Genomic DNA, 71,823 nt, shown 5'->3' with positions numbered 1-71,823 from the left:
CTCCGCCTCACATTCTGTGCCCATTCCCTACACCCTGCTGCACCCCCACCTCTGGCAGGGCTCACCCTGCTGTCTGGTTCCTGGGGCTTCACAGCTTGCAAGGAGCTGGGAAACTGACCAGCGCTGCTGCACTGGGCTTGCTGGAGCCGGGAGCTGAGAGCCTGGAGCCAGGTGCTGCGCTGGTCATTTTCCCAGCTCCTGAGAGTGGCAGGTGCAGCAGCGCCAGTCAGCCTCTGGAGGGTAATGAATTTGATCCAAAGATATGGCACTTCCACACCAGCCTTCGTTCAAACTTGACGCTACACCCACCTGATTCCGACGATGCCGTGCTATCGATATTAGTACTCCCTACGTCGAGCTACGGGAGTTATGGTACAGACAGTCACTTGGTACAATCCAGCTAACTGCCTTAAATTTGCATTTATCTCAGCGTGTAGATGTAGCCACAGTGAGACTGGGCCTCTAGGTGCTACTGCAATACAAGGAATTACTAATAAGCCAGCACTTAGCATGACTCATCACCACTGTGCCATTGAGTAGCTTCCTTACACAGCCTGACTTCCGCGGCGCCCTCACTTCAGAATTTCATACGGAGTGCCCACCTTACACATGAGCGTTCTGAGCCAGGAGCAGCTTAAGGTTTCTTTTTCCTAAGCTAAAACCATCAAACCATCCTGGTTTTATTCTGGCAGGGAATTTCATGGCTCATATGCCACCTGCCATTCACCTGTACTACTCTAGCCTTGAAAACCCAGATAAAATCATGGTGAAAGAGACCCAGGAAGTAAAATTAACTAGAGTCCTGTTTGGCTGGATGAGAGCAATGAAATGGACAAGCTGTATAAACAGGAAACAAAATGGTTGATTTTTTTTTTAAGCCTTTCACTGCCAATCAACAGCTGAGAAGATGTCAGGATCCTTTCAATAACCTAACAAGCAGAAAGCAGCAACTGGAGAAACTCAGATGGGCTTTTTTGTTTGTTTTAAAGGTAAGCATACTGAGCTGTACCTGAAAGTGAATAAAAACAGCACCGTGCTGGGTGTACTTTCCACTTCTACTAACGATGCCCCATATGGTGGTGTGGGGCACAAGACCAAATACCTTCACCCACCCAAGAAATACAAAAGGACATGAGCCTCCCGAGACGACCCCAGGCTGCGGTGCTATTAAACAGAAACCTAAACGATCTTAAAAAACAGAAGCTGTTTCTATTGACGTGTGTCAAACAACGCCCCAGTGAGGAAGCACCAGGTGCTTGCAGAACTCAGTTGCCTTTCGTGTTCAAAACAAGCCTTAAACACACTGTGGAGGCTGTGATGCAAGCTGCCAACCAAAAGGAAATACAGTACTGACAACCTATAGTTAAGGCAAACTCACGTGCTTCGCTTACATGTGTAACACTTACAGACCCGGGTCGCCAACACCAGGGATTGAACCTGCAATCACAGGGGCTAAAGCCCTGTCCTCTACCGCACAAGCTAAAGGCCAGCTGGCTCTCAGGAGAGGCTGTAGAGCAGAGACTTCACTCACCCTAGTATGAGGTCTCAGTGCCTCTGGATACAACACACATTACACCACATCATGCCAACTTTCAGCCCAGGAGAGACCCTTGGTGGTGCAGCTAGTCCAGCATGGAGTACACTGGTGCCAGTGTTACTCCACCACCTCCATGGGCCCTGATATAAGTGGCAAGTCTCCTAGCTCCACCCACGTGGTCATCTCCAAGGCCCTCTCCTAGATGCTGGGCTGTTACCAAATTGTCCTTAGATAGGCACATGCCAGGAACATGCCAGGGCTGACACACCCACGGGAAAAAACAGTGGGAACCTACCTGTCAATCAGCTGCTCCGTGGAGCCTGCTCATTGGCTGTTGGGCAGGCGGGAGGCTGGGATGGGCGCAGGAGTGGGAAGAGGTGAAGCAAGGATGGGGGCGTGGCCTCAGGCCGTACAGAGTTGGAGCAGAAAGAAGATAGGCCGCGCTTGTGGGCCTCAGGCCCTGGAAGCTTGTCTCTCCACAGCTGCCGCAGGCCCCAGGGCAAGGTGGGAAGGGAGCCCAGATCTGCACCCCAGAAAGGACAGGGCCAAGGGGAGCTGAGAGGGCGAAGGCATTCAGCCCTCAGCACCACTCTGACCACAGTGCTGCCCCCCTGACCACTTTCTCCTCTTCTATTGACTCAGGCCAGTAGTTCTAGCAGATTCCCCACCCCCCAACCCCCGAGAACTAAGCTGGTCCTGTGCAACACATTTGCTGAGTGAAATCATTAACGGGTGCTACGCTGGCCCCTGAGCAGGCTGAGTGATCCCAGGCAGCCGTCACGGCTCATAAAGGAACCACAGCCACTTCTCACCTGCCAAAAGCCCAGCTGCCTTCATCACCAGAGCCGCAGGGACAGAAAGTGGGAACCAGCTCTTCCGTAGCACCAAGCACACAGCGCAACGGAAGGGAAACAGCAGTACTTCCCATTCGGCAATTGCTGCACAGAGGCTGACGTGCACAAATTCACCCAGCAAGTCAGAGGCCCAGCTGGGAGCTGAAATGAGAACGCCCATCACTCGATGAGGCTGACCTCTTTAGCAATAGTCAAGAAAGCGAGGGCACGGGCTGTCTGGTCCTGCTGCTGATCTCATCTGGGGTGGCTCCAATTGCATCAATGGAGTTACACCAGTGTAAGTGAGAGATGAATCCGGCTCCGTATTTCTTTACTTAGGGTGCAAGGAACGGCCTTATTTTATAGCTGCCTTTGGTTTACAACAGTGATTCTCAAACTGGGATCTGCAGATCCCAGGAGCCCTTCCAGTCAACGCCTTCCCCTCCCTCCCAGCACCTCCTGCACACTACAAGTCCAGTGGCACAGCAGGCTAAGACAAGCTGACTACCTCCCCTGACTCTGCACCACTCCTGGAAGGACTCACATGGCCCTGGGGCAGGGGGGCTCCATTCTCTTCTCCTGCTCTGAGTGCTGACTTGACAGCTCTCATTGGCCAGGATCTGCGGCCAATGGGAACCAAGGGGGCAGTGCTTGCAGGTGCAGGCAGTGTGTGGAGAACCCCTGCCATCCTACTGCCTAGGAACAACTGCCAAAGAGTCACCCAAGGTCACCACGGACTGGCCCTAGCTCTCACCCGCCTCCCACACCTCAACCCCTCCTCCACTCCAAAGCCAAACCCCTAACCTCCTCCCACAGGCCCACCTGCACACCCTCCTGCATCCAAATACCCTCCCAGAGCCTGCACACTGTATCCCCTTCTGCCCCCCAAGCCCCTGCCCCAGTCTCATGGAAGTGAGGGAGAGTAGGGGACAGCCAGCAACGGAGGAAGGGGGATGCAGTGAGCAAGGAGTGGGAGCTCAGAAAGGGGGAGGCATAGGGGTGTCACCTCAGGAAAGGGGGCAGAGCAAAGGTTGAGCAGGATGGTGCATGCCTGGGGATACCTGAAAATGGTGATCCTGGGGGCTGCTGGAATTGGAGAACATTCAGCCTGGGGACCATTCCCCGGCTCTCAGTTTAGAAACTGTCTGTTCTTAAGCGTGTCTCATTTCCAGCCACTCAGTCAGAGCCTTTCTGAAGCTTTGCTCTTGCGTTGATCTCCTCCAGAGGAAAGGAAGATCTTCAAAGGGGAAAACAGCATCAACTTCTGATTAAAGTGTGGCTTAGCGTACTGCTTGAACGCCACTGGGTGCATCTTGCGTAGTACATTCTGATTAGCAGTGTGCGGAAAGTTCAAAGGAAATATTTTTCTTTTCCTGTTGATTGATATTAAAAAAAAAAAACAGATGAAAGTTTAGGAGTTGAAATGGCTTTTGATTTAAACACAGTTGCAACTGAAATAAGTGCAGGAAATCCAATTAGACACCCTCACTCTGCCCTTTCTGACTCATTTGTGGTGCTTCAGAGGGGTACTCGGCCCTGTACAAAAGAGCCTGAGAGGTCCCTCACCTGCTGAACATCTGTCCAGAAATCTCTTTACAACTAGCAAGCTAGGGCCAGACCCTGTTGTATGACAGGGCTGCTATGCACTGCCCTGCTGTCAGCAGTAGCCACTCTGATACCATATCCTCTTCTGCCCAGTGACATAGAGAGGAGGTGGGTGCATGTGTCCAGGTTCCCTTAGTGCTCTGGTGAGCTTCACCTGCTGAATGATTAGGGGCTGTTAGAAGCCAGCACAAATTACAGCAAACCCTCGATTTGATGGACGAATGGGGGGAAGGGTGTCCGTTAATGCCAAAAGCCCATTAAATCTGAGGGTTTATCGTAGCCCTGCCTCCACATCAATGCCGGTGACTCATCAGAGCTGCTGCTGCTGGAACCAGAGCCGCCACCCCGGCAGAAGCCTCCAGAGCAGCTGGAGGGGCCGCCACTGATGCCACTGGAGGAACCACCAGAGCGGCTGGAGCTGCCATGCACTCCTTCCACCAGAGGATATGTGAGTGCCACCAATCAGCATACATGCCGCACCCCAACACCAGTTGGAAGAAGCACATGGTGGCTCCTCCAGCTGCTCTGATAGCTCCAGCGGCTCTGGTAAGTTGGCAGCACGTACTTTTTTGGGAGGGGGGCGGGGGGGGCAGGAATGGGAGGGAGGTTGGCAGACAGTCTGTTATTTCAGACATCCACTAAATCGGGGTCCAGTGACTTGAGGGTTTACTGTATCACTGTCTTCAAGGCTGAAACCAGGTTGGGGGAGCACAAAGTGGATTCTGTAGATCTTGGATTTTAGCACCAGAGTATCAAGAGTACAAAGTCATTTTTGTAAACCTACTGTGGAGAAACTTCCCTCAACTTCCCTTACTCCTTGTGACTGCCAGGAGTACCAGGGCCAACAGCGGTGTCCTGAGCATTAGATTTAGCATGGCCCCACTAGGTGCACTAAATCAAACTCTGGAAGATCAATTGCAGTGCCTCAATCTTCTGGTAAGTAGAGATGTGCCCTTAGTGTTTGTGTGGCTCTTCTATCCTACAGCTGGTCCAGCTACTCATCCCCCTTCTCTGAGCCATCCCTGAGTGCAGTCTGTGACAAATTGGATCATCCACACCCAAAATGTTTATCGATTTAACAGACTGGCTTCAATAGAGCTGGAGAATATGGCAAACCCCTCGTGTGAGCGCTCCAACACTACTGAGAATTTAGCTTAACCTTTTCAAATACAAACTTATGTTAAGAGAGCGTCACAGAGCTGGGCTGCATGGCAGAAAAGATTGAGAAATATACAAGGCCCTATGCACCTCCTCCATCAACGGCTCTGTCAATCATCATACCCTTGTACAATCAACCAAATTTAAAATCCACTTTGTAAAAACAACTTGTGATTGCGCTGCTCCTAATTCTTCTGCGTCTTTCAATGCTTGGTGCTAAGATCGCAGTGCTCACCAGCCTCTATTACACGGTCAAACTCTATTTGCACTGCAAGTGATGGTGCCAATTTCTTGGCCACTGAAAATGTGATGCCTCAAAGTAAGTTTTTAAATCAACAAAAGAAGGAAACTCTGAATTGGAAATGTTTTGTGTTTGCTTATGTTTTGCCACTTTTGGTGCCATACAGAGAAATAAATATAAAAGGATTAAATACATGCAGGATTTTAGTGTTACCTTTGTGGTTTCTATAGCAGCTTGTGTTTATAATGTCATTTGACTTTCTTTGCCTCTTCAGGGAAGATTTTAATCAAAGACTTCAGAAAAAATATAGTTATTGCTAATAAAAGCATGTTTGTTTATTGCAATGAGTAAACATGCAGGTAGAGATAAATTGAGAACTGCATGATTTACCTTTATCATATTATTATATTACTCTGACATATTCATACTGATCTCCTCTGCTAGAATAGCTTTAATTAATTTTATGTAACAAATGAACTGTACCCTCAAAACATATACAGCACTGGAGCTACATCAGTCATAAGTGATATTTGCTAACACAAACAATATTTCAAATGTGTTCTAAAAGCGGGTTTCTTACCTGTTTATTTTTCTGTAAGCCAGCCACAGAAGTTCTAGTGCTTTTTTAAAAACATGTAAGATGTCACCCTTGTGATTGTTTAGTGCTTTGATAAACATTTATTTGCAAAAACTTTGGGGTTTTTTGCATTTCCTGAGGTTGTGTGGGATACTACTTGGGTTGTTAACGGCCTACTTTAAAAACAAAATACAGAAAAAACCCAAACACTTTTGTCTTAGGCCTTGAGACTAAAATACTGCCCCAGCAGTGACAGTAAGTGGTAAAATACCGAGTCACCTACTCTTGTAGGATATATTTTGAATCTTGTTTTTTTTCAGGAAAGAGAACTCATGCGAATTCATCCGGGAGCCATTTCCTTCATATTAGAGTATTTCATTATTAGGTGCATTAATGGGCACTCCTTGCTCATTTATGTGGCACTGGCCACTGGCAAATAGAGGATATCAGCTTTGACCATTAGCAGTTTCCAAGTATCCTTAGAAGAGCCCCAAACCAGAACACTGCCAAATTTTGGGAAGTTCTGGTCAGGACCCTAACTTTGCAGTTGCTTCCACGCTCTTCTACGAAGCAAATGAAAACCCAGAATCAGAAAATCCTGGAACCCTGGAAAAGTTCTGAGTCCATCCAGCGTATGCCTGTCCCCAAAAGAGGGAAAGTGAGACACACTTGTGTATGCTGTAGAGCAGCGGTGGGCAATAATTGTTGATGGGAGGCCACTCCAAGGTTTTGGTAAGTGGGCCAGGGCTGCACTTTCTCATAGAGTAGGTGCAGGTCTGGGACAGAAGTTTGGTGCAAAAGGGAGCTCAGAGTAGAGGACTGGAGTGCAGGAGACAGCAGAAGGTCAGAGGGAGTTTGGGTGAAGGAGGGGGTTATGACATGGGGCAGGGGCGGGTATGCATGGAAGAGAGGATTTTGGCCTGGAGGAGGGTTGTGGTGCTACAAGCAGACTCTGGCCAGGAGGCACTTACCTAAGCAGCTCCTGGCCAGCAGCACTCTCAGTCAGGCTTCCCTGACTTCTGCAGCTCCAGCCCAAAGGCTATTCCATGTGGCTCTCTGGGCTGGGGGGGGGGTGGAGGGCAGGCTTCTTGTCACCAGCAAAATCCCTCACCTCTTATTGGTCGGAAACCAGCTGCACTCTCCCTACCCTCAGCAAAATCTCTCAGTTCCCATTCATCAGTTTTGTGGATCAGGCCAATGGAAGCTGAGATATTGTGCTGGGGGTGTGGCTGTGCAGCTCAGTTTCTCAGCTCCCATTGTCTAGTTTCCAACCAATAGGGGCTGAGAGAATTTCCTGAGGGGGCAGGGACAGCCCTCAAAGCTCTGCCCCCTTTGCAGCCCTAAGGGTCTGCCACAGGCTGGATTGAAATGCTTTGTGGGGTTGGGGGGCAGATCTGGCCCTTGGGGCCTATCTTGCCTGCCCCTGCTGTAGAGGCAACCAGCAGATGTTTATTGTTCCCTTCGCAATTGTTTTAATGGTTTGGTGCTCCTGGGAGACCATTTGACTTTTGCTCATGTCTATGCTGCTCTCCTAGACTGCTGACTATACAAAAGCCTGAAGCTGTCAGCAACCTGCATTTGGTATTATTTCAAGGAAAGGAAAGGAAAGGAAAAACACACTGATCTGCCAAGAGCGGGCTAGGAAATTTTTTTCTTTTCTTTTTAAGTATAAAGCATTCATAGAATCAATATTAGAAACAACAATTCTTCCCTATTGCGGCAACTATACATTAAAGCAAATGGTACTTACTCTGCTGGGGGAGCATTGTTAGGAATGGTTTCTGAAGCAGTGCGGGAGTGATTATTGTGCAGCATTGCCCTTTAATAATTCAAGCAAAGCATGGACTGTTTGGATCTCAACTGTACAGTCAGAAAATTACTTCCCAGCAATCTGGGCCTTGGAAAGTATCACTCGCTTCAGCAGAAAAAAATGTGTGTGTGTAAAGCGATGATACTTTTTTAAACAGGCTGCGCAGTCCTTCAGAATAGGTGCCTCTGTCTAGTTTTAGCCAAGGCTGGCTACTAGGGAGGGATTCTGTGCTTCTGAAAGTCTCCCAGCTGGCCACGTCACAGTGAAGTCCCTTGCTCTCTGCAGCACCGTAAGACGTGTGCAGCCAGAGGGGCATGTGCACTGGGCCTTTGACAGCTTTAGCTTATTCTCCCTTGGTCATTAATAAACTAAAGTCGGACAACAAAGAATTGTTTGGTGCAGAAGGAAGGGAAGGAGAGCCCTGACCACTGAGATCAGATTGTTTGAAGGCATGCTCATAGGTATAACAAACAGGATGACTGGAGCCGGGGTGTGCGAAGCAGGGGTCAGGTCTCCTCAGGTGTGTATGTGAGAAATTTCCTAAGGGGACACAGCACAAACACCTGCTGGGTCTCAGGCTCAGCCATCTCATTAAAAATGTTGACATGTTACTTGTTCTATGTATGCGTGTTCATGTTTATATACCGATTAATAAAGGTTTTACATTCTACAGACTTAGTTTCTTACACGTGCTAAAGGGGTTTATTTTCTCTTATGAACTTCACTGAAATTTCCATTGGTTTGGATCACATTAGACAGGCTGAGGGGCCCTACTAATGTCCGGGGCAAAAAGTGGCACCCAACATAAAAAGTTTGCTCACCCCTGGCCTTAAACGGCCTTTGGTTCAGGTTAGGAGCACAATGGGACAATAACTAAGAGAAACAAGTCAGCGAGGTGAGGCATAGAAAAGACAGGAGGTAAAGTAGGGCAGAGTCAGGGAATGGAGCTGGGGAAGGAGGTGGCTTAGGCTGTAGAAACAGAAAAAAGAACATGCCGGGCCTGTAGTCTATGGTACATGGAGAGGGGAGACACAAGGAAGTCTGAGTGAAAACAAAAAGGTTCAGAGTGGGAGAGAGAAAAAAGGAAAAGAGCTGTCACCCATGCTGGGTGGTCACATGTGTAGGTGTTTAGAAGTAAGTGTGCCATGCAGGGGCCCACCAAGAGCCACAAAGTATAAATCAGCCTTTATTTTATTTCTTATTCATATATGCTAACCTCTGCTCTAGGAGTGACTGGTAACGAGGTGATCTGTACATTTAAAAATGCTGTTGCCAGTGTTGACCCTCCCCCACACTTCTGACTTGTAAGTACTGTGGATCAAACCCTGGAGCCATTAGAGTAACTGTTTTCCCCTCACACTTCATGTCTTTTTTCTGCTACTGGCTTTAACATGGCCAGGGTTTTACCCACTGTGTTGCCTTCGACACAAATGTACTCCTGGCCCCTTGGTAAAAAGAAACAGTAAGCATAAGGTGGCAAATCTCAGCAGGGTAGCTGTGTTAGTTTGTATCTGCAAAAACAAGGAGTTCGGTGGCACCTTAAAAACTAACAGATTTATGTGGGCATAAGCTTTCCTGGGCAAAACCCCACTTCGTCAGCTGCATGGAATGGACATTTAATTTGCCCTGCCTTTGTAATTTCCACTCCATGCATCTGACAATGGGGGGGGTTTGCCCAGGAAAGCTTATGCCCACATAAATCTGTTGTTTTCAAACGTGCCACAGGACTCCTCACCCTTCTAGAACAAGTGCAACTTCTCAAAGCTTCCATAGCCTACATGAGAGGAAATTGCCTTTTCTAACAGTCAAGGTTATTTTCTTTCTCCAGTCACAGTTTCCCAAGCACACCTGCCCAATTCTATATGCACTGCCCAAAGATGACTTGAGGACTTCAGCCACTAAAGGTCATTCACTTGACTTAAAATGGGGCTGTAAAGGCAAGAGCCATTGTTTAATCTGCTAAGACAAGTGCCTTCTTTGTTTTCATACAATTCTAGATAGAAAAGATTAGCTAGGACACTGCTCGACTCACTAATGTGTCACTAACTAACCAAGAGAGAAGCTGACTGTCTACTAAAGTAAAAGGAAATTACTACACAGGAAATGGATGAATGGCTGGAATAAATCAAGGCCTAACAAGACTTTAAATTGAATCAGTTTTTTACTTATAGTACCAAAAATAAACTCAGGCCCATCTCCCGGACATTTTCTAGAGCATGGGCCTGCTCCATGTTGCCAGCTCACACACCGGGTCAAACTCAGTCCAGGTGTGAGCAGGAACAATCTTCACAGGCTTCAGTGAGGTTACAAAATTTCTATGACTGGGAAGAATTGGTATTCTGACTCTGCTTTGCCACTGCTGTCAGAAACAGTTCTGTGACAGGTAGGAGATTTGCATTTCCATTAGTGAGGCCTTTGTCAGATCAGATTCCTAAAGGCATTAGAAGAATGGGGAAGAGAAAGGCATTGTATTACGAAAAAAGGGAATTTAGTGTACAGTTCAATGGAATGTAAGAGTTGAGATAAAAACAGCAGGGAGAAATTTACGCTCTGGAGAGTCGTACAATGAAGGAATGATTATTTATGCAAACTCTTGTCACAGGCCAACTGAGAAAAGCGCATGGTGAGTACTTGCACAATATCATTGAAACCAATGGGGCTAGTCATGGATAGTGGCCTGCCAAATTCATGGTCCATTTTGGTTAATTTCATGGTCATAGGATTTAAAAAGAAATCAGACATTTCATGATGTCAGAAGTTTGAATCTGAAATGTCACTGTGTTGTAATTGTAAGGGATCCAAGAAAAGGAGCTTGGGGTTGCAAAGTTATTGCTGTACTGATACCCTTACTTCTGCACTGCTACTGGTGGTGGCACCATCATCAGAGTTGTACAGCTGGAGAATGGCAGCTGCTGGCTGGAAGCCCAGTCCTGAAGGCAGAGCTGCAGCCAGCAGCAGCATAGAAGTAAAGATGACATGGGATGGCATTGCCACCCTTATTCTGTGCTGCTGCCTGCAGACCTGGGCCATCTCTCAGCCGTCACTCTTCAGCTGCCCAGCTCTACACTGCTGCTGGAAGAGTGCTGCCTTCTGAGCTGGGTGCCCAACAGCTGCCACTCTCTGGCCACCCAGCTCTGAAGACAGTGCAGAAATAAAGTTTGGAATGGCAGTATGTCCCCTAAAATTACCTTCGAATCCCTTACAACCCTCTTTTGGGTCAGGACTCAAGTTTGAGAAACACTAGTTTCCTCCTGCAACTGAAGTTTGTAAAGCATAGAGTAAAAGCACACAAAAGACCAGATCTTCGGCATGTTTTCCATGGTTATTAATTTGGCGGTGCCCAACTCATTAGTTAAGGGCATCAGGATCAGACCCTCAGGTCAGGCTTGATCCATCCTTCAACAGAGGGCATTCCAAGAAGCAGATCACTTTATTTCAGTGCCTAAATACAGTTTAAAGCATGTACCTGTTAAAAATTTTGACACAAATCCTCTACACGTTAATGATGTTTACCATATTCGTTCATTAGTCTGGTTCCTGTCGTTTTATAAGCCATCGCCTTTACTCATGTTGAGATCAATGAATTATGAAGAAACCCCTCATTGGGACTGCTTACTGACTAAGATATTATTTAGCATAAGTAAGACATAAAAAGCTGGTCCTAAATGAAGTCAGATCGGCCCTTGAAAGATTATTTGCTGTTTGTGAGTGGCCTTGAGATTTTTAGGATGTCTGGATGCCAAGTTACTTGTCTGCTTATGGTTCTGGATTTTATTTTGGCCAAGAGTCAAGTCTAATTACTTTTCTATGTACTATTTCAAGCAATGCATGCACTAGTTCAAATGAGGAAAGAGGCTGATAAATATGTTAAATAAAATTAATGTGTTTGACCTGGAGAGTGCCCTAAGAAACGTGTAAATGAATTAAAGGTCAGGCTGAAGTTCCTGCTTTCACTTTATTTTTATTTCTAGTAACCTACCTGTTTCAAAAGGAGGTTTCATACTTTGAAGAACAGTGTAATCGATGGCTGTAATTTCCTCCAGTCATTGTGGTTGAAGGGCTGTTCCCTTACCTCTTCCCAACATCTGTGGGTGCCCTGTTTCTACAGTGATACCATAGTTCTTCCTATGGATACTTGTAATCAGTGTTCTATTTAGGGCTGCAGCCTGATCCCTGCCCTGATTATTTGTTCTAGTTAGTATAAATGTAGTATAAATGGCCACCGACAGTTTGCCAAGGGCTTTACATTCAGGTATGGAGTCACACAATGCACAGTTAACCTGCGGAACTCCTTGCCAGAGAAGGTTGTGAAGACCAAGACTATAGTAGTGTTTAAAAAAGAACTAGATAAATTGATGAGGGATAGTTCCATCAGTGGCTATTAGCCGGGATGGGCATGGACTGTGTCCCTGGCCTCTGTTTGCGAGAGGCTGGAAATGGGTGACAGGGAATTGATCACTTAGTGATTACCTGTTCTGTTCATTCCCTCTGGGGCACCTGGCATTGGCCACTGTCAGAAGACAGGGTACCTGGCTTGATGGACCTTTGCTCTGACCCAGTATGGCTGTTCTTATGTCTTTATGTTCTGAAAGAGCTTGAAGTCAAGCCCACTGATGGGTGTAGGGAGGCAGTTGCCCCATGGCCCAGTGATTTTAAGGGCTCCCACAGGAGTCCCAGCCCCTTTAAATTGCTGCTGAAGCACTATACCACATGCCCCAGGAAGCACTGATAGCTGGGGGACATGGGGGAAGAACTCCAGGCAGCACTGAGGGCTGCTTCCCTCAGCCATGCCCCTTGCAGGAGCCCAGACCCTCCCACCTTGCTGAGGCCCACAGAGGCTGTTGGCTCCCCTGCCTGTGGTATAAATGGGCTGTCTGTGGCCATGCCCTCTGAACCATTTTAAGGACTCACCCAACAGAGCCACCGCCAGGCAAAAAAAATAACTCCCACCCGATCATGTCCATAGCCGGCCCCCAGGTTGGTTTCTCAGGAGGAGCCCAAGGGATCAGAGCCTGTCACGCCTTGTTTGTACATGGAAATTGTACTGCTTTAATTACACTGGTACAACGAGAGGTGAGAGTAAAGTAGTGCTGCCTAGGGGGCCACTGTGGTAAGACCCAGCTGCGCTCCGGCAAGAACTGTCTGGGGCACTCTGCTCTCCTGTAGGCTGCGGCTGGCGTCAGCAGCTAGGTGAGGCAGGCAGTGGTGAAAGGGGTGGGGGCATGCACGGTGGGGAGGGCAGTGTGCTCCCAGCAGGGCTACTGGGAGGAGCTGGTGGCATTCCCCATCTACTGCGGGAGGGGTCACAACAGCAGCCCCCCCCACTGCCCACCCATGGCACTCCTGGCCCGGTCCCATCCAGCAGCAGCAGCAGCCGCCCTGATCTGGGTCTGGACTCCCTCCCCACTCTCTCAGCCCCCTGCCCTAACTCCTGCATCCCCAGAACCAGGCCCTAAGCCCCTCATATGCCATGACTCCTGTGCCCCCCACATAACAACCCTCTGCCTTGATCCCCACACCCTCCACCCCATGCTAAAATTACTTAGCAGTACTGTGGTATCACAACCTTCTCCTTCCCCAGGGCTGGGGAGGGCTGTGATAAGACAATACTTGTAAGAAATGTAAGTTACTTTCACCCCTGCATATAGTGAAAGCAGTACACAATGTTCCTAGCATGGATGCCATTATACCAATGGTGTGTTTCTGTACAGGAAAGAGAAGCTATGCCAGTAGTGAACTCTTTCATATCCAGCAGTCCCGGGACTGGGAGAATGCTGGATATCCAAGTATTCTGGATCGTAGAGAGGTATACCTAGCAGTGCTTAACACTAACGAAAACAAGATTAGATGTTAAGAAACCAACACAAATGTACACAGAGTACTTTATTTGCAACAATAGCAGCATTGTACACTGTGAACATATACTGTATTTGCTTATTTGTATTTACTTTCACTGTACTGTACTTATGGAAAAAGTAACCAAAATTTACTTATGGTTAAAACACCGATTATTTAAGAGTTCAGATGATAGAATGCCAATTAAGACAGGTTCCTGCATAAAGCATCTTTATACCATCCATACTAGGGATTGTACTGATCTGTTTATTTCAGTTTAAAAAAAAAAATGAACTCACTCTATCCAAAGTAGTTATGCTATTACAAACACTGGTTTGCAAATCAGCCCTTAGGAGAGCATGTCCCACTGACTTTGGCACACAAGACTTTTGCGAGACTTGTGCTGACCTAAGGCATTTATGTGCTTTTGCAAATCCCACCACGTAAATACAAAGGCTTTGCAACTCACCCTGAAGAGCAGAAAGCTCTCACTCTGTCAGACAGAGCAGGGAATGAATTCCAGAAGGGAGGGTTTGAATGGTAAACAAACTGCTTTAGACGTGCAAATCCAGGGCCTGACAGCTCACGCACTGGAAGAGATTTAATGGCTGGAGTTAGAGGGATGGCAGGAGGGGGAGAATGTGAGCTCTTGATGGGGTAGCTTCTTAGGATGTTTGCTTTAAAATGCCTGTTTCCTTACTTTCATGACACTTCAATAAAGAAGCAGGATTTCTGTAGACTCACCTAAGAATTTCCTTTTGGGCTGGATTTTTCTTCTGACTTTCTCCTGTCTTGCTAACTTTATTGTGGGCAAAGTTTTGCCACATTTCACTCTATCTTTCCCTGGTTCTCACACAGCAACAAATATTATTCAATTCAACAAAATGCATACAAATGGTTTCTATTAGAATTTTAATCTACTCTCAAAATGAAAGAAAAGCTTAATATAAATCTTTTTTTTTAAATAACCAGAACATAAATTCAGACAGGGATATCTCCACCTAGGCTGAGCTGAAGAGTTCATCGTCTGCTGTCCTCACTCATAAATTAATTGAGGTCTCTTGGTGCTGTAAATGAACAGTGCATCCAGGAAAAGATCGTATCTGTCAAGATTGCAGATTGGTTTCTATCTGAGTTTGCAAAAGTCACAGCTTACAATGCCTTCATTATGTCGATGAGAATGACTTCCCAACTGGAAAGAAATGCGTGGTTTGTTCTGCTGGGCCACGATTTACAGAAAGCAATTTCCCTCCATGCTTGAGATATGACAACCCTGCTGAAAAATGTCATTTCACAACTTCTTTCGTTTGCTCACCTTTTTACTGACAAATGTATATTCTTTCAGCTCCATGTGTATGCAGCAACTGTGACATTTAATGGCCAACTAAGGTTAATCATAGGTGAGTGCCTATACCTTATGGATATTGCAGGCTACGCTGCTTTCCACTGCCACTTCTGCAGCTTTGGGCAATCTGAGCATGTGTCTGGCATCTCAGGTTCCACTGAGAATTTTGAATTCAAAAGGTGTTTTCCTAATGTTTTCAACTCCAGCTGAAGCATTCACAAACTCCCCTCAGAAACACACTGCCACGGAAGATATGTGGCTCCCAAATCTTTTTGTTTTGGCTCCTTTGAATTTTCAGTACTGCAGTTTAGCCTTTTGTGCATCTAACCAAATGATGGAGCATCTCTCTTGGATTTTTCTTATTAGGGCACAGCTACACTGCAATTAGCCACCTGCGGTTGGCCCATGCCAACTGACTGGTTTTGTGGGGCTCGGGCTGCAGGATGGAGTAGACTTCTGGGCTCTGGCTGAATAGGTTCTTGGACCCTGGGTCCATAGCACAAGACTACGAGTATTGCCGCTTGTTTCTCCACATAAAAAGTGTGAAAGATTCAACTCACCCTTGAGTTTGAGCAGCTCCAAAACCATTTCATAATGAGGCTGGAATTGGTAGCAGCCTAAGATTTATCGCGGGCTGGAGCCTGAAACACAGAATGGGACGTTCTGACTGGCAGAGTAGACCAAAAAAGCTGGGGAGCTCCTCTGAACACTGTACTGCTGCCTGCAGTGCCACTGTGGTGGATTGCATACGTACAAGACTAGGAAGGAGACGATGGGCAGATGTAATAGTTGTGTCATGTAAATGTGTGATCAGAGTTTTTAGTAATGCAGATTTATCTTCTAAACATTATTATTATTAATCCCCCTTTTCATTGCTTGTCTTTGGTACCTTTATTCTAATAGTTATCATCCGTGGCTGTGTGAAATGCATATTGGAAATTCATTATTTACTCGACACATTTAGCAATGTTAGCAAAAAATGATTTGAGTATTTTATAGACCAGTTAAAATGCACCAAAGCCCTGACCCGCAGGGTGCTCTCCTGAGAAATTTTTCCTCACTGTATCATGATGCTGCATTTTCACAACATGACTCAGCAGCATCATGCTGGGAGACTTACAGAATTGCATTTTGTCCCTGGTCAGATATTTACAAGGTACACCCTAGTAGTAGTCCTTTAAAAAAAAAAAAGAGTTTAAAAGGATATTTTAAACACACAGTTATTCAGGTCTGAGCTCACACTTCAGGTGCCTAACTTCAGCCCGCAGTAAATTTTTAATACAGAATAAGTTACAAACCCTTGAAAACAGGGGAATACTGATAACATTAATCGTAGCAGTAACAAGGCCCCACTGTACGAAATCAGGCATTTTGTGCAAATACTTCTGCAAACCTAACAAACATTTTACAGTTGCTTAGACAAATTATACCAGTTTGTAGGTATCTAACTGTACCACTGCTTCCTGTTAGACACAAGGAGGAAAACCCTCACAATGTTAGTCAATTTTAAGCATATTGGCCTGGGATGAATCAGAATTTAAGAGATGGAAAAAAACTGACCTACATTGGGTTGCCCATCCATCTCCTTACCTATGTGAGGTTACTGCCTAATGCTACATTTAAAAACAAAACCATATTTTCAGTTTTATTTTAAATTTTAAAAATGGAGGTAGCCACCATAGAGATTGATTAGAATATTAAACAGTCTCACTCTTTGCTAATTTCCCCAATATTCATTTTAATTGTCCCCTTTCTAGCTATAATCGGTGGAACCAAATTGTTCCACTCCTGATTTTTGAATACTTTTTGGCAATTTTTTGGCCTAGTTTAGGGCATTGCTTACACCATCTACACTTTTAGCTTTTCCCTCATAAGGTTTCCAGACTAACTATTCTTATGCTCTCTTCTAAATGGTCTATAACGGTGGTTCCCAAACTTGTGGGCTTCACACCTCCCACCCCTTTTAATTTTTGAGAAACCTTCATGTTCTCCCACCTCTTTTTCTTCCACAGGCCAGCCACCCCAGCTGCCTGTGAGACGCCTGCCTGAGTCCCTCCCCTCCCCCAAAGCCAGGCACTGCCAGCCCCTCATCTAACTCCTCCCTCATCCTCCCCCACAAAACACACTCACTCACCTTTGGAGGAGTCAGCTAGCTCCACATGGGCCTTCACCAACTGCCTGCACCTCATTAGCATAATGGCGGCCGCAGCACTTCCAAAGTGCCGCTTTCAGTCACATGTAGCTTGTCTACACAGGTCCTTTTTGAAAGGACCCCCACACATCTCAAAACCCCCTTACTCCTATTTGGTTATAGGAAGAAGGGGATTTCCAGGTGTGTGGGGTCCTTTCGAAAAGGACCGTGTGTAGACAAGCCACACGTAACTGAAAGCTGCACTTTTGAAGTGCCGCGGCCGCCATTATGCTAATGAGGCGCTGCATACTCATGGCAGCACCTCATTAGCATCTTTCAAATAGGTTCATTATCATGCCCCTTTCGACGTTCTGGGGCCAGTGTAGACATAGCCTGGAGCTTTCTATTTAATATTAAATTTTCTGAATTTTCCCAACCTTTCACACGTGTATTAATTTGCTTCCCTTGCCTGTACCAAAATAATCCTGCTTTCCTATTTTTGTTTTTACTCTAACATTCTTCGTCCTAAATCCCTTTTATTACCCCACCTCCAATGGTCTTTCATTTTAGTATCATCTCTGAATTTTATTAACCTTTTATTTACTCTCTCTTACAGATAATTAATGAGCATGCTACATAAGACTGGACCTCAGTCAGTGCTCTGACGCTCCCAACTTTGCTTCAGGATATCAAGCGATCGCTAGCTGGCTGCAGTTATGAAAGAACATCAGAAGAGCCTCCTAATTATTCATTACATCTTCACCTGCGGCTGCTCTCCAGTGGAAACAGGACACTTTACTAGATGGGCCATTAGCAGACTTAGGTGGGATGATTCCTGTTCCCACAAAACTCCCCTAAAGTAGACCTAACTGATATGGAGTCGATAAAAGTCCCAGCAGTACCAACAGCTAGTGGCAATTGACCTCTATGTCAAACAGTACCTGAGTTTTTGGAGCAGGAAGTCCTGGATGCTCCCTCTACACTACTACTTTTGTCAGTAAAAACATTTGTTAGGCAATGTTAAAAGACACACCCCTGACCAACAAAAGTGCTGGTGAGGACAAGAAGACATCATCTGAAAAGACTCGTCTGCTAGCGGAGCGGTTACACAGGAGACCTTACAGAGAGACAGCTGTGCTACTGTTCAGTCCACAGTGTAGACATGCTTCAAGTTTCCTTTTCCATATTGTGATAGTGGTTGAGCATTCACTAATCATAATATTAGGGTCTCTCTCTAATTGCAGATTCATAGGAATGGCTTGAGTTTTCTTATCCATCCTTCCTTCATTTTAAAAAAAGATTTTTTTTCTGGTTGAACCTGGTTATTAATTCATTCTGGTGAGAAAAATACCACTTTCACTAGGGTCTAGCCATAAGGGTACCAGACTGCTTGGATCATACAAAGATTATTAAGGGGATTATACATTGCAAAAGTTGTAGGAGGTAACAGAAGAAGAGATTCTTCAGATTTCCAGAACAGCGAGTGGCCACGAAGAAAGTTATATCTAAAAAAAAAATGTACTCTGCATGGAGTAAGATGTGTGCCAGATACTCATCTTTGTCAAAAAATGGTGCTTGCAAATATAGTCAGAATTTGCCATCTACAAGAGAGGCTGTAACAACCTATGCTTCCACTCAGGGTTACACTGATAGCATATAACTCAGAAGTATCAGACAGGAAGCCCATTTGGAACAATGAATCTTCAGTCTTGCCTGAGCAGACATGAAAACCGAAATATCATCCAAGCTCAGTAGAGGGTGATGCTTTAAACTCTGCATTAAAATGTGCTGGCGGAAGGTCAGATAGCAAGTATTGCACGTTCCTATATCAATTCAGATTTATTCAGTAATTGGGAAATGCACGCACCTCAGATGTGCTGTGGGAGGTGACTTCACTTACCACAATGATGTCTCAGAAGGCTAATTCTCTGTTTAATTTGATGAACTATTTTGCTAAGCAAGCAGTTTTTCCTCTTGCTGGTAGCTAATGAACTTACATGCTTGATCGGTGCTGACATTGGGTCTTTCAAACTAGCCCAGAAAGCTGCTTTTGTTTTTGTGAACATAGAAACTACTGACATGTTGGAGGTAGGATGGGTTATAGCACTAGCATAGCCAGTTAATCAGGGCTGTGCATTTAAATCATCAACACTGAAGGTAATGAGAATTACTGTATCGTATGTAGCTGATACTTGTCTCCATTGTGAGTTCAAGAGAGAGAATTTAGGACTGCAGTTTATTTACTGACTGACGGTAAGCCTACAAACAAATGTGGCATTAAAGACAACAGTTATTGTCTATGTCCAGTCTTTGACAAACAACTCACCTCTCCCCTCCAGTCTCGTGTTCAAAAAAAGTACATTCACTTTATTTCAAATTACCAAACTCTATTCCCACCAATAGATGACATAAGGAGAATCCTGAATGTGTCATCTCTGGAACAGCATGCACTATTTTGAACTTCATTTTCTTCATCGCAGCTTACTGATGTAAAACTTTTATAGCATAGTGTGTGCTAAGTGCAGGATTATTTAAAGAAAAGAAAAGAAAAGCTACTGCTGCATCAAAGAATATTTTGAAATACACAATCTTATTTTTCGTCCCTCACCTCTTTCCTACTGAGGAATTTTGCATGAAAACAGGATCTTTATTGCTCAAGAGTTCATCAACTCCTACCACAGATGCAATTTCTATGGATACCACAGGTGGGATGTTGCATATATAATGTGACAGACTGACAGTATACTCTACTATCCTGAAAAAAAGACACTTACAGAATTAAGATAAATTTTACTGAATTGTTACACATTATTGAATTAGAGTTAATACATTTGGGAGATACTTTGTATTAAAATGCAGTTGTGTTATTGTGGCATTATATATACCTTCTCAGACTGAGAGGGGGATGATAATGCACCTCCTCTCATCAGTGCTTTGAAGCCGCCTGGAGAGGTTTGCATTCACCAGTTCAAACTGGATTTTTCAGCAACACGACAAATAAGAGGTTTTTGGATAAACAGCCTGACTTCAAAAAGCTTCAGGACTTTCTTCCTGAGCCTGCAAACTGACAGGATCTTTCTGTCCCAGAGGGCTCCAATAACTAGGGAAAGGTGGGAAGAACTAGATCTACTGAAGTCTAATAAGACTGGATGCTTTTTCTGAGCCCATGCTCTGATGAACTTGAAAACACAAGGAAAAAACAGTTACCCACCTTTCGTCACTGTTGTTCTCCGAGATATATTGCTCATGTCCATTCCACATAGGCATGCATGCTGAGCACACAATCATTGGAAGGTTTTCCACAGCAGCATCCATTGGGTAGGTTATGGAGCCCCCTGGAGTGGTGACTTCATGACCGTGTATATAGGACCCTGCTGACCTGTCACATCTTCCCATTTCTCCTTTCTGGATACTCTGACAGATGGCAGGTGGGGTAGGCCTTAGAACAGACACGTGCAACAGATCTCAAAGTACTACAGTTCTGTAGGGTAGTGAACTGCTTTTTCTTCTTTGAGCAATTGCTCATGTCGGTCTCAAGTAGGTGACTCCCAAGCAATCCTCTGGAAAAGTGGTTGGTGTTTACTGAGCTACAGACTGAAGCATGACTCAACCCAAGGCAGCACTGGCTCTACCCTGCTGTATGAAGGCATAGTGCCTGGTTTCCCAAACTGGCGGGCGTGAAGAAATTCCAGGGGGCATGAAAGGTGACCCAGCCCCCTTCCCCCACCCCAAGCAAGAGCTGGCCTCTGCTTCTGACTGTCAGCCCCTGCCATTTTATGTGGCAACTCAATGCAGCTGCTATAAAAAGCAGGCAGCCAGTGAAGACCCACTTGGAGCTAGCTGCCTCCTACAAAGGTGAGTGAGCGTGGGTTGGGAGGGGAGGGGGAGTACGAGTAGGATGGGGTTAGATGGGGGGCTGGGAGTGCCTGGCTTAGGGGAGGGGGATGAGATAAGAGCAGGGGGCTAGTGGTGCCTGGTTTCGGAGGGGAGGGGCTCAGGCGGGCAGCACATGGGGTTCAGATGGGCAGCTGGCCCCAGCGGCACAGGTCTTGGGCAGATGGCTGGCCCCAGCAGCATGGGGCTTGGGCGGCTGGCGGGCAGCTCTGGCAGCACAGGGCTTGGGCACATAGGTGGCTGGCGTGGGCAGCTCAGGCTGCTGACCAGCTGGGGCTGCACCAGGCACACGCAAGGGGCCAAGAAAAACTATTTGTGCTTATTTTTAATTTAAAACAACATTTTATATCAAGTTTTTGCATTGATTTTAAATTACAAATTGAATTTTTTTGTTAAAGGGGGGGTTGGATGATGGTAAAGAAGAGGTGGGGTGGGGCGGGGCATGAGGGTTTCTCAGAATTCAAAAGGAGGGGCGCCAAAAAGTTTGGGAACCACTGGCATAGTGCAACAAAGGTATGAAGAGATGACCACTTTATTGGATAGGACCCTGCCCCAGGTATGCTGTAGATGAAACTTGCCTTTGGACTACACGATCAATGCTGGGGCTAGCATTTTAGCTAGGTTACAGAATGTCTTAATGCAGCCAGTGATCCAAGAAGTTTATTGGGTTGAGATAGGGAACCTTCCCATCCTCTCAGCAATGGCAATAAAGAGTTGCGTCAACTTTCTGAACAGCTCAATGTAAAAAGCCAGAGCACACCTAGGCTCTGTCCACACTACAGCCTAATCTCAAAATAAGCTACACAATTTGCGCTATGCAAATTGCATAGCGCATTTTGAGACAATTTCAAAATAGGCTATTTTAGCATGTGGTACTGTCTAAATGGCGTCACATGCTGAAATAAAGCCCCATTTTGAGGCTTTCCTGTATTCCTCCTGCAAGGAATAGCACTGTTTCAAGACAATGGGTGCGTTTCTTAGACCGAGAATAATGCCTGCCATGTATACATAGCCCTAATGTCCAGAAAGCGGAGCATATATGTTTTCTGTCATTGGTGTGTGGGTTTGGGAAGAGCAATGGGAGGTAGACATCACCAGTTTCACACAAATTGGGACAACCTTTTGAATAAAGGCTGGGTGCAGCCACCACTGCACCTTGTTTTTATAGACATGTAAACAGGCTCAGATGTTACTGTTTTGCACTCCACCGCTCTCCTAGCTGAAGTTATGGAAAACAACCTTCCAGGAGAAGCATTAGGTCTTCTTTTCTTGTGCGGCACTGGAGCCTGGGAATGGTGAGGTACACGGGAGCCATTTCACAGGCATGCCCCAGTCCTGGGGATAGGATGGGACTGGGGTGGTGCACCCCCCAATGTAAATTTATTGGCCGATTTAAACTATTTATATGCTTAAAGAAAACAGGCCACAAGGAGAGCATTTGCCAGTGAAAGAGAGAGAGAGACTCTCCAACAATTGTCACTGGCAATAAGAAGGAACTAAAGAGGCAATAAATTGATAGGGATGTATACACACAGCCATGAAGGTGGTGCTTCACTGATGACCTGACAGATATTGCTAGGACCGTGTTTCCCAAACTAATTTGGCCACAGAACACTTTTGGGCTTGGAATATTTTGATGGAACACATACATGGTGATCCGGGGGTGGAGGGGTTCATACTGAAAAACTGCTACACGTAATGCTCAAAAGTTGATTTAAAATTTCATTTTTAGATGTCTTTTATTTTACAACCAACATGAGAAAATCATCCGAATAAACAACTAAATGTCCTTTTAATCAGAGGACAGTTAGCAACCCTATAATTAAGTATAAAAATTAAAAATTCAGTACAAACTCAAAACAAAACATCAATGTAACAGCCAAAAGAAGGATGGTCAGTGTCATTCTTTTGTACAAAAATAGAAAGGACAATATAGTCTAAAAAAAAAAAGGATGGTCCTTTGTTAAAAACAAACATTTTTATGAAAAAAGAAAACTAGGTATGGAAGATATTTTTAAATGTTGTGTTTTTATATATTTGTTATTTTACAGAAAACTGCTGGAAAATAAATATTAATATTTGACAATTTTTTTAAAACAGGAAGAGTGCTTTTGCCTCTGTTTCAATGAGTTGCATAATTACTATTATGAATGTGTTATAAATATGAATATACCTGCAATCTAAATACTATTCAAATACCGTGCCTATTTTTGATACACACCATTTCTTACTTAGTATTTTACAATCAAAAATATTGCTAGCATTGAAATTTTTTCATGGAACATCTATTTACGTTGCGTGGAAAACCAGTGTTCTGCGGAACACAGTTTGGGAAATGCTGCGCTAGGAAAAACCTTCCAACAATGATGCAAGCAGAACACGCATACCTGCTTGGAATTGAAACAAGCAATCACACAAAGAATTCTCTTAGGTGGGGTTCAACAGGGTCCTCTACTCACTGCTCAACAGCACCTCCTTCTCACTCATCCCATCCATGCCTCACCGTTCTATCACTGCGCCTGCTGCCTCAGTTGCTCATTCTGAAGCCCGCTTTCTTGCAAGTCAGGTGCTTCAGTGCCTCTCCCTCACGACCTAGCCCTCCAGCCCATTCACAAGCATACTCCCCCTTCAGGAGTGTCATCAGCATTTCTTTCTACAAAGGCTCAGGCAGTCTCAATGTTTACTGCACTGACTGTGCCACTCCTGCCAGAGCTGGTGGAGGAATCTGGGTTCCAGCCCAGGTAGCCTCAAACCAGTAGTACAGGACTATATGCTCTCAGACTTTGTGGCTCTGTCCCTGGACTACTCTCTCCTCATGTTCTCTGAACTACTTCCCTTCTTACTCCCCCGCCAACACAGGCTCCTATTCCCCCCCCGCCGCCCCGTATTAGGGAGCAAGGCGGCAGGCTTTCTTGCTACAACTCTCTTTCTTTTCTCTATTGCCTTTACAGAAACCCTGCCTGTTTCTACCCCACTGAGCTTCATCCTTGGTTAAGTGTCATAGCATCCTAATTCTAAGCCTACACAGCCTTTGGCCAACTAGCTTCTGTTCAGCTACATTAACCCTTCCAAGGATGGGATGAAGTCAACTCCCCATCACATATGGGTTTGAAGGAGGACATCTCCGGCCAAAATCCATGTGAGCTGGGATGAACTCTGGCAAGCTTTTAACAGGTGTGCAGGTTCATTTTAAAATGTTCTCTCTCTGGAGACTTTACTTTAAGAACAAAGTAGGCTGCGCAGGAAGAACTGAGTCCATAGCAATTATACCTGCTAACCATCACTGAAGAGAAAGCATACAAGCGTCCTTGGCAACTTGTCTGTGCTGAGAACAACAGTGAAGGTAGCCTAGAGGTACCCTGGCTACAAAAGAGAAAGACATTACCACCCAGCAAGGGGATGACCTAGGGAAGTAGGAGCCCCTCCAGTGGCTGTTCTCGCTGGATGAACAGAGGATGTGTGTGTGCAATTGCACTGAACTGTGACACACGACTAGAGGAAGAGGAATAAGGTTGACAAATGGCTCAACTAACTTCCTTATGCTTCAGCTGTTCTTTTGGGCAACTGTATAAGCAAAGCCCAAACCCATACCTGGCTGATTGACTCCCTCTCCCACACATTATTCTCCTCATCCTCCTTCCCTCCCAGCTCCCAGTCATCTAAGGTGCAATTCTGATTCTGTGCGAGGTCTTTGAAACATCATCTACTCAAGAATAACAGAGCTCAGTCTGAAAAAAGTTAGTTGTTTTTGTCCCCTTCCAAAAAATATTACTTACTTGTTTTTAGCCTATTCCTATAGCTTGTTACTGTGTAGAATATGAATTTGTCTTCCCAAAAAGATCTTTTTTTTTTTTTAAAAAAAGAAAAGCTCCCCTGCTCTCAGGTAAATAGCCTAGCAGCGAGGAGAGACAGAATGCAACCTCTCCAGGGAAGGGTGGAGGAGGAAAATGTCTAGGATGATAAACTGAAATGTTTGTGCTTGGCACATTAATACCTGAGAGATTTATGCAATGTACACACAAAGCTAGAAGGGGATGAGCTATTTCCCTCTCCCTTATGGGCTTCCACTCATCACTGCTGGGAGAGATGGGTTGTACCACCATTCACAAGACCTCAGTAGTAAAGCAGATGGAAGCAACAACTTCCAGGCATAAAGCAAACCTAATGCCATTCCTACACAAGCCTGAGTGGATGCAATGGAGCCTGGGGTGCCCTGCAGAGATTCAGGGTGAATTAATGTAACTGCGAAACAGACATCCATACAGCCTCTTTCACAAAAGGAACTTAAAGGTAGGGAAGGGTTCCTGTTTCACAGGCAAAAAAGGCTGGTGCAGAGGTCAAGAAACTTGATCAGTCAGAAGCAGAGTTGGGAACAGAATCACTGTCTTCATCATTTTAGCCTTGTATTCTAACCACTAGCCACACTGACTTTCCAAATTGTGAATGGGCACAGCGAAGCTATTCAGATTAGGGCCATTATGAGTATCTCACTCCCCATGCATCTAACCAGGCCTCTCAAATTATTTCTCTGAGCTTCTTCCATATTGCCCTGTGTAGTTGAAGATCATCCCACTTCTCTCTGCTAATCATGCCCTCCTTCAAGCTACCCACTGTGTTTGTATTGCAGAATGCAAGCTCTTCTGGTCTGATCATTTTGCAAAGCATGTGTAGAGCTGTAGTGTTAGATAAGTAATATATAATATTGAGCCCACACACAGACTTGTACAAACACTTTAAGTTAAATTATTTACAGCATTCAAGAAAATCTTTGCCTTGCTCATAATTCACAGAATCCTGCTCTGGGAGTAAAGAATTAGTTTCAGGATCAGTTTTCACCCAGCGGCATCATTAGCAAATTCTACATTAGCTATGATTAAATTTGTTTGGCCAACACACGTTATGCAAAAATGTCTTTTCAATTACACTTGGTAAGTGAAGTAACATTCCTCGGTCATCAACAAAAAGGCACAATAAACCCAGCATTATTTCCTCCACCTTCATGTTTACTCCTCCTTCACAGTACTCAATACCATGGGTGAAGGGTAACCACATCGAAACCTAGCTGTCGCTTGCAGATACTGTGATGACGTTCACTAGCTGAGAAGGGTTGGATGTCACTCTGGAAAGAGCCAGAAGGGAGAGGGATTAAGTTCTTAACACCCTTACTCATGGCACAGAAGGCCATGTAAATATCACAGTCAGATCGCGCAAGTAGGAACATGAGGTGCTACTGGTAGTTTGCAGCTCTGGGCCACAAGTCTGCTAAGAAGCGTGGTGTAATTTTGTAACTCCCTCTTATATGAATCTGAAAGTTCAGATTCTGGGTATAGCTTTCAGAAGTTCCTCTCCTTTTCACTGGCCTTAATTTTCCATCTTTAGGATAAATGCTATTTTTGAAAGCTTTGACCTTTTTGGAATCTGAGAATGCCTCCCCGGCCATCCCAAATAAAGTCTCTGCCTGCCTTCCTTAAAAACAGCTCCTGGCTCTTTCTAGAGGCTTTTTCCAGCCACAAGGCTCCACTGCACAGCGTGTCAGTCTCCCCTGCTAGAGCTTTCAGACTTTTTTTCTCCAAATTGGAACAGACAGACCATGAAGGTTGACATGCTTTTGCAAGGCTTGCTGCTCACACCAGAACATAACTAGCCAAACTGCCCACATTACTAGACAGTACAGCCACAGAGTAGAGGAAGGGGAAGGTACATATATACAGGCATGCACCTTGGACATGACTGTCTTGACAGGGATCAGTAAAGATGAGTGTGGGGGAAGCAGTAAGTTTGTAAGTGCCAAGACTGAAAGGTCTCAAATATGGACACAGATCAGTAAATATAAAATAATTTAGGAGATAACTTGCTTTAATATAAGGAAAAGCAAGGAGACATTTGTATCTGTGTGTCCTGTTCTAATTCTCATTAATGCAAATGATGGGATGTTTTTTCATTTGGATAGATCTATTTTTTTTCTATACTGGGCTAAAATAAGTTCTGTTTGCTTGACCAATGGAGATCACCACACCTTACCTTTAAATGGTAGCAGGCTTGGTTATTTCACTTTTCTAGGCTAGTATGAACTTAAAAAAAATAAAAACAAAGAAAAAAAGAAAAGAAGCCACACTGCATTGTCAAGATCTTGACACTGCACACAGTCCTGCTGACTTCTATGAGAATCTATACAAGATCATGAGCTAAAATACCTGTGGCTTTTCCCCTTGTTAGATTAGTAACAATGCCATCCTAACCTGAGTTAGTTTTTAGAGCACATTTAAAACCAGTTTAGAAAATACTCTTCCAGCTCCAGCATGTGGACAAGGCCCTGAATCAGAACACATCACAATATTGCTAAAGGAGCAGTGGTTTGAAAGGAAGGCAGTTATGATTATTCTTTTCATACAGATTATCTGTTGTTGTCAAGAAGGCATTTGGCTTCCACGTCCATAGAAACCCCAGTTCAGGACTCGAACACTGCTTACATTTTAAGTATCAGCTTAAGTCCCATTGATCTGAATCATACTTGAGCACATACGTAAGTGCTGTCCTGAACAGAGGCACACACTTCCTCTGTTATAAGGTTACAGTACAGTACATTGTTATATAAGGTGCCCATTCACTTTAGTTTACAGGGATCTAACTTACTATGGAGGAAGGCTGGGATGAGTCTTCTATTAAAGCAGTACACTACACACTACTGTCAAAGGCAGAAAACTGGACAAAATTTAATGGTAATATAGAACATCCTACTATATGCTTTTTATAATCAACCCACAAAAATGCTTCTTTTATTCAGCTTTAAGCCTTACAAGAACCACCACCGATTCCACTACTCTTTCTGTAAAAATTAAAGACTCACATCCCAATTATCAGTCAGATGTGATTTAAAGACCAGAAAGGACAAACCATAAAGTCAGATTTTCAGGATTTATAGTAGAAACTCAGTCTTCCCCACACTGACATTCAGATTATTGGCCAATAGCCGATTATATAGTGAAAGCCAAAACTATAATATGCTATTATCTAAACCTCGCTGTCTAAATGCAGTCTCTTTTAGTAAAGGAATTAGGTGGATTAACCCTGGGTTCTCCCCATGGAATTCTCTCTAGTCACATCTGACAGCTCTTCCAAGAAAGAAATATGAAAACCACCCCATAAAACATTATAGAAGTTCATCATTATTAGACACTTTATTGCTTGTACTGTTATCAAAATGCCATATTTAAAACAACACAGAATTAACAATTGTAATCTTAATCAGTACTGGCCACCCAACAGGCTGCTGGTAAAAGCTGATAAAATATTTGAGGAGAAAAGACCATGCTACACAATGGCTTTTACACAAGCTGGCTAAAGAGCTACCTGAGTTATGACTGAAACCAGCCAAAATAGTCACCCAAGTCTGTGAAATGAATATATATCAATGTTGTGACTTAATGAACATTCTCTCTCTCTCTTCCTTTGGCCTGCTGTGACTTTTTGAACCTTTAGATGAAGGGGATGAAATGCACATTGGCTTAAAGGGGGTGGGACAGGACAATGAGATGTAAGATGTCCCAGGAACCAATATCTAATAATCTCTTCTTTTTTTTTTTAATTTGTCCATATTCTGATAATGGGGAACATTCTTGTTCTGTTTAGGACTTTTTTTTACTCTAACTAAGGAAACAGCATGGAGTAAACAGTAAGCTACATAAGCAACTAGGAAGCAGCAGCAGCAGCAACCCATTTTGCTTGTCTTGCATCTTGCTTTTGTGGGGTGTCAACAATGACAATATGCTGACTTAGGACAGGGTTGGGTTTTTTTATGAATCCTTCAATATATACAAAATATTTGGCAGCTGTTAACTCACATCCCCACTCTTGCCTTCTTCCTGAAAATCTAGCACAAGCCAGCATAATTAAGTTGCTGTCTTGCTCATGTTTTCCATTTTAGTGCTGCCCTACTGCTGAATAGTTCACAGAAAGAAGGTGCCCTCATTGTTGCTTATTGGTGAAGACAGGCAGCAACGCTGCTCTCAGATATAGTCCCATTATGCCACAATTATCGAGTCGTGCCTTAAAGGCACAAAGCTACTCACAACTTCTTCCTTCTTGATTATTTCCCCTAAAGGCAACCAGTTCAGAGTATACCCCCTATGAACTGGAACACTGACATCTTCAAAACATTTCTGGGCAGCATAATTCCACTCCTCCTGAAGGTCAGTACCCTTAGGAACTAAGTGACTATGATTAAGCTACTACCACAGCAAAAAATTAAGCATTTCATTTTTACATATTTTGATTAATCATATGCTTCATTAAAGCCTTCACCACCATTTAACAACACAATGTATAATGTGTAGCTACAAACACCAAGGACATATTGTTTCCCCAAATAAAAATTGTACCAGAGACAATTCAGCACCAGCTCCTTTAACAACCCCTCTGCCCCAGTTCCCCAGAGCTAGAAGAGTGGAAAAAAATAAAACCTGGAGTTTTTACAAGAGGACATCAAATTAAACCATAATTGGGGTTACTGTGGCAATGAGAATCTATCTTCCTCGTGCCCCACTGGCACCCCCCTTTCAGTACCTTGACTGTAAAATCTTACAACAGATTTGGAAAGAAAAGAATTTGGAAAAAAAAACAGATTTTTAACTCCATTCTAAGTTTGCAGGAAGCAGTTTTGCATTAAGCGCACCAGACTAGGGGCTTGTAAAAATGAACCTTTTGAACCATCACCAGAAAGAAAAGAAGACGACATTCATTGTGCAGAACCAGTTTGCCTACCTGTAAACTAATGGAAAGAGACAGTAGGTCCTCACCAGCTGTGGTAATCTCCCAGGGTTTACTGAGTCTTGCTATGGGAATTCACAACAGAAAAGCCCATTTCAGTTACAAAACAGCCTCACAAATGGGCATAGCATTCTGCAGTCCTAGGGGAATCATACAATTTTACTATGGCTCCAAACGCAACAACTGCAGAATTTCCCCCTCAGGACTAATCTACCTCTTCAGACCTCTGGTTGTATGCCAAGCAGTTAGGTTCAAGCTAGTCTTTCCTGTATTCTAGCAGTCTGCTTCAGTTCTTGTTCCCCACCACCCTTGCACACCTGTGGCAGCTGAAGTTGGGAATTAACTTGTATACTGGCAATTACACAGGAACCATGCTCCTGGTCTCATTCTCCTTAGAACTCCTCCAGGCCTCTCCCACTCCCAACTGCTTTAAGGACTGAGTCCAAGAGTTACTGTCCTTTTCTTGCCAGTTCTCATTAACTTAGAACCTCTGGCAAGATTCAGTAGTTGCTGTCTCTTCTGCTTCTGCAAGCCTAGAGCATTCGCTCCGAGCAATGCACCTGAGGAACCTTTATAATAGGCCTAACAGTTTCCTGCAATGTCAATGCTTTTGTTAACAAAATGACCAATCTCATTTGGCCACAGAACTTCCCTCAAGTGTGTTTATAAAGTCTTTCTAGTATACAAAGCAAGAAAGTGACATTATTGCATAACCACAGGTATTTATAATGAAGATTATTGCTGCAGTATAAAAAGCCCAACTAAGAAACATCACTATCCTCCTGCTCCTTGATGAGACTTTGAGAATAGGATACTGCTGGTTTCTTAGATTTTTTACAGTGTACATATCAATGTAAGTGTGGCAAGACTTACTAGAGATTAAATTTAAGGTAGTTTTAACTGATATGGGCAAATGCATTGAAGCCTATTTACCTCAGTGACCCCATCTCTTTCTAGCCAGCACTACTGAAACTACTGTTAAAGAGGGTTGGCCAAACTGCTGGTCACAAGCCATACGGCACTTTAACTATCAGTGTGTGGCTTGAATGGTCTTCTCCTGCCTCTCTGTTCTCAGCCTACCAGCCTGTTTGGGGAAGCTTGGAACATCAGCCCTGAAGCAGGGAAGAGTAACGCAGGGCTTCAGCTCCATGGGAGGCACCTGCTAGGGGCTCATGACTTCAGCCCTCCTACCACGAAAGCCCAGAGACCACCCAATCCTACAGGACAGAAGCCCTAGCCCACCCTGCCAGCTAAAGATCCAAGTCCTGGCAAGCATGCCCTGGCTCTCAAACTTCTAGTTTGTCACATGCAGCTCAGAGGGTCAGTAAGCCTGGGCACCCTTGGGCTAAGGTGCCCCAAGTAACAGCTGCACAATTGAGATACAGACAGGCTGGCTGAAGGGAGAGTCCTTGACTTTGGAACTTGCGTGCGACATTGGGTTCCTGCCAGAGGCAACTGTTGAGGGGGAGCCCAGAGGGCCACTGGCCAAGTGACCTACTCCCCAAGTCCAGGGAAGAGCAAGGATAATCCTCCTCCTCTTCCCTGGTTCTCAACCTCCACACCTCTTCCCTGCACTGAAACAGCCTGGGGACTATGTGGGGCTGGGGCCCAGCCGCTCTGCTCTCACAGACAATAGCTGTGGAAGCCGAGTAACGCAGCCCCAGCTCACACTGCTCCCCTGGCCATGTAGCTCTGCATCTCCCCAGTCCCCAGAGCAACAAGGCCAGAGGAACAGAACAAGGATACTCTGCTTTGCTCTGTTTTTCCTGCTGCTGCCAGTGAGGGTGGCTGCAGGGGAAGGCCTCTGCTGCAGGTGCTAGGCTCCTCCACTGCCCCACCTTAGCTCCTACCCCAGCTGCTGGCTGGTCCCTTGCCTCTCCCACCCACAGTTGGGGGCACATGATCCCTTGTGCTACCCCACCCCCACCAGTTGCCCCTGGTTCCTGAACCTCCATGTGGGGACTTTACAGGGCAGACTATTAGAACTTACCCATTTCATTAGTTTTTTTCCTGGGGAAGTAGGGAGTAAGAGGAGGCAGGTTACAACCAGAATCTCATTGTAGCCAGGAAGATGTCTATCAAAATGTATTATTTTGGCATAATACACACTGAATGTTTGAGACAAGTGCAAATGGAAAAGTAAATAAATAAAATGATCATGTGTGGGGTTCTAAAGTAAAGTCTGACTAAAACTAGGGCTCGTGTAAAAAAAGGAGCAATGAGGCAAGAGAGAAAAACACTCAAAGGATTCACTGCCTTCTTAGGGAAATGTGTGATTCTCCTCAGCTGTGAAATGTTACACATGTTGTAATAATTACTCACTCTAAAGTTGAAACGTTCCTTTATTCACATATCATGTAACAGCCTCACAGTTCTACAGATGCTTGGACCAAGAATCAAGGACTCTGATTTCACATCTTCCAATTACTTCTTCTCTGGCTTAATTTAGGTCTCTCTATGTATGGCTCCCCAACAGCAGAAAAGGGATATTATTTTCTTAGTCACAAGGTTATTGTGAGAATTTAGTTTTATATAGCACTTTGAAGATGGAAAAGTATGCTATGGATTACGACTTCTTGGAATATTACAGCTAATATGCTGCACCTGGAATAAAAAAAGTTGATTTTAAGAAAGTTTCCACTGGTTCAGAACACAGTGATTCTTACCACAGCCAAGTTCTTTTGAAACAGAGGCATTATCAACATCAGAGCAAGAGGTGTCTTACAGGAGACAGAGAAATTTTGATGCCACATTAGCATCCCCCAGCCTCTGATCCTGGGCTACTCTGGGAAGTAGCATAGCCCTTAAGGGTATGTCTATACTTATGGGAGGGTTCAACGTGCCACGATCGACCCTCTAGAGCTTCATTGTGTGGCATCTGTGAAATCAGTCTCTCTGGGCTCACCGTGTGGAGTAAGGGATATCAGCACAAGCCCAAAGAGCCCCAGTCTACAGAAGAGCAGGAAAATCAATCCTACGCTAATGGTGTAGCTAGGATTGAGTATCTGTGATCAACTTTGTTCCCTAGCATGGGCCAAGCCTAGCACACTTCTTCAGACCAACACAGCTACCCTCTCTATGGCTACGTCTACACGTGCCCCAAACTTCGAAATGGCCATGCAAATGGCCATTTCGAAGTTTACTAATGAAGCGCTGAAATGCATATTCAGCGCTTCATTAGCATGCGGGCGGCAGCCGCGCTTCGCAATTGACGCTCCTTGCCGCCGCGCGGCGCGTCCAGACGGGGCTCCTTTTCGAAAGGACGCCGCCTACTTCGAAGTCCCCTTATTCCCATGAGCTCATGGGAATAAGGGGACTTCGAAGTAGGCAGCATCCTTTCGAAAAGGAGCCCCGTCTGGACGCGCCGCGCGGCGGCAAGGAGCGTCAATTGCGAAGCGCGGCTGCCGCCCGCATGCTAATGAAGCGCTGAATATGCATTTCAGCGCTTCATTAGTAAACTTCGAAATGGCCATTTGCATGGCCATTTCGAAGTCTGGGGTACGTGTAGACACGGCCTATGACTGATACAGACTCACATGGCTACTTCTCTCAGAATTTTCCAGATCTGATGAAGTGGGTCTGTCCCACGAAAGCTCATCGCCTAATACAAATTTGTTAGTCTTTACAGTGCTACAGGACAGCTTTTTTGTTTTGTGTAGATGTCAAAATGTTCTCTTTTACAAATGGATGGATGAACTGATGTAACAGCACATACTGTAAAAGACATGCAAGAGCAAAGTCATTCATCAGACCATTTATTCACTCTGAAATTGAGTTCAACTTTGTTTTTAGATCACTTTATCAGTATTATGTCTTTTCTGTTTGACATGTTCCAGATACCAATAAATATGATCCATGAGATATTGAGAACTCCTAATGATAATGTTTGCAATAATTGCATTTTAACATTCAAAAATGCATTGTTGTAGTAGCTATGAAAGACTCTCTCTATCCCCCAACCCACCCCCCAACAATCATCAACCCAGGATAATTTGACATACTCCTTTATATTACGTCTTTTACAGACTACTGAAAATAAATGGAGCTGCTAGTTCAAGCCATTTTTGAAAACTGAAGCACGGATAGGAAAAAGTACAAAGGAATTTTTAGATGCTCATATAGTCCAATCTACCTAAACATGGCACATAAAAATAATCCCTTTTGGCAGTAAACTTCAGACCAAATTTCAGGTGGAAAACAACTGTGGAAGTTGGAGGGAGTCACAAATGACCAACATCTTACCATTGTAAAACAATGTCCCTTTAAGAACCAACTGGGTTTTGAACATACTTGCTGTAATGACGTCACAAGTGCACAAAATATGCTTTCCATATGATTGCAAAAACAGCAGCACTCTGGAGTCTTGCACATGCTGTAATATAATAATAATGAGTCTACTTCAGCATAGCAGATTTTAATAATATTTTAATAGTACTGGTAGGAAGCCAAATTATATAATATCCCAAAATAAGGAACAGAAAGCCTTTACAGAAAAAAAATAGAAGCTAACAAATATAACCGTATTTAAAAATATGATTATCTCTGGGATAAAAACCATCTTCTAAACAAAGCCATCAGGCATATTTAATTTAAAAAAAAAAATCAAATTAAAGAACAGGCACTCAAATGTAGTCCCAAGCTTCAAAATAAAATGAAAAAGGATATTATTTTAGGCAACATTTGTGAAAATGAAGGCACTGTGCCAGTATTAAGAAACAAGCTAAAACCATAATTACTACTTTTGGCATAGACAACCACAACATGGTTTGAATAGCTGTTTCTCTCCAAGGACAAAAATTATTCAGTTATCTTACAGGTTAATTCTAAGAGTGAACTGTGTTGGGTTGTCTAGTAGAAACTTAGACAATAAACTAACTTCTTTTTAGTTATCAAGATTATCAACTCCAAATAAGGTCCCATGAGTGAAAGTCCAACTAATGATTTATTCACTTAATGGCGGCTAAGTGCAAGATTTCTTGGGGAAAAGAATCAAAGCCTTCTAAACTGAGTTCAACACTGAATATTTTCCAAACACAACTACACACCCTCCCACACCATGTAAAACAGCAATTAAAAATCACCATTGCATCTGGCAAATAAAAGTACATTGCAACAGTACATCTTGACACCACCATACTTTCATCTAATAATTAACTTTTTAACAAGGATATTCTAGTGCTGTTGTACACTGAACAGTAATATTTGCATGAACATATCATCTTATACTTCATGTAGATTAGCTATCTAGATCCCTGCATCCAATAAGGACAGATGCACATACATAAGTGAGTATATTCCAGTATATTATTGCCTACAATAGATTGCTACTTTAACTTTGACTCCATTTAATATAGCAGATGATATCCAATACTATGTATCTTCAACATAGTTCTAGATTTTAAAGCAGGCTTGAAAAAAAAAAATGCAGCAGCCAAAAGTTTTGTTGTAGATTCGGCATGACAGGACTGACAGAGAAGAATTTCAGGTCTTACAGTCTTTAGATGTCTAATTTAGCTGTAGTGACTATGAAAAAGTTATGTGTAACTTCAAGATGAAAGGCATTAGCAGCTTCTCAGAAAAGGATAATCACAATCTTCTAGAGATTTAACAAGACGTAACTCACAGATGCTTTTGACTCTGTCTGCTGTTAATTGAATCAAAGTCAATGATGATCTTATTGCACTTTGGTTTGAATTTCCTGAAAGTAAGAAAAATATGGAGAGATATTAGCCAGTGAGTAGTTAAATATTTTGTTTGCTTTGGCACCAACTAAATTTTTTGAAGGAAAAAAAATTCCTTGGATTCAGTTAGCATTTTATCTCTACAGGAGCCAATTATAGTGCACCATACTGAGAGAAACCCGGACAAGAAAGACTAAGACAAAAAGACACATGGGGTTGTTTAGTCTGTATGTTCTTTAGCTATTGGAGTTCATAAATTACCCAGGAGTCAAAGGATTTCTAACAACTTATCTGCAGGAGGTGGCATCATGTTACCCATTTTTCTGCAAAATTCTGTTTTCTTTCCTGCCAAGTTTTCACAACAAACTTCCGAAGTTTACTTCAATAGTTTTTGACCAAAGGGAATAGATAGCATTATGCATTATACAAGAAATAACTAAACTGGTTAAGTGGGAAATCATTTAACAATTATAACTTCAGCATTATAAAATTAATATAACCACAAAATGCATCCTTTTATACCATTAGAGCATCTGCTACTGCAATTAGCAAGGATGGTATTTGGGAACTGATTATATAATTTACAATTTACAAATAAACAAAAGATTATGCAAATGGTGTAGATTTAGTGTCTCATTAGGCTCCACAATTCAGATCCAGAGATTTGTTAAGTACAACTTGTATTCCTAATAATCAGTACAAGAGGTGAAAACAGGAAAGCCAATAAAGGGCAGGTTGGTGACCACAGAAACCTTGAAAGATTACGATACCCATTTTGTCCGGACCAGCAGTACAAAAAGCAAGTAACAACACTCACCATGGGGGAAAACTGTGGTAACATTTCACTTGTAACAGAATGATTTATGCCTTAGACAAGTAGCTGTGGTGGCAGGACATACACTGATTTTAAAATTGAATTTCAAATACAGCTGTACTGGTTCATGGGTGTTTCTTAGCCCAGCAGGTAGCTTTCATCCTAAAATTTTCTGTCAGAATTGCTGTATTTGTAAAATTTAAGAAGGTTTTATATTAATATTGTACAACTTTGTGGAATTGTAAAGTCTCCCTATGACTGAGTAATTAGTCTCACTGATAGCATGTTATGCATAGCAAGCTAGCTGTCAAAGAGATTGTCTTGAGATCTCTCTGTCACTATTCTTAAAAAGCTACTCTTAACAGATCATTCAGATTGTCATTACTTCAAGACACATATTCCAGACTTTACTCTTCTCCTACAGGAAAGCAGACTGAAGAAGACCAGAAGATGGTAGAGGCCGAAATGATTTTACACAAGAACTTCTTACCATATGCAACTGGTTTAACTCCACTTTAACTTGTTGTGACAGAAGGTTATTATCCTTCCAACATGACTCCATAGTCTACATAAAACAAAATTGGTGGTTCCAGTCCAGCAAGTTTTACTACACACACCAAAAATCATTGCCCCAGTTTGCAATCTTTATGGGAATCTGAGGAGCAAGGCCAAATACTGAATGAACATTGGGGTGAGAAGGTAGGTCACTCATTCCCAAGTCCCATGTGATTGGCAAGCCCGAAGCCTCTACTGCTGTTCTCCAGGGACCAGACTTCAGTTTCAAAGGCTATCAAGAGTGAATTGACTGGTACTAAATCTGCACGGGAGTTTGTGTTACATAACCTAAGGCAGGGCAGGGGGAGAATAGCTTTTGCCTAAAGGTTTCTTCCTTACACAGCAATTTCTTCATTTCCACATTTAAAAGTCAACCAGCACCATTCAAAGCTCTATGTCTTACCTGTATATAATTCCTGCTAAATCAAACATGCGCCGGGCAGCTGTCATTTCAGGGCTATCATGGTATTTGTCAGACATGAAAATAACTTCTTTTATACCTAGAAATGTATTATGGAAAGACAAGCTACAATTACAAGCAGATATAAATATGAATAGGGAAAAATAATTTAGATGTATACTATGCTAAAAAGGGCACCTATCCATGATCTCTACATCACATGAATCACACGTATTATAAATTGCACCATAAAATTGAGCAGTTCAGAAAATATCCTCTCCATGGAAAATTCTGGGTGAAAATAAAAACTTGAAAATTTCCATGAAACACAAGAGCTTTCAGCCAATAGCTGAAAAGTATGTAGGTATTCTCGCTTTCAACAAAGAGCTAACGTTCTCCTTGAAAAGTATGTGCTTTCTGTGAAAGTTTTCATTTAGTTGAAAACTCAGTTTTCCATCAAAACACAATTTTGATGGAAATTTTTCTCTTACCCTTTGTATAAACCAGGGGTGTCCAACAGGCAGCCTGCGAGCCAGAATCCAGCCCACAGAGCCTTTTTATCCTGCCTGCAGGGCTGCCTGGTGTGGCAGCACTAGTTTCTGCAAGGCTGGCAAAGCCCAAGCCACCGCTAGCCCCAGGGGCAGCCTCCCAGCTGGGGCATGGAACCCGCAGCAGAGCAGTTTGGATGGGGTGACCATCTGTCCCGGTTTCGGTGGGACAGTCCACATTTGGGATGCCAGGATGGTATCCCAATTTATTTTGGGAATGGGGCTAACTGCCCCATATTTTCGGGCAGCTGCCACTCGCTTACCCTGGCTGGGGGAGCCGGAGCGCATGGCGGCGCGGCTGCCCCACAACTTCCCCCCGCAGCTGGCGGAGCCGGGAGCCAGACCTGGCCGCAGCTGCCCCTCCCTCCAACTTCCCCCAGTTGTGGGAGCTGGACCTTCACAGCAGTGGCTGCCCCCCCAGCTTCCCTCAGCTAGGGGAGCTGGGAGCCAGAACACCAGCTGGTGGAAGCCAGGTGCTTCACTGGAAGGGTGATAGCCCCCATAGGGCAGCCACCACGTGACTCCCAAATAAGGTGACCATCTGTCCCGTTTTGGCCATGATGGCATAATTTCCCTTGTTCCATATTTGGGTGGGGGAGATATGGTCACCCTAAGTTTGGGGCTGTGAGGGGAGTTAAGACTGGGGGTGCGCAGGTGACAGTTTGGGGCTGTGGGGGCTTTAAGGCTGGGGGCTGTTTGGCACTGCAAGGGGTTTAAGCCTGGAGTGGGTGGTTGGGGGCTATTTTGTGTTCAGCCCCCGGAACGCATAAAAAATTGCTATGTTGCCCCTGATGGAAAAAGGTTGGACATCCCTGTATAAATAATATAGCTCCATATGGATCATTACAATTAAGCCAGGCAGTAACTTAAAATCTCAAGTCTTCAGACCCCGTTCAAAAATTCACTATTTTTCAAATACATGCCCTACATATTGGTAACTGACTGTGCTTTACTTTTTAATTAACTACTATTGTTTTAAAGTTGTCCAGGGAGTAATGAAGAGGCAGAACCAGGAGTGATTACAAATTTTTCAATGGCTAACCCATTTTCTCTATTAAGATACCTCCCTAATTATGTTAGCTATGAACTTTTAACTATTTCATTACTGATCAAAGCAAATAAGGAAATGAATAACCATATTGCAAAGAGTGGCAAATCTCAGGAAGCCTACTGGGGTGTCACAAATGACGTTTTGCATCCAAATTATAGCATACTCAATTAGTACTTTTTCACCCCAGTTTCCAATCCCTGTAAAGTTGGGAATGGATAACGTGTGGAGTAATTTGGTTTCCAATACAGAATAATATCCCCTCACTGACATAGCCATAGGCAAGGCTTTGTTTATATGAATAGTCAGCATGCAGAAAGCCTAGCTGAAAATCTACCCTGCACCATGCATGCCATGCACCAAGTATCACAGAACCTTTGTGCCATGCACTAAAAGTTCTTTAGTGCACTCCAGTCTACCTTTGTTTCATACCAGGGTAGATTACGCTGCATTAGGGAACTTTCAGTGCACAGCAGCAGGAGCCACACAGACACTTAGTGCCACTGAGATATGGGACATTGGCTTCTCTCTGGGGAGAATCCACAGTTTTTTCCCCAGTGCCATATTCTATTTTCTGCCTCACACCCAAAGTGTGCCGCGGTCCTAGTCCTCTTTTACACCTGTGATTTAGCTTCACTCACTTCCACCTGCCATCTTGGCTACACAATGCTCAGCTCTGTCTCAGTTTCCCTTGTAAAGGCAGGCAATGAGCTGGCTTCCTTAGTTGTAGGGTCAAGTTTCAGAAAAATTACATATGGGTTGTGTGCCTGTCATTTCCCATGCAGAAATGGGTAGAGGTCTTTCCCCATATTACTTGCTCATGGACACTGCACAACCTCATCTTAACAGCCTATTCCAGGAGAAACAAATTGGTAAAATTACACACATACCCCTCCATTCTAGTCTCTCTATTCACATTTTGACCGACACCTTTGCTTGTTTTCTTATGGCCCACTGGCAGTGTACGATACCAGCCTTTTCTCTGTACAGAGAAAAGAACAGGATTTTGGCTTAAGCTTATAATACGTCATGCCCAAGTATGACATCAAAAGGTGTATCTCCTAGCATTCCAAACACCAACATTCCTTCCTGGGTCTGCACAGGAAGGTGGAACAAAGCCAGGTTGAAGGGTTCTACCTTGGGAATCTTCAACCACCTTTTCTTTCCTCCCAGAATTTGATGAGATTTCACTACATAAGATCTGACAAAAGTTCAATTTGTCCCCGTACCTTGTAACTGCCTCCCCACTAACTTTCACCTTCTGTCTCTCAAGAAATAACCCTTTTTATATTACACACACACACACACACACACACACACACACACAGAGTTTTAGAAACTCAGGCAGGGAGTTTTACGGAACCAAACACTATTGCACTTACACCTAATAATCTGAAAAAGATGAAACATTCAGGCTGTTGTACTTGATACAGTGGTGTAGATTTATAATAATAGTAATGAAAGATATCATTAAAGTAGGATCATAGAAGTCTTATGACATTTATGAGCGAAGATATTTTAAAATCTTAAAATATCTACCATGTATTACATTCAAATTAAAATTTCATGTATATACTCCCAACAGACCTAGTGTCAGGCACAAGTTTATTTCTTTTCCCCATACTCTATTCTGCATGTCAGCGCACAGTAAACTGACAGTAATGATATGCAATGCCTGTGCTGTTCTTTGGCAGTTCTTGGTCTAAGAAGTTGTAAACTTAAATTAAAAACACGCTAAGAATCACAGAGGATGCAATTAGCACTGGAAAAACTTGGCACCACTCAAATGCAAAAACACAAAAAGTATCTTATGAAGTTGATAGTGCAATTAATTTAGATCTAAACAACAGCAATTTAAAAATCAAATAAAACGGTGATAAGATGCTGATGAGGAAGCAGTGCTGCAACTCTGACAAGTCAAGCTGGCACTGTTGCTCCTTACCTGCCTGGATGATGAGTTTTGCGCATTCATTACATGGAAACAAGGCAACATACATGCTGCAGCCTTTCACATCAGCTGAGTTTTTGTTCATAATGGCATTCAATTCAGCATGGCACACTGATTAAAATAAAAGCAGAAGAAAAAATATTCATAATACTGTTCATTAAAATGAGTCAATCTAAAATTAACGGAAGTGTTAAGAGGTAACTGCTTGCATCCTTTCAAAGTCAAATAACCTGACTTGTTCATTATAAAAGTAAAAGAAAAAAAATAAATGAGAAATACCAAGATTAATGAAGGTCAATTGTTCTGACCAGACTGCTGATTAGGAATGAAATCATTAAGCACATTAGCTTTGCCATTTGCTAGCACCTGTAGCAGGCAACAAAGCTCTAGGGCTGAAACTACTCTGTCTTCAACCACCCTAAGCGTGCTAATATCTCACTGCTTCACAACTCTCTAGAGTATCTAATTGCCAATATAAAACAGCTCATTTATTGTTTACATGCACAGACAGGAACATTCTTATGGCTCTACAAGTGCCATACGCACTCTTAAGGGCAAGAGACTCATGAAGTAAAACCAAGCAATTCTGTCCTCAGGGTGTCAGAACTGCTCAGCTTTGCTGCATGATTCTCTCACCCTGGGAATACACAAGAGACACTCATAACCACAAGAATGTTCTTATCTTTCATCTTAAGTGAGTTTAGTGATCATGAAAAGATGCCAGATTTCCTGAATAAAAAAAACTAAAGTCCTCCATTTTGCTAAAGCACAGGTACAACAAGCTTCACTGTATCATACCAACATGCCTCAGCTCTTACTAACAGACCACATCTATAAATCTAAATTCTCATAATGGCCATATCACAAGGGTATTTAATGCCTTGCAAACTAGGGTGAAAAGATATTTCAGTCTCCTTGGACATTTACAGCCCTTGGGCAGTGCAGTGATGTGTGCAGTGACGGGTAGATGAATTAGAGAGCCAGGAGAGGATGGCGGGGACGACTCAGTGAAGTAATATCAGTAACAACAGTGGATTTTATTATTTGAATACCTGAGAACTTGGAGAAAGTGCTTTTTAAATTTCACATTAACATCAACTTATTATACAGACAGAACCTCAAAAATGTCACTGTGTGGGTCTGAAGTCTATAATGTCAGCTGTAGGCAGGGTTATAGGATCCTTTTGTTCAGAATGTAACCAAAGGGAGTCATCTCTGGATTCTGCAGTCTGTTACTGTACAGTGTGTGTCACACATTTTGACATTACAAATTACATGGGGTAGGGGACAGATGCAACAATGAGGCACGTATATATACTATGACAAGAGAATTAGGCCTGATCTGCACTACATCATTAGGCTGATGTAAGGCACCTCAAGTCGACCTAATTATGTCAGTGCACAAACTACAGCCCTTGTGCCACTAATGTAAGTGCCCCCTAAATGGACAGAACTCTGTCTCCACGAAAGGAACAGCATTTATGTTGCTGAGATTAGGGCAAGCAGTGTCTGTGTAGATGCTGCATTCCTTCCATTGTCTGCCTCATCCATGTTATGGGTTCGGTACTCCAATCATTAGGAGGTACAAGCTGTGATGACTTTTCCTTTTTTAAGAAAGGGTTCCAGCTACCAGCCCCAGGTGACTGGGACTGACATAGAACGGCTGGCCACATCTGAAACACAGAGTAGAGGGGATAAAAGGGACACACGTACACACACACCTGCCACAACTCAGGGCTCCAGCTCACACTCCACCATCCAGGTCCCCCCCCTCACTCATCCATTGGGAAGTAGCCCTGGCTCTCCTTCCATCCTTTCCCTTATTCCCTCACCCAGAAGCAGCTGCAGGGCTCTGGCTGACAGTCCTGAGCTTACAGCAGAAGAGTGACAACATGGAACCAAGTTTGTGTGAAAAGCGATAGACACTTTTAAACACGTGCATTCCCTCAGCCCCCAAACTGCAAGCATGATGCAGCGTGCTGCTGTTTCAAACCTGCCAAGGCTTGAAGTATGGGCTGGTGGGGACAACACTGCTGCACAGTGCAGCCCCGGCTGTGCTGCTTTCTACCCGCCCAAAGCTTGTCGTCTGGGGAGGGAGGGAGGGCGAGCAATGTGCCAGTCCCCTAAAGTACACCCATATTAAAAATATGAGAAGAATGATTCCCACCATCCAGTTCTAGTGCCACTGGCCCTGCACTTCTTGCCTCCATGTAACAGTAAGCCTTTGCCAAAGACTCCAGTCAATGTGAAATTTAAAAAGCACTTTTAGGATGAATTTGAGATGCACGTGTAAAAACATTTTGTCCTTCTGAAAAATTGCATCCATCAGGTCCACCACGGAGGCCCCAGGCTCCCCCATTCTCCTACTGGAGGACACTGGCTGCCAGGAAGGCACCATTCATGGATGGGTGACAGGAATGGTGGCCAAAGGCTCAAATGGTGTCTGTAGGACTCTGCAAATCTGTGCTCTGTAGGCCCTCAAAAAGTACAGAAGCAGCTGTCCGCAGTGCAAAGCCTATAAGGCTGGTGCCCTATGCCCACCTCCACATACTTAGTATAAGCATCTGTCCTGATCAAATCAGGACAGGTTTCCTAAATTGCCGGGTTGCCTAAACCACTGCAATAAGAACATGAGAGATTTAGTTACTCCCTGTCTTGATTACCTAGCTCTCTCTGTATATGATGGAGAGTGAATATAAGATCTCAAAGACGGGGAAGCAGTTTCACAGGCTATGAGTTGCAGACAGCTACTTCTTAATCTTTGAGATCCCATACACAGTATATATGAGTGGTACCCAACTTTTTCAGTAACATGGCACACTTCCATGAGACAAATAATTCCATGGCACACCCACTTTTTTCAGGCAAATCAGTTGCTCATAAACATCACATTTACTTACATTTACTATGGTTATGGTCTTGGAGAGATCTGTACTGCTGTGTAGCAAACAACAAGTTAACCAAGGATCAAATGGGATGTTTAGTAATCAAGTAACCGCTAAAATGTTTGATTACTAGCAGTGGGGAGGTGGGAACAGAGGGCAGGCTTCCCTTCCTGCTAGCCCATGGAGCTAGAAAGCAGCATTTAAAGTGCATTCCAGTTCCAAGAGGCTCCTACCCTCCCTCCTGGCTTGCCATGGTGCAGAGGTAGGGGGGAGCTCCCTGCATGACATTTGAGCCAGGAAGCAGCATTTCAGCTGCCTCCTGGCACAAACAGGCTCCTGTGGGGTAAGCATTTCCACTCATCATGGCTCTTTGCACCACCACCGCAGGGAGATTTTGACCAGCTCCATGCCAGGTGAGACGCGGGCAGCCTTGACACATGGCTCCTCAGTTGACCCCCCCCACCGCCCCACGGTGGCTGCGTAAAGAGCTGCAGTGAAGGGAAATTGATGAAATTTCACAGCACACTTCGAGAGTTCTCACAGATGGTCCTCCTGAGAGGCACTGTGAGACAGTGTACTGCTGTGGATGAGGTGCAGATGAGGATACAGACAGAAGATGGAGTGCAGATTCCAAGTCAGACACAAGCTGATTCTTGTGGGTGCGGATTGTATGTGACTCCTCTATTTTTATCTGCATAGGGCTCTACAGAGAGGACAAAGTTCAGATACCATGTAGAGACTAGTTGAGTACCTGGAAATAATGTCTTTATCATATTTCTAAGAAACTTTGCAGTAGTAGGATGGGTAAAGACTAAGAATCCCTCCACACGCAGGGACAGAAGGCATTGAGAGCTTCCAGATGCATCGTTAAGTAGCAGACGGGCAAGCCCAGCGTCTTCAGTAAGAGCAGGTATTCAAAGATGAAGGGAGCTCCCAAAGTTTCATAAAGCAAGTGGTGCTGCTGATGCCATACGCAAAATCATTTCTACTTAAAATTACCGTATTTCCACAAAAAGGGTTGCCTGTTGTAGTTCAGGAAGGCTTGGACATCCTGTGAATGTGCATCCAAAAAAATGACTTTGCCAGACAGGGACAATGGGTAGGGAGGGTGGAGGTGGGGCTGGGGAGTGGGTACAAGAGGCCACATGTACATACCACTCCTGCACCCTCCCTGTGCATTCACCATCAGCGCTGCAGTGGGGAAAAGCGCTACGTGGTGGCCCCAGTGGCGCTGCTCTCCAGCCATGCCACTTCCAGTGAGTGCAGGGATGTTCCTGTCCCTCCCCTGGAGCAGCACAGCCTGAGAGCAGCATGAGGTAATTTGTGCTGCTCCAGGAACAGGGTGGGACCACCCCTGCACTCATTGGAAGCAGTGCAGAGTTTCTGAGGGAGGAGGGGTTATTCTGGGCCTTCCCCGGGCTGGCAAGGAGACACGGCCAGGGCTGTCTCCCCAAACCTCCCTCACCAATCGCCTCTGCCACCAGATGGAGGGAAGCTGTGTTGGGGTGGTTCGTCTTGGTCTGAGAGAGCAGGTACAGGAACATCTGTTGGTGGACATATGGATGTGGTGAATGGGAATGGAGGGTAACACCATTTTCTTTACACCACAACCATTTAATTAGCTAATGCCTTTTCCGGATAGTAGTAAAAGTCTTTAGACCTAACCCTAACTGCCTTGCCTCTAAGGGTTCAAACTAGGGCTGCCAAGCAATTAAAAAAATTAATCTTGATTAATTGCACTCTTAAACAATAAGAATGCAACACCACAGAGAAAGGAGTGTGTAGCCCCCCCCCCACACAGAGTGTATAGCAGCACACACACATGCACGGAATACACACACAGCGTGTAACAGTGCAGGTACGCATACACACTGGCCGCATCTACACTAGCCCCCTCCTTTCAGAAGGGGCATGGTAGTGAGTGAGTTGGGAAGATGCTAATGAGGTGCTTGCATGAATATGCAGTGCCTCATTAGCACAATGGCAGATATGCACAGACAAAGGCTTTTTGAAAGGACACTCCCCCCAGACTTTGAAAGCCCCTTCTTCCTAAAACCAAATAGGAAGAAGAAGCTTCCAAAGAAGGGGGGGGGGGCTTTCAAAAGGCCCCTATCTCCACGGGTGGCATGCAATTCAAAAGTGGCGCTTTCGAATCGTGTGCAGCTGCCATTATGCTAATGAGGTGCTGCATATTCACGGCAGCACCTCATTAGCATCTTCCCAACTTGCTCACTACCATGCCCCTTCCGAAAGGAAGGGCCTAGTGTACACGTAGCTCAGCTCAGTGTATAGCAACACAGACACCCAATGTAAAGCAACACAGATACACACCAACGCCAAAGAGCCGGGGCAGGAGGGCAGCCAGGCTGGGCTGGAGGCGGCTTCCCTCTAAAGCTCCCCCCTACCCCAGGTAACAAGAATGGAGCAATGGTTTCTCCCAGCAACCCTTCTGCGTGGGACTGGGGAGAGAGAACCAGCATCCTGGGGCAGCCCCCCACCACGGGAGACTGGGGCCAGAGCACTAGCATCCCCTGGCAGCCCCATGCAAGGCCAGAGTGCTGGGGCTGACAGCTTCCCCCAGCGCCTGCCTGCGGGCAACCAGGTTCAGAGCACTGGCTTCCTGGGGAAGCCTCGCACAGGGGACCAGGGCTGGAGCGCTGGCTTCCCCCGGCAGCCCCATTTGGGGCCCGAACACTGGGGACGCCCCACCCGGGAACAGCCCCACAGCTGCAGGAACCCAGCCAGGGGCAGTCTAACAGCTGTGGGACTCCAGCCAGGGCAGCTGGGGTTTGAAGTCCCACTGGCAAGCCCCAAAGCCAGGAGCTGGCTAGGGCAAGGAGCCCTACTGGCATTTCTGCAGCTGTGGCACCCAGCCCAGGCAGGGAACCAGGACCCTGGGCTGCTAGCACTGTGAGAGCCCTACCAGCTGCCCCAGTTGTCAACTAAGGCAGCATTAAAACCTGAAATTAATGCATTAATTTTTTTAATATGCTAATTATGCCCTGCGTTAATCACAGGTGTTAACGTAAGTTAACTGACAGCTCTAGTTCAAACCATGCACAGTGAGTACTAGAGCCCCCAGGAAAGCTTAGGAAATCTGGAAGTTGACAAAGACAAGAGAGCCAATGAAAACTGGACTATGGGCTTTTGAACTTGAAGCTATGGCCCTTCCTGTTCCTGAGAGGGGGCATTATTGAGGCAACCTAGGTCACCCAGAGCTCTGAGCGACATAGACATTTAGACATCTGCAGTCCAGGACTGGTCTCCAGCCTCTCCTTCTTCTTGTGGGGAGAGGAAGTATCTTGAACAAAAGTCATTTGCCTCAGGACCAAGTAGGACAGGCTCAAATGACCACAGCTGGAGAAAGGAATCCACCTTCTGTTTGAGAATACTCTAGTGAGAGGGATTCCTGGAGAGGGACAGGAAGGGGACAGTAATTGATGTAATATCCAGGACTCATCTGTCAGGCATGAAAAGGTGCCACATTGACAGAAATGCGCCAGGTAGCTATCGAATGGCATGGGAATACGCAGTGTGAAGACTGGTTGATAGTTCTTGCTCATTTCATCAAAATGACTTTCTGGAGTTGAAGAGAAAAGAGTCCGGTTGGGCTGGGTACCCACCACACAGGAAATGCTGCTGCTTCCTGGAGAGCTCATGTACCGTTTACTAGGAAATTAAGAACACAGGTGCTGGGAGGAATCACAGAGGAGGCCTAGAATATCTTCTCCAGGGTAGAAAGTATATATAGATCCTCAGAGAACAGAAGGTAGAGCAAGAGTCTTTAATTATATGCATTAAGTCATTTGGTTTCCCCCTGAAGAGTGGAAGGGAAGGCCTTTATATTTGTTTGCATTTTCCCTCTTTGCAGAATATAGGCCTACAGCCAATATCACGACCCCCCAAGGAGTCATGGAGCACAATGCCATGTCCACTATACCAAGGGACACGTGGAGGAAAGATCTAGCAAATAGCTTGTTATAAGGAGTAGGCTTGAGCTCATCCAAACAATTTAGATCACTACAGGTAAACAGGTGGAGTGGGTAAATAACTATTCAGCTCCTTTAGAGGGAACAGTCTGTCTTCTCAGTCCTCTTAGGGAATAGGGTGTGAACAACAAATGTGTGACATTGTTTTAGCAGCCTTCATTACATCAGAAATGCCACTTAGGTGAAAACCACAGCCTACTGAACATCCAGGAGCTTGTGTTTGGGATCCTGAATGGCCTTAGGTAGGATTTAAAGAGATTCTACAGACCTTCGGAGAAGGTCATGGTGCTGCTTATATTCACCCATCAGCAATGGAGAAGCTCATGACACTGCCTCATCTGTTTTTACAGACAGAAAGACTGAAGAGAGTTTTTGTAAAAATCAGTACAATCAAATAAAAATATTCAGTTAATTGAGGCTTCAGCAAATAAGTTTTCATACCAAAAGCAATCTGTTTGAGAAAGTGTTCAGCAACTGAAAAGTGAGAGAAGAATGATTTGGATGATCTCAAATTGCCTTGATTTAAAGAAACTGCATCACTCTCAGGTGATATCTGTTTACCCCTTTTATACATAGTTCGCCTATCTGTGCTTTAATATACCAATATGACTGGTTTAATTTCACATGACACGTCAGTGGAAGAGCCAGAAATTTAACCCAGGAGTCCTGACTATCCTATGTTAATAACTAAGTAGTTCTCCCTACTTTAACATTTTGATGCCAGCAGGCTGAGAACTTGCATCTTATTACCAAAATGTACTGGTTTACAAATCCCAGTTTCGAGCAGTAGATGAACTCTTCTATTCATATGAATTCTGCACATGTATATAATAGGATGTAAGATTTCCAAAACTGAGACTATTAGAACCACCAATGATACAATATCCTGTGGATAAATTCCCTCTCCTTCCTGCCGTACACAACAGGAAGGGAAGAACAGATGCTAAATTCTCACTACATGGTTATTTCTACTTTTAACAAAGTCTTTGGAGAATATTTCACAAGTCACTTTTCCGAATAGAAGCCAAAACTGGAATCTTTTCTACAGTGTTGACTATTTGTGAATGTTTAAAAAAAAAAAGGAAAGTACGGTGGGGCAGAGGGGTAACATCACTTCTGTTCAGCAAGAATATATTTTTATTGGTATCTTATTGCCTACCATATCACATTTCTACTTCCTTTCACCTTGCACCACACAGAGTCATGTTGAATGCTTGATCTAGTGTTGTGCTCTAATATTTAACCCAAAGCAACATCCAACAAAAGAGGCCATTCTCACGCGACTCCTGTTGATTTCTGTATATACTCTCTCCTGCCATGAAGCGGTCTTCAGTGAATCGTAAAGTCAAAAGTACTTTTCCCACCTAATAAAAAAAAGTTTGACTCAACGTAATAAGAAACATATGACCATTAATACAGCTATGTTTACTTGCTTCACCAAGAAATTTGATAACAGATTGCCATAAAGTTTCACATCATTAAGTAGCAGTCACACAGGAAATCCTGTGCAAAGCTTAACTTTTCTATGTAACTATGCACTAACAATTACCATTTGAAACAGACACAGAAGTGTTTTGAGATATTCTGCACTAGACATGGTACTGTATATACATAAAAGGTATTATGTTATAAACTTTTGTTTTACAATAAAATAGCCTGCCTGATTAACAACGTGGTTAATTGGGCAGTACTAGAGTTTATGAACTGTGCAATCCTTATACGTTCCATATGTGAACACGGCACAACTGTTCTGCCACATTACACACCTTTTTAGAATACATACACTGAACTGTATCCAGCTGGTCAGCAGAATGAGACAGACTGTCTAAGTTTCCACATAATTATTCTCTTGCATGATTCTCCCTGACCAATTTGAGGGAGACAGGTGAGTGGCGGAAAGCAGTCTCTCATGGAACCTCAGAATCTGAGAGGATGAGGAGTCCCAGACCTGCAGATACATCTCCCAATGAGTCTGGCACTTCAGCATTCCTTCCCCATGTCCTTTCTTGTACTGCCATTGACAGAGCCCCATTCTCTCCTGCAGGTGCCAAACAGCAGTAATAAAGGGCCCAAACACAAGTCAGTGCTGCATCAATCACCATCAATGTCTAAAAAGATATCCAACTGGGTACCAGTAGGGCTCTCTTGGGGAGGGGAGTGGGTTGGTGGCCTGGGACACCCCCTTCTTCCAGAATCCCTGCCCCTGCTCTGTCCCCGCCGCCCTCCTCTTCCAAGCAACGTAGGGACCCAGCAAGACAGAGCAGGACCAGTTGCACTGCCACCAGCCCCCATGCCACCCAGGCCCAGTGTCCCCTTGAAGAAAAGGGCTCCCCAAAGCACAGGACCTGGGCATCTTCCCCACACTATTCAGTTGTGTCAGCACCACGAAGTACAGCTATAGCCCCTGGCTCCGTGATTCCCCCTCCTCTCAAAAAAAGCATAGGAACCTCCATGATGAACCCTCGCCAAATGGCTTATATGGAGTAAGGAGGGGAGACAAGAGAGAACACCATACTAAGAAGCCTGGGCTCCTAGCAATTGCCAACTTTTGTTGTTTTAAAGCATCGTATTTAGTATATTTCCTGAAAGCCCCAGCTCCAGAAATTATGTGAACATGTTAGACTCTCTGCTTTCATTAAAGTAAGTTTCTAGCCCTTCCAGTTCTGCAGGAAAACTTGAAAAAGAAACTTGAGTGCACCCTATAAGTTTATAAAAACATCAAAGTAAATCACCCAAAAGTTTTATTTGTAATAATGTATTATAGGGGAGCTAAAGAGCTGTGAATGTTTAAGGTTGTCAGTACTGAAATTCAAATATTAACATCAAATCAGGTTTTACCTTGTCAACTTGTTACTGTGGAAAGCAATTTGGGGCGAGTCACAGTGGATCACAAGCTAAATAAGACTCCGTATATCAGTGTTGCAAAAAAATACAAATAGTATTCTGGAATGTGTTACCAGAAGCGGCTTGTATGCAAGATATGAAAAGCAATTCTTCTTCACTAGAATGGTTAGGCCTCAAGTGGAATACTGTGTCAAGTTCTGGGCACCACAATTATGGAAACCAAGTTGGAGAAAGTACAGAGAAGAGTAAAAAAAAAAAAAAAGTATTATAAGTCTACAAAATATGACCTATGTGGAATACTGAACAAATTGTGCTTGTTTAGCCTGGTAAAAAGACAATGGAGGTGGGACATGGTCACAGTTTTCAAGTACATGAAAGGCTGCTAAAAGGATTGAAAAAAAACAAACAAAAAAAAAAAAACTTTCTTTAGCCTGAGGCTTGGAAAAGAAACAACAGGTTTAAATTGCAGCAAAGGTGATATACGTTAGACATTAGGAAAAGCTTCCCAATGGTCAGCATAGTTAAGCACTGGAATAAATTGCCTATGGAGGTTTTGGAATCTCTAATCACTAGAACCTTTTAAGAACGGGTTAGATGCTTGTCAGGAATGCCCCCACATAATACTTAACCCTATCCTGAGTTCAGCTAGAAGACCTCAAGGCCAACTTCCAGTCCTATGATTTTATGAAAATAATGAAAAGTTTTTAAAAATATTTGTTTAAAATATTTTTCAGAGGTTAGCACCAGAGATTATCATTCTTCCACTCTACTCTGCACTGGTTAGGCCTCAGTTGGAGTATTGTGTCCAGTTCTGAGCACTGTGTTTCAAGAAAGATGTGGAGAAATTGGAGAAGGTCCAAAAAAGAGCAACACAAATGATCAAAAGGTCTAGAGAACATGACCTAAGAAGGAAGGCTGAAAGAATTGGGCTTGTTTAGTTTGGAAAAGAGAAGATTAAGGAGGGACATGATAGTGGTTTTCAGGTACCTAAAAGGATGTCATAAGGAGGAGGGAGAAAACTTGTTCTTCTTGGCCTCTGAGGATAGAGCAAGAAGGAATGGGCTTAAACTGCAGCAAGGGAGGTTTAGGCTGGACATTAGGAAGAAGTTCCTAACTGTCAGGGTGGTAAAACCCTGGAATAAATTGCCTAGGGAGGTTGTGGAATCTCCATCTGGGGATATTTAAGAGCAGGTTAGATAAATGTCTATCAGGGATGGTCTAGACAGTACTTGGTCCCGCCATGAGAGCAGGGGGCTGAACTCAATGACCCCTTGAGGTCCCTCCCAGTCCTAGTAGTCTATGATTATTTACAAAGAGCCCATGTCATAGCAAATTTTTAATGCTGACAGTTAGACCATAAAGCCATTTTATTTCAAAGGGCAAAGTGTCTCCCAGTCGAATACTGAACGCCCCGACTCTGTCAGAGTGGAGGGCACTCAACAGTTTGCAACCCCAAGCTTTATTAAACAACTAAACGTTTGTCTGTTTGAAAACATTAATACGGAAAGATGATTCATAGTATCATACTTAAGAAGCATTGTAACACATTATTTACCACAATCACAATATTATCTGAGCTCTGCACCATCTTTAAAATATTTATCCTCACACCACCCTTGTCAGACAAAGCAACTACAGATTGAACATCTCTAGTCTGACACAGTCATCCAGCAACATCTGTATTCCAGCATCATTTTAGACAGCCAGACAACCACTTATCATGGCTGTAGCCAAGATTCCCATGGTCTCAAAGTTTGTTTATAGCCACCCGTCCTGGCTCTCAGTGTTCTGTGCTGTTATTTATCTGTAATTCACCCCTAAATGACTTCTCAGAGCCCAATAAGCAGTAGAAGTGTTGGTAATGCTGCTAGACAGTACTGACCTCCTGTGGTCTGGCAAATTCTCTCATTCAGCACCATGCAGGTCCCAAGGGTGCCAGACTAGAGAGGTTCAACCTGTACAAATTATCCCAAATAAATAAAGAAAAACTAAATTTAAGACAGGGAGAAACTCTAAACCCACTGATGTAGATACAACTTTCTCAGTGATTTCAGAGGGCCTGGATTTTACTCAGAAGGTCAAATGCAGGAAGTATGTGGCAGACCTGGAGAACTTGGATCTCCCAAATTCCAATCCAGTTTCTCAGACACAAAACAATACTTCTCATGAACTTATTCCATATTTCCTTCTAGACAATGCTGATAAGCTACAATGTGTGTGTGTAAAAAGAGGTCATCTCCCACTGTACATATTGTACCACTGTACAACCTAATTCATTTAGTAACACTAAAATACAGTGCTAGTGACATGGAGATAAGCACTTCCACAAAGATGAAGGACAATGTAGAAACCTTAGGTATTTTGTCATATCTGACTAAATGAGCCAGGAGGAGTAAGATGCAGCCAAGGATGAAAGAAGAAAGTTTCAATTTATACACATACGTGGTGCTGATGACCAAAAATACAAAGAGAAATGCAGAAAAACCATGTCAGTTTAATGAGGTTTTTGGAAGCATTTGCAAAAGTTTCTTTGATTTTATTCTAGCAGAATTCTATTCTTGCCTAGTATATCAGCTGCATTATCAGGTTTAAAAAGAAAACCTTAAAAAAAACCAAAAAGTGATCTACGAATTACAAAACCTGTATTTTATTCAGTTTCTCTTAACGACATTTATCTGAGAGTTAAAGGGAATAAAAAGCATAAATGGAGAAATACACAGATGAAAATGGTCTTTTTAAGTCATTTAATAATACAAAAAAATTTTCAGTGTAATCTTTCACTTGTTGAGGCAACAAGACCCCACATTGCAGACTGTGTGGAGGGGGGAAAAAAAAACAACAAAAAACCACACACACACACACACACTATAACAATCATTATGCTTCAGGCTTTTCAAACAAAGTTGGGGAAAACAACATTTGCCCTCATTTACAAAATTCTAGTAAGATTTGTGCGTGCGTGCGTGCGTTCATAATTTTAATGGCCCCATGCTCAGAGCAGGGACTTGAAATTTGGCAGATGTGGCCTTTGTGTCAAGGATGTACTTCCTTATGTCCTTCTGAAAATTCTTCCAAACTGAAAGCCTTGGAGAGAATAATATGCAGCAGAAAAAGTAGCATGTAATGAGGCAATTAAACACCATAAAGACAAACATGAAAAATAGCACCTCGTACACCTACTGTAACCATATGCTATAAAAGTTTAGTTGACCTGTTTACTATTTCTGTGTCTGTAAAGGAATGTATCAAAAATTGTTAAAAATCTTACATATTTATTAGAAAACCCACTGTCAGTGCCTTACTAGGAAGTTGTAAGATCCAAGATGATGATGCTTGTCCCAGTGGTTCTGCTGAAATAGAGAGCTAATAAAAACTATTTCTAGAGCTGTGATTTCATGATGATATATCACTTGCATACCTGTTAAAATCACCCAAGCTGAGGGGAAATGGATCAATATTTACCGTGCTGGGGCATCAATGGATTCTCATATTTAAATGATGAGTCTAATTTGCAACACACAGGAAACCTTGCCTAGAAAGCATTCCTTACCGTAAGGATATTTTGTGTCTAGCTTATTCTGTGCTGTTCTTGTCCAGGGGAGCAAATCATCACTGCAACCATTAGGCATCCCATTATATCCAATTCCAACGATCTTGTTTTCTGAATTCACAATGCAAGCACCAACCTACGTAAAACAGAGAATTTACTTGCACAACTCTCAAACCATTTACAAAAATTAAACAGCAGAAACGTAGCACTTTAAAGACTAACAAAATGATTTATTCAGTATTGAGCTGTCTTGGGACAGACCCACGTCATCAGATCAATCTCATTTCCAATACAGATGGACACTTACAGAGAACCAAAAAATAAAAAATAAAAAATGACAAATCAAATACATAGGAGGGGAATAAGGGTGGGGGAATGTTAATTGTCCTGCCTGTGATAATTACGAGCATCATCACTGAATAAATCATTTTGTTAGTCTTTAAAGTGCTACATTTCTGCTATTTGTTCTGGTGGAGTACAGACTAACATGGCTACCGCTCTGTTACTATCTACAAAATTGATTAATCATGACGCTTGTTAATCTCTCAATTAACTGCAATGTTAACTGTACTGTTAAATAATCAAATACCAATATCAATATTTAGATTTTTTCTAAATTGTCAATTATATTTCAATTACAACTCACAATGTTTTTATTATAAATATTTGCATAAAATTTTTTTCCATTCATTTCATACAATTACTGTAATGCAGTCTCTATTGCGACAGCGCAACTTACAAATGTTGATTTTTTTTAACATAACTGCCTGCAAAAAACAAAACAACAATATAAAACTTAAGTTCCTACAAGTCCACTCAGTCCCATTTCTTGTTCAGTCACTCACTAAGTCTACGCCTACACTACAAAATAGTCAAATTTATTGAAGTCGCCCTTTCTAAAACTGGGTTTCATAAAGTCAAAGTTGACCCCCCCCCCCCCCCCAAACAGCCATTTCTAAACATCCACTGCTGGGACTGTGCTTCAGTCTGTCCCTTTTTTTTAAAAAGAACAGTGACTTTGAAAAATAACCTGACTGTAACATATCAACAGGTCGCTCAACTAATTTCCACCCCAAACCCCTCCCCGGTGATCAAAACACCAAACACGCAGGTTCAGAAAGGGAAGCACCCTCAGCAAATGAGCTCTACCATGTTAACAGGTCACTCAGCTACTTTACTCCCAGTTAAAACACACCAAACAGCCCACTGCTGGAACTGCGGTTCATTGTGTCCCTATTTTGTAAAAAACAGGGACTTTTAAAAATAACCTTAGGGAGCACACAGATGACTGTACCATGTCAACAGGTCACTCAACTACTTCCCCCCCTGTGAAAATACAGCATGCAGGAGTACTTCGCAAGGTGAAGCACCCAAACGAGCTGTGGGAGCAGCTGACTGTACCATGTAACCATGATGCCCATGCGACTTGGGAAAAACTGTGTATTATTCTCAAGCAAAGCAGGAAAGACGGAAAAGTAGGGAATCCCAGGGGAAAGAAAAACAGTCACTCAGCTACTTCTCCCCATTGAAAACACACCGAACAGGTCACTGCTGAGACTGTGGTTCCCCCAGGCCACACACTTCAGGAAGGGAGAGTACTGGAGCATGTTAAAAATCACTTGCCAGGGGCCAGACCCCCAACAGGCATTGCCTCTAAGGGGCCAGTCCACCAAATCACCTGTTGCCATCTGCAAAGCTGTGCATTATCAACAGCTTCAGCTTCCTCAACCACAGCATGATAAAGTTCACAGTGACAAAAGTAATTACAGCACTACATCTGAGGTGAAATCCAGGAACAAAAATTCCTATAGCTAGGGTGACCATCCAGCCTGTTTTTGGTGGGACAGCCCCACATTTCAGGTGCAATTCCAGCACCCAAATTTATTTTTACAAAAGGGGCTAATCGCTCCATATTTCACAGGGTTCACTGGCTTGGGAGCTGGGAGCCGGACCACGCAGAGGCTCAGCTGCCACCCAGATTCTCTCACTGGGGGCCGAAGCTGAGCTGGGACGACAGAGGTTGGAGTGGGAGCCACGGAGGGGAGTGATCTGGGACTTCAGGGGGGCTGGATCAAGGGCCTGGGCAGCGGGAGCTGGGATTGGAGCTGGAGCTGTGGGGGGTTGAACTGGGCTGTGGAGGTTGGAACAGGAGCCCGGGCCGGGTGGGGATTGGAGTGGGGCTGCTGGGGCCGAGGAGGCTACAGCTGGGCTGTGGGAGGTGGGGCGGGTGTTGAGTGGGGCCACTGAATTAGGAGCTGCTGGAGCCGGAGCTGTGGAGGGAGGGGTTCAGCTGCGGGGGTGAACTGTGGCTGCAGTTGGTTGGAAGCTGGACACGTGCAGCAGTGTGGGCTGCCATGAGCTTTGCTGGCAGGGCAGCAGCCCTGTTTCCTGTGCCCCAACTAAGGTGACCATCCATCCCGTTTTGGCTGGGATGGGGGTCATTCCCCATGTCTCATATTTGGACAGGAGAGATATGGTCACCCTACCTATAGCAAAAGCACCCACTGTGCTGTAACTGACACAGCCCTATTTTGAAATAACTTCTAATGAACATTCATTGAGTACAGAGCGGAAAACAATCTCTATTATGGCACTCCTACATGATGCTTTCTTACCTGAGAATTTGGATCCTTGCTTCTTTGTGCTGATAAGAAGGCTACGGCCATAAAATATTCTGGCCATTCCAAATAGTCTTCCCGTTTTTTACAGAGCATTTCACTGCCAAACCTACAAAAAAAAAATTCAAATAAAGCAAGCAGTCAAAGAGATAGCAAAAGTGGCTATACTTTTCAAAAAAAGATACAGTAAAGAAATTTTACTCCTTGTTTTCAAAACACATTGCTTCCAAAACACACTCCTTTGAGCCAGAAAACTAACCAGGGCCACTGCCCTGCTTCGTTTCCCAGCTCTGCAAGCAAAGGGGAGCTGGGATCCAGGCTGCTAGCTGGTTCCCAGCTCCCCACCACTCCGGGGACCGGAAAAGCGCTCCTGCTGGGGTGACAAGAGTCAGGGGTGCTAGTCACGTTAACCCAAGACACGCGCAACTTGTTTGCCCGTCTCTCAAGGGTTTACTGTATAGGAACAAAGTTCTTTTCTCTCTGGCCACATCTACACTAGCAAGTTCTTTTGGAAAATCAGGCCCTTTTTTGAAAGAGCATGTGGACTTTCCACACACAATGTGCTCTCTTGATCCTGAATCAAAAGAATGTGGCTGTTCTTCTGGGAGCCCTCTTCTGCTCCAAGATCAGAAAGAGAGCCTCCTTTAGAAAACTTGGAAAAAAGCATGTGTAGACACTCCATGGGCCCTTTTCAAAAGGGCAGTCCTCGTGATGCTGGATTTTTCGACCCCTGGCCCGTTCTTTCAAAAGAGCAGTGGCTGTGTGGCTGCTCTCTATCAAAACAGCAGATCAATCTTTTGATCTGCTTTTTACTGTGCGGATGCACTCTTTCAAAAGAAGATCTTCCAAAAGATTGCCTTTCAAAAGATTGCTGTAGTATAGACATAGCCCCGAGTTCCTGATGCTTAGGATCCCATTTAAAAATACGAGAAACACAGGAGGAAGAGAAAGTTGTGAGACACTGTCCACTCTAGCAAAGTGCTCCAAGACACTTGTCAGCAGCAGGTGCCCTCCCATCAAACAGCAGGACTCCTCAACAACAATGAAGATCCAGAGCACCTCTGCATACAGAAGCACATTAGAAAGGACACTCTCTCTTCATTATTGTGTTCTGAAAGTGGAAAAAGGAGGTCCATAGGCTAGTAATACCACTATTTAAAAAAAAAAAAAAAAAAAAAAAAGGTTGTGAATGTGAAAATTTAGCTCTCTCCTGGTAGGGAAGAATTTGTAATGCAGTACAGGCAAAACATATTAGTCATGCCTCTAACTTCATATACAAGACAAGTAAAGGATTCTGCCAGCACTGGCCTGAGGACCTTCCTACTGCCTTATAAGAAAGGAACAATTCTTGGTGAAGGATGACAGTGTGAAAGAAAAGGAGAAACCGGAAACCTGTCATGAAGTCCCAAAATCCACATACTATCATAGCCTCAAGGTAGTCAAGCTGTGACAATCTGAATGAATTAATTTCAACAGATTTAAGCGTCCCACTGAAACACAAAGCAAAAAAAAAAAAAAAAAAAATGGAATCACAAGTGGAAGAGACTTTAAAAGCTACCTTAAAACCCATCCAAACTCAGCAAGCTGCACAGTAAAAATGTTGGAGATGTACAACAGATAATGGAGATATTAGACACAGCATGGAGTTATGCCAAATATAAATTCTGGAAGAATTTCTCCAGACAGCTCATGCTATATTGAACAGATGGAAAGAGGAACATTTTTTCCTGCAATCTGTTGCTAAACTAATTCCCTGGAAATCACATTTATAAAGAACAAAGGACTAAGCTATTACATTTATTCTTTGGCTTTGTCTACACTTGCATGCCTCTTTCAAAAGTGGCATGCAAGTGAGGGAAATGAAAAAGGCAAATGAGGTGCAGATTTACATATCTGGTGCATCATTTGCATATTCTTCTTTTGAAATAGCTTCTTTCAAAGGAAGAAAAGCAGTGTCAATGCAGCTCTTTCGAAAGTAAACACCATCTTCGAAAGAACCCTTCTTCCCTTACGTTTACATCAGAGCAGAATGAGATAAAATGACATTGTTCTGATTCAGTAGCATCCTAGCTCGAGATACAGTCAAGAGCACACATAAGAAGCCTGAAGACTAACAAAGAAACCAACTGGAACATAAATTTTAAATTTAGCATATTTTTAAAAGTTGCCATTCTTAACCCCCCAATCTGTGAAACTTGGAACTATATGATGAAAAGTTACTATAGGAAATTTTCCAGTATTTATGCCATACCTTCATAAGGCTGCACGAATTTTGTAGTAAGTTGCAAAGATCTGCAAATTTAACTAGAAAATATTGGGACAATCATTCCCCTCAAATTGAAAGCTGAGAGCAGAGTAGGAAATTTACAATATAATGCTTAACTCAGCTCAAAAGATCCCTGAAGAAAAAGATCTCTCTTCCTCAGATTCTAGAATTACCAGCAAAGTATAGGCCACACTGTGTAGAATTATATATTGAAAGCAGCAAGACAAAGAGAAACTGAAACAAATAATAACGTGGTTTCTCCAAATTATACCTCCAGCCTTGCTAAGAACATAAGTTAATCTTTGGTTTAAAACCCACTTTTATGAGTCAGGCATCTCACCTGCCTTTTGTTATTGTTGCTGTTGTATTTAGCAAACATAAGGAAATGGACTGCCCCAACTCTGTTCTCATACCAGTGTACACTGAAGTCAATAGAACTGTAAAGTACAGTCTGAAGACGTCCCTAGCCTTATTATTCATATTTGTAGTTCTTTCCTCTATATTCATTGACTGATCTATGTACATGTTGAATTAGGGATTGTAAAACATCAATTCTGTTCCTATAAATCAATCATGAACATTTTGTCATAGTCAATTCACAGGGTGAGTATTTACTCAGGAATTGGAAGTCTTGGGCGATGCTCCACCTCCCAGAGGGGCACAAAAACATGAAGGTTTGACCTCTGAATATATTATTAACTTCCCTCCCCACACCTCTAATTGTTTTATTTACAGCCTCTATTTAAGAAAATTAGTTGTTTCCTTTAATTAGATTTTCTTCTCTCCCCCACATAGTTATTGAGGCATGATGCTTAAACACACACGAATATCTATTCTCCAGTAAAAGAATAAATCACAATTGCATGGTACCCCCCACACAGAAGATTGTCTCTAATCAAAATCGTTACAGATGATAATACTGTTTATGTTTACAATTTCCAGGCCTTTTGGCAATAATCAGTCCCTCTTGAGTACTCAGAGAGTGAATGTCTCCACAATTTTCATGGTATTTTGCATTCACAGAATCAGTTTGTGAATTTAATTATTTTTGCATTCTTTATGCCAATCTTTGGGGGCATATTGGACCAGGGATGCTTTAACTGCTCTTTTGGGATATCTGACTGATAAATATTCTAGAAGAATGAACAATTCTAGGATCAGGACATGGAGTTCCAGGATTGTGTGAAATTCTTTAGCGTAAAGAACTCAGGACCCATTTACCCAAGTGACTCCATGCCAGCAAACCATGGCACTCTCACAAAGGCCCAATGACTTCAATAAAGCACCACCTGCTGGGAGTCAGCTACAGATCAGTCCACAAGAGAGCCAAGATTGTGCTAGTTCTCAAAATCATGACTTGGGATAAGTAGTAACACCAAAATCCTTCAATCCCTCTGTGTCCAACACACTAGCCACTAGTCATATGCGGCTATTTGGCCTGCCAACTCTGAGTGTGCCTAGTTGGCTTAAATAATAAATACATTTTCATAATTATGTGGCTAGTTCCCTATAGTGGCTACTGTTCAGAATTGGTTGAACACCATGTCTCCCTCTTTAATGTAACAATACAGCTGGCATAGGTGGACAAGCCTATGGCTACATTCTGTTCCCCCCCTAAAGCATGCAACCATTTCAACATGCAGGCACTTAAAAAACCTCTCCAAACAAATGGGCCATGTCTAAACAGCTGTTTAGCACAGCGCTGCTGCTGGCAGCGCTATGCTAATGACAGTTCACAAACTTGCAAATGAAGGACCATTAGCATAGCCGCACGAGATTCTGCTGTCAGCAAAGGGGCATGTCAGCAGCACAGAGGCCGCATGGACGTGTCTCTGCCAGCGAAGTCCCGCTCTTTCGGCACTCCCATATGCCTGAATAGGGGGGCTTAGCTGGCAGTGGCCCATCTACATGGCCTCTGTACTACCTGCACGATCCCTGCAGACAGCAAAATCTCACATGGCTATGCTAAGTAGCTGCAAGAATTTGCGAATGGTCCTTCATTTGCAATTTTGTGAACTATCATTAGCATAGCGCTGCCAGCAGCAGAGCTGTGCTAAACGGCCATGTGGACGTGACCATGGTGTATAGTTTGGAATTATTAAAACCTGTTTTTCTCTCCCCGCAACTGCTTTAAGATTTTGTACCTAGAACAGTGTTTCTCAAACTGTTTGAGACCACAGAACACCAAAAAAAGTCAGACCCTTCCCCAAGAGCCGCCCCCCAGTGCGCAGCGCGGCCGGCGCCTGGAGGACCCTGCCGCCCGCCCAGCTTTCGTGTCACCAGCCCCCTTCTCCCGCTCGCTTCCCTCCATTTCCCGGCCGGGGCGCCTTCGCTCCGACGCACGGAGCGGCCCCACGCCCGCGCGGCTGTGGCCAGGGGCTCCCCCCACAGCCCCCGAGACACGCGGCGCGGGTAAGCCCTTCCCCCGGGCCGGGGCCGGGGCCGGGGCCGGGGAGCGCCCGCTGGCTGTACCCATTGAGCTGGCCGCAGGGGCCGGGCTGATTCCCGTTCATGCCGCTAACACCGCCGCTGCCCGCAGACGCACGCGGGCCTCCTTCGCGCCAAGGCAGGAGGGGGCGGAGCCGCCCCGCCCCCACTGGGCTCGTGACCACGCCCACTCGGCGTTCGCCGGCGGGGGGAGGACTCCAACTATGCCGGGCTTTGATGGGGGGGAAGGACAGAACCTGCGGACTTCGCCTCCCAGCATGCCTTGCGCCACCCGCGGGCCGGCCGGGCAGCGCGAGGGGTTCTTGGCTTGCTGGGAGTCCTAGTCTCGTAGCTGAGGGGCGGGCGGGCTGCTCCCAATCGCTGCTGGCCGGCGCAGGGGGGCTGCGGGTGTCCGTCTTGTCCCGGTCGGGCAGCAGGAGCCTTCCGTCCCTGGGGCTTAGCGCCTCTGTAGTCACTGCAAAGCAAGAATCCGAGGGGGGAGCCGTGTTAGACTGTGTCTGCCAAAACAAGGAGCAGTCCTGTGGCGCCTTAGAGACTAACAGAGATTTTGGGGCATAAACTTTCGTGGGCGAAGACCTGCTTCGTCTGAAGCTTATGCTCCAAAATCTCCGTTAGTCCCTAAGGTGCCACAGGCCTTCTCCTTGTTTTTGCAAAGCAAGAGTGCCGCGTGCAACTGAGCCAAACGGCGCACCCTGTGTGTGATGGAAACCACTGCACGCCGCAGGGCGCTGTGGCACCTCGCCTCCACCCTCCACACCCCTGGTGCCAGCACCTGTGTCACAAAGGCAGCAGCTGCCCCCTCATTCCCAACCCTTCACAGTAATGCAGGGATAAGGGTAACTTAAATTTCTTACAGGTGCTCTCCTTTCACACAGCTACCCTTGAGAGTCGGGGGTGGGGCCGTTCAGGACAGAAGATGAGGAAGTGTGGGGGGTGCAGGAGTCAGGGCAGAGGGCTGGGGGCGAGTCACACCTGGGGGCATGTGGAGGATTTGGGGTAGGGATTTGGGGGCCTGTGTAGGAGTCAAGACTGGAGACATGGGGGAAAGTCAGAGAGTGGGGTGAAGAGGAGGCAGGATGGGGGCTTGGACCATAGTGGGAGTGGAGAGTTGGGGTATGTGGGAAAGTCAGGATATGGGGTGGAGGGACCCTGGGGCCAAGTTACTTGCCACTGCCAAAGGGCTGTGCAGTCAGGAGAATTACTGAGGCTGCTCAGTGCATCCTAGGTAGCAAATTCTAACAGAGACCACTTTTCAACTCTACACCCACGCACAAGTTGCAGACATCCCTCGATCCCAGGGACATCTCTCATTTAATGCCAGTCGCTACCCATGTTTCATACAAACTGTACCTCTCTCATCTCTGTCGCGGGGAATTATTAACCTCTTATGGCCCGCTCTGAGCCACCCGGTTAGCGCGACCGGATTGCGAGGCTCCCCACTCTAGTCGTCCGGATCCTCGAGGACCTGAGAGGTATAGGAGAGACGGCGGAGGCCCGGTTGACGTTAGACCGCCCCGCCCCTCTGCAGACCGCCCCAACCCCCACCGGCAAGAGGACCAGGGGTTACGCACGTACCCTCCTGCTGTAAGATGTAACCCCCCTGGCAGGCAGTGGCTAAGCTCTGGGGGCGAAGGTGGAACAAGGAGGAGGCCTTAAGTGGAACTATTATTCTCTATTTATTAACAAAGCCAACAGCAGGCAAACAGGCAACAACATACATAAAACAATTCATAATAATAATGATAACACTGTCCTATATAAACCTTAAACACTTACAATTATTAACATCAAATCCATAAAGGCAACCTGTAAAACTCTCTTTATTGCACCGGAAGGCAAAACAAAGAGGTTAGGAGGAAACTTTTAAAGATAAGAGGAAAAAAGGGGTTTGTTTAATTTAGCTCCGAGGGGGAGAAGGGCGCTACTGCTTCTCCTATACCCTCCGGCCGGGTCGCTACTCCGGCCTATTGGGGCCTTAAGGCTCCACCTCTGAGGCCCCCTCACCAACTGGGCGTTTGCCACGGCCCCACCCAGCTGGAGCTTGGAGATTTTTAGGATGGATAAAGGTGCAGGGTTGATTTGGGAACTGGGAGGCTATGCCTTCACTGCAGTGTCACACCTGCTTAGTGGTAAGTATAGGTAGGTATAACTTATTAGCTGATTTTGTAGCTATGAGTCTAATCTGAACTATAATAACTAAGTAACTATTAATTCAAGTAAACTATTAAATCAAGTGTGTAGCTTGGTTATTATTTAAATTTGGGCGATTAGGCCCGGCCCTCGGGTCGAGCCCCAGGTGCAGCCCTTCCCTGGCCCTGGAAAGGGCGTGGCTGATGTGCGACCCCAACCCCCCTGTTAGGGGACCCAGTACCCAAAGTGTCTGTGAAGGGTGGAGTGTCTAGTTCAGCAGAGGTCCCGGGCTGTGCCACGGGCCAATAGGTAGTTTATGTGTCTGTCGATTGAAGGTCCTGTCCAGGTGAGTTTGTCACGTCCGGTATATGAAGGTGCAGATGAGCACAGCAGGCACAGGCGCTGGGGAGCACTGGTGGTATCGTTGGCGGGTCCCTGGTTACGTCACCGGGTACGCAGTACCCCCACCGGAGTGGGGGCCAGTTCGCCACCCGGTGACTTGGCCAAAAGACCTGCTTGCTGCTCCCCGACGCAATGCGCTGCCTGTGGGCGCTGAGGCACGCTGGGGCGTTGGTGCTGCTTCTGCCCCAGTGGGCACCTGAAGCGAGCCGGCGGTTTCCCGCTGCCGGCTGGCGCCGCCCACAGGGCAGACGCCACAGTGATTGTCAGCTCTTTTGGCTGGCACCGCGTGAGGGCAGGCACCGCAGTGATTTCAGCTCTCAGGCCTGGCCTCAGAGTTCAGCAGACGCAGCAGAGCTGCCACGCTCCTCCATACAAGGTAGCAGGTGCACAGCCTGTGTCCCTCAGGGCCACTGAATGGGCTGCGGCTCCTGGATTTATAGAGCGAACTCATAAATATTCATTACATGATTAGCATACTCAAGATTCTGTGCAGGTGATTTCAAATAGGTCCTCCTCTCGGCCGAAGGTGCTAGAAACTTTTCACCTGGGCCAATCAGAGGGCTCCATTTTAAACCTGCATTCATGAATAATTCATGAGTTCAGGTTACCGGGGAAACCAACTGACTCAGAGTGACCGTTGCAGGGGCTGCTAAATGGCAGCCTGTGTGACTTTAGATTTTTCCTGTACCGGTATTGATGTTTAATGGCCAAAGGCTTGTTTCCCCTGGCCCACGGGGACGATAATGCCCAAGGGATAAAAATCCCTGACAATCTCTATTGCTGGAAATCATTTACATCAAGAGTGCGGCGCTCTAGATATACATCTGACGAAGCAGGTCTTTGCCCATGAAACCTTGTGCTTCAAAATACCTGTTAGTCTCTAAGGTGCCACAGGACTTCTTGTTGGTTTTGGAGCCCTGGATAGAGCCCGCAGGGTACAAAATTAGAATCCACGTCCATGTGTGATCAGCAAACGTGGTCCAGGGATATTTGCACCGCATCCATAGCCGCAAAGCAAACATTCGCACATATTAAGCAGATTTGGATCCACAGGTTTGCAGGGCTCTACCCATGGAACTGAGCTTATAGCTTTTAGGTTAAAAAAACAAACAAATTTAAGTCAACAGCTTTTAATTTTCTTCCACAAATAATTTTTGTGTGTTCCTCTTGTGGGTCTGTCACGTATTGCCTTTTCTTCTTGGGCCTTTGCATAGACACACAAACTATGTGCCTTCCACAGAGATGTTTTACAGGAAAATCTTGTTTACTTAAGCCCCACTTACTTGAATGTTGTTATCTAAAATTTATTTTTGTCCCCAGAATATGAAATTCATATAGACATTGATTTGTATATATCAACTACCTAGCCAAAAGTTTTGACTGCCTCAAAAGATGTTCTGATAACTGTAGTGTACCTACATACACAGCTGCTAATACAGTGCAAGTAAAGATTCAAGATTTAATGCATAATCCAGTGCTAGTTATATGTTCCCTTCCATGGCTGGCCAGGTCCACTAATTCTCCATGGTCTAATGTCCTGTCTATCCTGTTAGGATGGCTAACAGAAATTGTTCTGTAGCTGTGGTACTTGAATGAGTGCAAGAAAGAATTGTTGTTATGGTTGTCTGCTTCAGAGTGTTCTGGAGAAGGTAGAGAGCATACAAAAGGGCTGGCAAAAATCTAGCCCTAAGTGATTGGTACTGCTCTCATTGAAGTCAATAGGAGCAGAAGAGTACACTAACAGAGGCTCAAAGCAGCATTACCGCTTATATATAAAGAGGTTTCTTACAGTACTGAATCAGCAGCCTATCTTTTTTGAGCATGGGAAACTACAAAATGGAAGATGTTTCATTTCAGGGATATATTCCTGTCCATTTGTAAACCTGAAAAGTCCATCAGTAATTTCCAGGCTTACTTCAACAGACCATTCCTTCAGCCTGTACTCAGGCAGAATTTCAATTTATTTTAACGTCTGAGCAAGGACTAGAGAATCAGATCTCTAATTCTATACATTTCATATGTGCAGAAAATGTTTTTGTAAAGTTATAGCTAACTGAAACAGGAACAAAATTTAAAAGGAAAAGAAAATCAATGAAATAGTTGTCTGTGGGTAAAAAGGGAGCCTGAAGGTAAAATGAAAGACCTGATTATGGTTGGCCATGGAAAGTTAAAGAATACTTATTTAATAAATCCTATTCTCCAGAGAATAATTTAGCAATTAAACAAGTTTCTGCTATCTGTATGCATGTATGTGCCTTCCCTAAGTATGTAACAGAGAATTAATGCTACAATTATCCATTCTAAATTACGGGTTTTTTCCTACTTGTTTTTCTTGTTTGTAAAGTTTATGGATCTGAAGACAAACCATAATAAACATTTAAAATTTCAAAAGCAGTTTATTTCTTAATGCTACACACACACACCAAATTATTTTCTGTGCCCCGAAGAAACAATATATTACAGTAAAATTATAAACAATTGTTCCTTACAGTATTTTTGTATCCAGAATGTCATAGTGCTCTCTCCTGCTCCAGTGAATTTTTCACAGTCTAACATGACAAATGATTAGGCACCATTGCAAACAATTCCCTCTGTCTACATCCACTACATTTTCCAGCCAAGGAGTAATATATAAAATTCAGACAGAAATAACAGATACAGCAATATCTTCTCTCTCACCTTGCAAACAGGATCCCATAAAAAAAAGGAAAGAGATATAGTTAATAAAATAACTTTTCAGATTATTTTGTGATGGCTTTAATACGAAAAACATTATTTTAGGACAAAAATTATAATAAAATATATTTTAAAATATAATGATGAAATTTTGTCGCTGTTGTTTTCGACCGAAGTTTGAGTTTTTCATCAGAAGACACACTCAACCTTTACTGACAGCGTCATGGGAATACAGCAATAAGTAGACATGAGCTCTGAAGAAATGGTTCAAGCCAAACCTCTCTCAGGTAAATATTTCACCCACTCTTTTTTGTTGCCTATGTAACTGACATGTTAGCTCTTTCACCATTCATTTCTCTTTTGTACCCAAAAAGGAGAAAGTGAAAAAAGTGAAGTATTTAAAAAATACATTATATAAAAGGGGAGGTTAGAAGTTCCTCCCGAGTTCTGCTATTGCAAGCACACTCGTATAGCTATCAGTACAGAATATTACATTTTGCCGCTTAACATGTCAAGTGGATTACAAACATCTGAGAAGTCCTTGCTATAGAGAAGCCAGTTAGCTGCAGAAGATACTCATATGCTAAATGTTTAACCACTCTGCAACTATTCATTAATTACTCAACCAAAGAATCCGTGTATAGAAATCCCAGGATTTTCTGCCACATCCCTAGGATTCTCTACACTGATAAGGGACTGTCTTTGCTAATTTCTTTCTTGTAAATGTGATCTCTTCCCCATTCTCCGATTTCAGTCAGTGTGCAAAAACTTTTTCCTTGAGTTCCCAGGATGCGGCTTCCCTGAACAGCTTGGGTAAGTGTGGCTGTATTGAAGGTATAGCTAATGCTAAATGCAAGTTTTCTGTTCTCTCCTCCAAGATCTATTCTCTTTTTGAACATCTTATTCTTTGTCTCCCAGTCTCAAAATCTCATTGGTTTATCAGCCTCCTAAATCCAACTTTCTCCTCAGGGGAGGGAGGAAACTCTCTAATTCATATCTTCTCCTTGATTGTTGTCTCTTTTTCAGACTTCACCCTCAATGGGGGACTCAATGAGCGTACTGATAACATATTTTTATATTTTTCAAATTTATTTTCGATTTTTGAATCTCACAGCTTTGTTCCATATATCTCCTCAGCTAAGAATATCCATAGACATATAATATTTTTCCTTGTCCCCCATCTTTGTCTTATTTTACTCAGACCATCTTAAGAACAGCCATATTGGGTCAAACCAAAGGTCCATCCAGGGCTGCTGATGGGGGAAATGGGCAAATGGGACAATTGCCCCTGGGCTTAGCATTTCAAAGGGGCCTGCAGCTCCAACTGCAGCTGCTGCTACTTTGGCTACTGCAATACTGGTGGCACTGAGGGCTGGTTTCCTTAAGACCTGCCCCTTCTTACTTTGGCCCCACCACTTCTGGGCATGGAGCCAGACCCTCCTCCCACCTAACCCTGGAGCCTGCGGTGCATTCCTGCGCCCACTGGGTCCATCTAGCCCTGTATCCTGTTCCAAAAAAGTGGGCAATGCCAGGTGCTTCAGACACCATGAACAGAACAAGCAGTCTTCAAGTGATACCATTCCTTTGCCCATTCCTGTGAACACCAAGCACTTTGGTTACAACTGGATATGCTCTCCATGGCCATACTCCTAAGAAAATTACTCTCTCATTACTGATTGCTTTGATACCAGTATGTTCTCAAGCTAGATTTGCTCATTGCGGCCTTTGCTTGCTGGTCTCCAATCTAGCTCATATGTTAATACCTACAGCCTTGACCAGTTGCTGTTTAAAACCAACTTGCCTTCATCAAAACCCACACTGTTCCTTGCACTTTGGGTTCATCTTGTTCCACTCAAAGGACTCAAACTCAAAGGACAACAGTCCATGTTTTATTTCCATACTCACTGTGGGAACTGGAAGCTGTCATCACACACTTAACCAGGAAGTCTATTGGATTGCAAAGTAAATCTTCAGCTCTTATTTCCAAGGGTTCTGGCACTCCTGGCCCTCTCTTTTCAGAACTATCTTCTCCACTCAGGAATTCATTTTCTGCTTTCAGTATGCAGTTGTCTGTTTCATGACGGTATCTCCTCCACTTGCAATACCTGCCCATACTTTTCTTAGCTTTCTTTTTCCTCTCCTCCCTCTTCTTTGTTCTTCGTGCACATTTCACATAGGCAATAAAAATTACCTACTCTCTTGACCCTTCATCTTTTATCATGAATTCCTTTCTCTTTACTTTGCTTTGCTACATTACTTCCCTTGCAATGAAATCTGTTACTATCTATTAACTAAAAACCCTCCTTAACCATGTAGCATTGTTGTCCACCTTAGTGCTCCAAGGACATTAGAGAGACAAGGTGGGTGACGTAACATCTTTTATTGAAGCAACTTCTGTTGGGGAAAGAGACAAGCTTTTGAGTTCATCTTGGGGGCATCTACACTAAGAACTAACTTGGGAGTCAACTTTGAAGTTAGGCACTACTTCAAAGTAGCCAGCAAAGAATGTACAAACATTTTTCCTTACTTTGAAGTTAACTTTGAGGTAGGGAACCCAACTCTGAAGGCCTTACTCCATTCCTGGGAATGGAGTAGTGCTCTACTTCAAAGTTTAATTCAGAAGTAGGGTGTGTGTAGATGCTCAGCTTCAAAGTTTTTTACCTTGAAGTTGTAGTTCAAAGTAAGCAACTTCAAAGTCATTTTTGTAGTGTATACACAGCCCTCTAGTCTTGGGCTGTAAGTAACCCTGTTTTAAGCAATTTGCCCTGGTTTGTCTCTCTTAGCTGTCCCCAGAAAATCTTCAACATACATCCCCCTCACCCAATCTCCCTTCTAGATCTCACATCCCCTCCTGCACTCCACCCCCTACCCCAATCTCCTTTCTGCACCCAACCTTTATCCCAGACCCCACATCTCCTCCATTAATATCACGGAAGAATGTGGCCCTTGGCCACTTACCAAATTCTTGGAGTGGCACCCCTCTGTTAGAAATTATTGCCCACCCCGGCTTACCCAGAATCTTCTTGAGGTCTGACCATAGCATTCTCTCATGTCATCACTTCAGCCTTTCTCAGCAAAATTCTAAATAGCTTTTTCTCATATCTTCAAATACATATCAATAGCCTCAAGCACTTGAAACATGGAGTTTACTTTGCCCGTATCAGGGAAACTCTTTTCCTTTCATGGTTATTGATCTTTTTCTGTGTTTGTAAGTTCCTTCTGTCTACTTATTCTCCTTGACCTCAGAAGACTATTCCATCTTGTGGGACAGCTTCTATTGCTATTGCAAACAGTTCTCCTGGCAGTTTCATTCTTCATATACCTATCAAACCTCTCTGTTTGCAGTGATGGCTCCTCATCTGTGCTAAGCCTAAAATTTCCCTCGCATGGAGTCCCACAAGGCTTAATTCTTAGTCCCCTGCTATTTTCCATCTACCTCTCCCTTTCAGTCATCTTAACTCTACCTCTGATATTAGTTATCATGCTGATGATACCCAATTCTCGATATAAAAGAAGCTATATAAAATAGTTGTGCTATCTGTATGTAAGCCTAAAAACAAGAAGGCTTAAAGTAGGGATATAAAAATATTTCTGTGGTGAGGACTGACTAACCCTTTCAGATACAGTCTATGGTCTGAAGTAAAAGCAACTGGCAGGAGGCAAATTTTGCAGTCTTCTACGACCTCAGAATACACCTCTCTAGTTAGCAAAGTTAAACATTGGTTTCTTTTTCTTTTTTAAGGAAGTATGCTCATTTCTCTTCCTCTGTTCATCAAGTTACCCCTCCAGTTATACCTCTTAGGATCAGTGTCCTTCTTGCCTTCCAACGCTTTCTGCATTTTCTATTTTCCCCTCTTCCCAGCCCTACGTAGGATGCCTTCCATCCCCCACAATAATCTGGGCATTTTTCTTTCTCCCCACCCACCCCATTCCTTCTCTATCTCTTTCTTTTTACTCCCTTTGAAATTCTCTCCATTCCTTTTTGGGATTCTTTTCACCCATTTTTTTTGTCCTTTGGGAACCACATCCTTCTACTTTGTGTCTCTACTTCTCTCACACGTGCTGTTTTTACCCTGCAAACTGTCTTCCTGTGGTAGCAGGAACTGGGAGAGGAACAGGGGTGGGACGTAAGCGCTCACCTGAGCCTAGTCTGGTAGGAGTCTGCAGGGATAAGTCACCCTGAGCCCAGCTCTACAAGATTAGTTGCAGTAGTGACAGAGATATAGCAGGAGAGGATGGAAAGGAGCCCACATTTTCAGCCCTGTCCATGGGGCTTGGAGAAGTGTCTGCTTAGCAGCAGCAGAAGGCTGAAGGAGTTCAGATTCCTGTGCCCTATTAGATATGACCTATTTTTTCTGTTCCTCCCTCTCATGCTAGTGGGAATGAGGTAGGTCAGAAAGATACAATTAAGGAAAGAAAAAGATAAAATTACTTTAAAAAGATAGACGTCTTCAAGTCACTAGGGCCTGATAAATACATTCTAGAATACTCAAGAAGGTGGTAGAGGAGGTATCCAAGCCTTTAGCTATCATCTTTGAAAAGTCATGGACGTCAAGGAGAGATTCCAGAGGACTGGAAAAGGGCAAATAGAGTGCCCATCTATAGCAAGAGAAATGAGGGAAACCCAGTAAATTATAAACCAGTCAGCTTAACTTCAGAGCCAGTAAAAATAATGGAGCAAATAATCAAGGAATCCATCTGCAAATATCTGGAGGAAAATAAGGTGATAGGTAACAGCCAGCATAGATTTATCAAGAACAAATCATGTCAAACCAACCTGATAGCTTTCTTTGATAGGATAACAAGCCTTGTGGATAAAGGGGAAGCAGTAGATATGGTATACCTAGACTTCAGTAAGGCATTTGATACAGTATCATGAGATCTTATCAGTAAAATAGGGAAATGCAACTTAAATGGGGCTACTATCAGGTGGGTTCATAACCAGTTGGATAACTGTTCACAGAGAGTAGTTATTACTGGTTCACAGTCACGTTGGAAGGGAATAACAGTGGGGTTCTGCAGGGGTCAGCTTTGGGGCCAGTTCTGTTCAATATCTTCATCAATTATTTAGATAATGGCATACAGAGTATGCAAGTTTGCAGATGATACCAATCTGGGAAGGGTGGCAAGCGCTTTGGAGGATAGGGTCAGAATTCAAAAAGATCTGGACAAACTGGAAAGAAATTGTCTGAGGCATATAGGATGAAGTTCAATAAGGACAAATGCAAAGTACTCAAGTAAGGCAGGAACAATCTGTTTTATACTTTCAAAATGGAAGGGCTTCGTAGG

At 44.0% G+C, this 71,823-nt stretch overlaps 1 protein-coding gene across 1 annotated transcript; it reads right to left on the bottom strand.

Moving 5' to 3' along the window:
• Positions 1-34,182: 34,182 nt before the first annotated feature.
• On the bottom strand, positions 34,183-61,585 carry DCTD (dCMP deaminase). The gene is given in 7 exon segments (XM_074991854.1): positions 34,183-35,430; positions 37,186-37,282; positions 40,721-40,837; positions 53,995-54,130; positions 56,610-56,721; positions 61,351-61,474; positions 61,477-61,585. Coding segments are annotated over 7 exon segments (774 nt in total). The 3' UTR covers positions 34,183-35,351.
• Between the last annotated feature and the right edge of the window lie 10,238 nt (positions 61,586-71,823).

Source organism: Carettochelys insculpta, chromosome 4, assembly GCF_033958435.1.
Source record: "Carettochelys insculpta isolate YL-2023 chromosome 4, ASM3395843v1, whole genome shotgun sequence".
In the NCBI taxonomy this organism is placed as follows: domain Eukaryota; kingdom Metazoa; phylum Chordata; order Testudines; family Carettochelyidae; genus Carettochelys; species Carettochelys insculpta.
Note: the sequence above shows the minus strand (reverse complement) of the source record. Positions and strands in the feature narration are given on the sequence as shown.